Consider the following 67,859-nt stretch of genomic DNA (forward strand, 5'->3'; position numbering starts at 1 on the left):
CTTTTCCCGCAGTCCTCCCAAGACTGCACGTGCTCTTGAGAGAAGCAAGTTGGCTCCAACAAGGAGGAAGATGTGCTTTTGAAGGGAATGGGATATGGAGCGTTTGCCCTAATGCAAATTCTTACCTGTCATACTCCTTAGAGCCTTTGAATTTGCTCTGTCTCCCAGTAAGAATGTGAATTGAGACGCGTGTGTGGTGGTGTGTCTGCATTCATCTCAGTTCCAGCCAACGAGAGGAAGTTCCGTTTGAGAAACAGCAGTGACTTGTTGCAGTGATGCTGACCTGACACCGCCTGGCCTTGAAATGACTGTCACTTACCCACTGTGACCACGTCTTGTCCTGATTTTAGGTTGACTTCATACTTAACCTCAAACCGGAACTTCACCTTGAACCTGACCTTGAGCCTGACCCTGATCCAGTCTCTCACCCTGTGAATGAGTGTGTTCCGCATGCATTGCCCTAATTTTGCCCATGACCTCAACTTGGTGTGGCATCTAGAGAAACAGAAACAAAACAGTAAAAACCCAAGTTCACAAACGCGGCAAACACACCGGGAACCAGAATCTGCATGTGCGGTGAGCACCGTGGGTGAAGGGTCAGAAGGTTACGAAGGCCTTTACAAAGTTAGTCCTGGGGAGGTCACGTACAGCCCGGTGACTGGTTCATAAATCTGCATAAAGTCACTGGGAGAGTAGACCTTAACATTCTCATCACAAAGACTTCAGTGGACGTGATGATGGGTGGTGATCATTTCACACTACAGACAATATCGAGTCATGATGGCCCAAAGCTCACAGCATGTTACCTGAGGGAAAAACTCCATCTAAACCTTGTGCGTTATACAAAAGTTAACTCCAAATGAATCAGAACCTGTAAAACTATAACTATAAAACTATGAAATTTCTCAAAAAAAACAGAAAAATTCTCAAGCCCTAAGCCTTGGTGAAGAACTCTTAAACATGGCTCCAACACCGTATTCTATAAAAGGAAAAGAAATCAATAAATTGGACTCCATCAAAATTCAAAGCTTTTTCTCTGGAAAAGCGATGTTTAAGACGACGAAAGGACCAACCACAGAGTGGCTCCCAGTAGCCCTGGCGTCCAGTGTTTACTGGGGCTCTGTTAGTGACCGATGACGGCCCCAGAGCACCCCGGCCTCCGTGTCAGGATGGGGCCTGGCCTGACGAGCTGACGGCCGAGAGCAGGGGCTGGGGGGCTAGGGGAGGCCCCCTCACGCCTGGTCGTCCGCCCAGGAGAGCTGCCGGCATGCACCCTTACAAAACTGACACGGGACCCGGCCCACACTGCCGGACTTGCCCCGCCAGCCTCCAGCGCCCTCACCCCGTGTGGCCGCCCCCACCCTAACCAGAGACACGCCTGCCACGGGCGACGTGGGGCGCCTCCCGCAGACCGCGGGCGAAGGCAGGCCTCTCTCGGGCAAGGCCACATTCTCTCCCACAGACCAGGGGGTTCACTCGTTTGAAGGGGGTGATTCGCGTTTGCGAAGAGCGTCCGGGAACTCGTCTGGAAACTAGGGGGGTGGGGGAAGCTGCAGGAAGCACTCGGCGTTCCGTCTCTAGACTGGACGCGCTTGTGACCACAGACCCCAGACTGGAGTTGCACATGCCCCACCTCCAGCCAGCCGTGCTCGCTGCAGACCTGCCCCCCAGTCCTGCCCGGCCAGAGCCAAGCTCATTATGTCCATGCTGTGCTCTCATCTGCCCTGAATCCGGGGCTTTTTGTACATGGACAGACGCTGTGGTTTGTCCAAGTCTGAAGGTCAAGGGCAGATTCTGACAGCAGCCAAGGGCCTCTAGTCAGCCCTGAGCAGGCTTCTCCAGGTGCTGGGCTTGTCCCTACACTCACCGCCAGCAGATGGATAAGGTATGCAGTTATTCCCGCCCTGGATTGTCTCTGTTTAATATCCTGGGCACAGTTTAATACATTGCACTCTTGAAGCTGCCTGTCCATCTTTATTTCAAAAATCTGGACATGGGGCCAGCATGTACTTAAGTTCAGTGTCTGATGGCGCAATTTAAACGTGAATAAAATAGCACACACCCCCAAAGAGTACACAGTTCAGCAGGTTTAGGGTCCGCACAGTGCTGTGTAACCACAGACACGAATTCTAGACCATTCCCATCACGCCCTCACTCCCCACTTCATCATGTTTAAGTAGAAAATCGCATGCAGAAATATGGTCAAAAAGATTTTTTTTCCTGCTTAACGTATGTGGAACCCAAACATCAAAGTGATGAACATAAACCAAGCTGGTGCAGATGATTTTCAAGGCTTGATTAGGATCAGTTCAGTTCAGTTCAGTCGCTCAGGCGTGTCCAACTCTCTGCAACCCCATGGACTGCAGCACGCCAGGCCTCCCTGTCCATCACCAACTCCCAGAGTTCACCCAAACTCCTGTCCATCGAGTCGGTGATGCCATCCAGCCATCTCATCCTCTGTTGACCCCTTCTCCTCCTGCCCTCAATCTTTCCCAGCATCAGGGTCTTTTCCTATGAGTCAGCTCTTCGCATCAGGTGGCCACAGTATTGGAGTTTCAACGTCAGCATCAGTCCTTCCAATGAATATTCAGGACACTTGATTAGGATACTTTGAGTATATCTGCTATCTCCCACATGGTATAAACACTGATAGTTCTCAGCGTCTCGATTTGATTGCTATCAACTTCAACTGATCTATCCAACCCTGGAGCATCGTGCAGCGAGAGTCTCCAGCAGGAAGCGTCACAAACCGCTGCTGACAGGCCGTCCGTCGCCGCACTTGGTCCGTACACTGCACAGAGCTCTCTCTGCGCTTCAGCTGTGTTTTCACCTTCACTTCACTTTCACCGCGCTGAGAATGTTGCTTATTTCCCCTCCCATCTTCAGTACTAAAATGGCTGCACAAAAATTCACCAATTTTGAATTTTCAAAAACGCATCCTGATAGAACAGCTGTCACCATACAACGGAACAAAATCGTTTCAAATGAAGTGGAAGAGAATTGAGTGCTGCCAGAGCTATCTTACAGAAAGAAACAGACCAATATTTTGGCCAACCCAGCGCAACGCTGCGGTCATCAACACAGCGACGGTACTGGCAGAAAACGGCAGGGTGCCCACCCCTGTGGTCACCCGCGCTAGACCAAGGGAGGCAGGGCCACACAGTGGGGGAAAGCGGCCTCTGCAAGAAACGCCACTGGCAAAACCGGACAGCTGTGTGTAAAAAAAGAAATCGGAAGCTTCTCTAACGACACATACAAACATATACGCAAAACGGATTCAAGACCTGAATGTAAGTTGGTCAGCCACCGTGGAAGCAGTATGGGAGCTGCTGAGGAAACTAAAAACACAGCTACTGTTAATGCACGACCCAGCAAGCCCGCTCCTGGGCACATGTGTCCAAACAGAAGTGTGATTCAGAAAGACGCACCCCTGCGTTCAGTGCAGCGGCCGAGGGAAGGACACGACCTGAACGACCACCGGCAGATGGATAAAGAAGGTGTGACGGGGCTTCCCTGGCGCTCGGGTGGTTAGGCGTCCACCCGCCGACGCGGGGACACGGTTTCTATCCCTGGCCCAGGAACGAAGATCCCACACGCTGCGGAGTAACCGGCTTACGTGCCACAATCCCTGAAGCCCGGGTGCCTACAGCGTCTGCTCCGCCACAAGAGAAGCCCCCGCAATAAGCCTCGACTCACCCCAAGTAGAGAGAAGCCTGCACGGCAGCAAAGACCCAGCACAACGAAAACTCAGGACGAACTTAAACAATTTTTAAAAAACTGAGGATCTCAACGACGCACTAGCTCTCCTGACCACCACCCCTAGCTGCTACCCCTACTTGTATTTCTTGGGTCCACTGCCCCTACATGCATCCCACCAGAATTTTCAAATGTGCAAAGTCCAATTCTCCAGCGGCTCCTACTTGCGGCCCCAGCGCATGTGCCTGCCTTCTCCCCGCGTGCGCCTGCTCACGCGGGCCGAGAAGCGTGTGGCTGGAAGCCGGTGCTGCCTGGAGCTGATGTGGCTGCCCTGCCTGGCTTCCCTCTGACCACTGGGTTTCCCCGCATCCGGAAGAGACGCGAGCGTCAGCCCGGCCCACTGCCCTCCTTCCTCAGTCCCTGTTGCCGGGAATGCGTCACTTTGCTGGAGCTCCACGGGAAGGAGCCAGCGCTGGAATGCCGTCCCCCACTCAGGGTCCTGTCTAGTCCATGGGTTAACGGTGAATCCAGGGAGGAGGAGGGCTGAGGGGTGTAATACAGCCCCAGCTTTAGGGGAGCAAAGGCCCACCGACCGAGGTGGGGTCTGCACGGGAAGCCAGCACGGCTGTCAGCCCAGAAACGCGCCCTCCCTCTCTCCCCAGTCACGCCTCCACCCCGGAAGGGCTGTCTGGGGGTCATCTTGTCCCGGGGCTGTGGAGGAGCGCGGAGCTGGCTTCACCCCCCAATCCAGGTCCCTTTTGGGATGAGAGGACCCTCCAGCTCTGACATCCGCTCAGGTTACCCTGGGCATCACCTGAGTCCTATGAGGGGATCCCTTCTCTGCCTGTTTTCCCGGAAAAAGGAAACTGCTAGAGCATACTGAAAGGCCTATACGCTGTGGCCAAGTGGAATTTATTCCTAGAATGCAATACATGACATTTATAGGGTGAAGATGAAAACCCAATGTGATCATCTCAAATGATGCAGAAAAAGCATTCCAAAAAATTCAACTATGAGGTTTCTGCAGAGGACTTCCCTGGAGGCCCAGTGATTAGGACTCGCGCGTTTCTACCACAGGGCCACCTGGTTGGGGAACCAAGATTCCATCCCCGGTTGGGCAGCTAAGATCCTGCCTGCCCACTGGGGCAGTGAAAAATGTAATGAATTACATAAATAAAATTTTAAAAATAAGCCAAACTCACAGAACAGACTGGATGTTGCCACAGGTGGAGGATTGGGAGGGGTGGGTGACATGGGTGAAGGGTCGAAAGGCACAGGCTTCCAGGTCCTGGGACTGCAACGCTCATGATGGTGACTGGAGTCCATCACGCCCAATTGACTGCATCTTGCAAAGCTGCTGACGCCGCTGAACCAAGCTGGTTTACCTGACGCGGAGCGAGCCACACTCCACTGAGACGCCTGAGACGCCGAGGTTTGGGGGTTTATTCACAAGCCAGCCAAGCAAGGAGGCAGGAGAACGAACCTCCCGGCCGGCAAGGGGCTGGGGCATGAAGGGATCAGGAGTAAGAAGCAGGGCGAGGTGGCGGGGAAAGGTGGGCGCATCCCGTCCTGTCGCGGGTCTGCGCAGGTGGAACCAGGCCCCGGCGTCTGCGGCTTCAAGAGGTCACCTTGTGGACACCTGTGCCGGCCCAGCTGGAGGGGCCGTGGTCCCACGGCTCAGCTCACACCAGGTGCAGCGGAAGCCGAGTTCCTGGAGGACAGCTTGGGCAGACGTGTTGTTTAGGCTCCGAGCTGTGTGGAGGATACGCGACTCTTTATGCAGCAACGATTAAAATGAGCCTGAGGCGTCAAGGCAGGTTACAGGTGAAACGGATTTAACTACAGACTCCATCCAGTTTCACAATGAGGGTAGGTCTTAAAAAGTCCTCATCAGGAAAAAAACAAAATCCTGGAAGCGTGTACGGTGACGGACTGTGCTGTTTCACAGTACGTACAAACATTCAAGTACATGGTACACTGGAGGGCTTCCCAGGCAGCTCAGCGCTCAAGGACCCGCCTGCCACTGCAGGAGATGCAGGTTCGATCCCTGGGTCGGGAAGATGCCCTGGAGGAGGGCATGGCAACCCACTCCAGTATTCTGGCCTGGGGAATCCCATGCCAGAGGAGCCTGGCAGGGTGCAGTCCCTGGGGTCACAAAGAGTCAGACGCGACTTAGCGACTAAACAACAAACGTTTAAAGCACAAGAGATTACATACTAAGCAAGATCATTTTCCTCCTTGTCTTCAGAGCATTGAGCCTGCCTGCCGCCTGGCATCGCAGCGGGGGCTGCTCTCAGTTGCCCCCTTGTGGGCCCACCAGGCCTTGCAAACCACCTCATTGACTGGTATTTTCTACCTGGTCAAGTAGGCCTGTAAGTTTGTGGGCCCTGGGATAGATACAATTGGTGCTTTTGTCTATGGTTTTCTTGTGGGGTGTTTTGGTTTCCTGGGACGAAATGAATAGAGAAGCATCCAGACAGAGGAATGGGGAGCGGGGACAAGGAGGCACAGAGGTGTCGGAGCGGGGACCCGCATGAGCACGCAGCTCTGGCGGCTCACCGTCAGGTGAGTCTGTGACGCCCTGGTCCCCGGGGGCCACGGACTCCCGCCCGACCAAGGCCAGCAGGTGCCGACTACACATCCTTGAAGGCAGCACCAGGGACAGCCGTGAGGACGGATGAGAGGTCACTGCTGGAGCGGCAGCAGGTCAGGTGTGCACCAGCTGTCACCTGGCCAAAGGCCCGGAGAAGCCAGCCTCCAGGTGGGCCGGTCTCCACTGAGGCTGTGGACATTATGTATGTCTGTGTGTAGAGGGGAGGGCTGTCTTGCGAGAACACCAGCTGCTGTGGGCATCTACATGTGCACGTGTGTGTGTGTGTGTGTGTGTGTGTGCATGTGCGCGTGTGTGTAGGCGGCAGGTATGTCTCCTGGCCGGGAGGAGAGGAGCCCAGGCTGCTCTGAGACCCCAGAGCCCGGAGACCGCGGTGGGGGCTGGCGGGACGGCGCCCTCGGCGGCTGCCCCAGGGCGGGGTGTCTGCACGGACCCTCACCGCAGAGCCGCCTCTAGAGCGGTCCTGCACAAGCGACCGCCACCGAGGGTCCAGATCGCCGGCTCTGGGTCAGTGCCTTTCCCAAAGCTGCTCCCTCAGCGGCCTCCCGAGCCCGCGTCGCCCGGGAGGCCCCCAGGCCCTTCCCCGGGCTGGCACCGCTCAGGGTGCGCGCGCTCGCGCGCCGCGCAGCGGGAGGCGCGCGCGGTCTCCATGGAGACGGCCGCGGGGGCGCGCGCCCAACGTCCGCCGGCGGCCCGGTTGGGGGGCGCGCGCGGTCTCCATGGAGACGGCCGCGGGGGCGCGCGCCCAACGCCCGCCGGCGGCCCGCGGCCCAGACCTCCGGCACTGCTGGATGAGGGCGGGCGGGCACGAAGGGCCGGGGGCACTTGGGGAAAACGCGGAGGCTGGGCGCCCGCTCCCGTGCCCCGGGGGCAGAGACGAGCGTCCCCACCCTGGGGACCCTTCCCCTCTGTACCCAGAGGCCTCCGCCGACCGACCCCGGCCGCGGCCGCTATCCTTTCGGGGGGTGAAGACTGTCCTTGCCGAGAACCTCCCCGCTGCCCACACAGAAGGCTGCCCCCAAGTCCTCGGAGCCCCCTTCCCAGGGCTCCAGGCCACAAGCGTCCCGTTGGAAATGCTCCTTCCTCCGCTTGAGCCTAATGCTGGCCCCTCGCAGGCCTAGGGTGTGTGTGTGGCAGGGGGAGATGCCGCCTCGCTCTCCACTCTCCAGCAACCAGTCAGCACTGGGGGCCGAGAGGAGAGGCCACATCTCCCAACTCCTCCTAGGCAGGGCTCTTTCTCCTCATTCATGCACACAAATTTTTACTGAGCATCTACTGTGTGCCGCCTACAGGGGGTCCGGTGACCCACAAGCCAGAGAAGCAGAAGCTGGGTGGGGAAGAGAGACTTAGGCTATAAATGCAGAAGCTACAGTAGTGACAAGTGCTTTGAAGAAAAAACCTGGAAAAGTGAAAGACGGTGGGCGGTGTATGGTCCTACTTCAGATAGGGTGCTCAGGGAGGGCTTCCTGGATGAGGCGGTATTCACCTGCTTGGCAAGAAGGGGAGGTGAAGGAGGGCTCTGCAGCACAAAAGCCCCAAGTGGAGCGGCGGGTGGGGGACACGGTGCAGGGCGGGACAGCAGGGAGCACGCTTGGATTTTATTCTAAGTGCGATGGGAAACAGCCTGAGGGTTTACGGAGGGATGGGCAGAATCTGATGGGGTGCGGGGGGGGAGCTCTGAGAAAACGGTGGCTTCTGTGAAGATCTGGCCACAGGGAGACCCACTCGGAGGCTTTCTCAGTCTTCTGGGGCTGGTAGTGCCTGGCAGACAGGTCCAGGGTGAGCTCAGAGGCCAGGAGACAGCTTGGGCTCTCCCCCAGGTCCCCTCCCAATGTTCCCAGGCTCTGGGGCCTGGCCCCGGACAGCCTTCTCACCCAGACAAGGCGGGCACATGGCCAACGTCCGTCCTCATCCAGGGGCCTGGCCTGGCCTCCCCATCCCTTCCCCATCCCCAGCTAACTGGCCAGATGAGAGGTGAGGAAGGGCAAGAGCACTGGACTGGGAATCAGACTTGGAACACAACCCAGAAGCCCTGGGTGGGCTTGGCCCTTTCTCTGCACCTTGCACCTCAGCTTTTTCAGGTCCCAAGGGGGTCCCTTCCCCTGAACCCGTCGAGGACGCTCCCAAAGCATTCAGGGGGCCACCTCCTTCAAGAAGCAGTGGCTGATGAGAGGGGAGGAGCGGAGGGGAGCTCAGTTTTGGAGAGCTGTGTATGTCAGGCTCTTGAGTTAGGAGGAGGTGTTGTCTGGTGCGCTCTGCTGGCCTCATTTTCACAAGTGGGTCCCCATGCACCCATCTTCTGAAATAGCAGAGCACCTTCTAGAGTCTCATATTCAAGGCTGCACAGGACAGGGGGGCCTGGAGGGCAGATGTTAAAGCAGAAGATGATTTAGCTAGAGAAAACTTAACAGGAGAAGGAATTGGGATGACCAGGCTTGAAGGAGCTGGGGTGGGACGCGGGCTGTGGCAGGGAGGCCGGGTGACCTGGGGATATAAAGTCGAAGAGGTCAGCAGGGCCGGGATGCTGTGGCTGGTGGGGTGGCCCTGAGTGGGAGAGCAAGAAGCTCCCAGCACTCTCTTCAAAGGCCTCTGGGGGAGCGGGTGAGGAAGCGGGGGGGTGGTGGGCAGGAGGAGGGGCACCCCCAGAAAGCGGCAGTTAGGGAGCTTTCAGGGGTGGCTGGGGTTGGTTCTAGACCAGGAAAGAAAGTCAGGATCCCCAGGACTGGGCAAGCCCAATCGCCCTGAGATGAGCTTCTGTGAAGTGAGCCTGGCAGGCCCTCGTGCTAACCCTAAGCCCGCCCGGCTTTGACTCCCATTTCATTCATTCAACAAATATTTATTGAGGGCCTACTATGTGTCAGGCCGTGTGCAGCGTGGCTTGAGAGCATCCCTGCTCGCATGGGGGTGACAGGCACATGACAGGACAATCTCGGAGAGTGATTAATGGTATAAAACCAAGTGCTACTGCTGGGGTGGGGGGTGGTGCCGCTCCTTGAAATGAGGTAAATAGCAATGCTGTGCTATCTTCCCCGGCCGGGGGGACCTTGCCAGTAGGGCGACCCTAGAAGATGATTTCTCTGCTTGTCAGGCTCTGCCCTGGCCCCGGCACCCCTCCCAGAACAGTGTCTGGACGCGACCTTGCCCCAGCCCCTCGGCCTCGATCCCCGGGGCCCCATGGAGAAGAGATGTCAAGCTCTACCACGGCTGAGGCTGGACAACCCGTTCCGGCCTTGGCCTCCCTGGCGCGTGGGCCAGCTCGCCCCCCAGGACACCCTGCCGGAGGAGCGAGGCAAATGGGCAAGGGGCCAGCCTCTCCTGGGCCTCCCTGTCCATGGAACATGGCTAGAAGGCCAGTCAGCACCACTGTCCCCCGAGCCTGCCCCCCTCTGCCAGGCAGCGATCCCCCTGCAGGGGAGGCCCCTCGGGGAGGCGGGGGCCAGCCGCTCCTGGGCCGCCCTGCCCACAGATCACGGCTCGAAGGCCACTCAGCCGCACTGTCTTCCCAGAGCCTGCCCACCCCTCCCTGCCCCTGGCTAGGCAGAGATCCCCGCAGGGGAGGCCCCTTGGGGAGGCAGGGCTGTGGCTGTCTCAGAAGGAAGAAAAGGAGGTGGGGGGGCAGAGCCTGGCTGTGAAGGGGAAGGACGCCAGGCCATCCAAGCCCCCGAAAGGCTGAATTCGATGGGGGAGCCAGGAAGCGCCGAGGAGGCAGCCAGGTCACCAGGGGTGACCAGATGGCTGCGCCTGAAATGTGGGGCAGGGAGACACACAGGCCAGGCCGGGTGGACTCACAAGGCCCAGGATGGGTGCTCACGGGGACGTGGGTTGGAGGGGCGCACGCTTGGAAGCCTGCTGGGTCACAGGGCAACACTTAAGTGGATTTGTAAGAGTGAATCTGGCGGCTCATTCTGGGCTGATGAACAAAGGACAGTCAGGGAAACATCAGTAACTGCCCGGCCTGCCCCGAAGGCATGACAGGACGGGGCGGGGGGGCGCCGAGGCTGCTGAGCACTGGCCCCCGTACACGGACCCGTGTCCAGAGCCCGAGACACGCCGCCGTAGTTTTCACTTCACACAGCCTTGTTCCTCCAGTCGGGTTTTCTACCACGAATAACTTCACTAAGAAAAAGGGACCCGGCTCTTAAAGGAAAAAAACTCTTAAAGTAAAAGGCCTGGAGAAGGTGGCGTGACCGAGAGGGTCCGCAGCTCTGGCAGAACCGGCCGCGGGAAGCTGGGGGGACGCCTCCCAGACACGGCGCCACCTGCCAGGCCCCGCGTCAGCCATCGGCTCCTGGGGGGGAAGGGGCTGTCACTTCGTGCTCCCGGTCCTCAATCCCCCCCCTGCCGGGGGAGCCTCCCTCACTGTGACCCCGACACGCAGCGCCCGGCAGCAGGGGGTCCTGCCACGCTGAGTGGCGCCCGTCCCTTCTTTACACAGTCTTCTAAGCACAGCTGCACTTCGGGGGTGTCTGCAGCGGGGGGACCCCCCCCAGGGGAAGCAGGGGTGGGTGGGCAGCCGGGGCCTCCGGGCTCACTCCACTGCCCCTGAGGACAGGGCGTGGTGGCCTCTCGATCCCGTGTCCTGCCTCCTCCAAGCCATCCGCTCTCCACGGGCGGCTCACCCGCCGCTGTGGGGGAGGCGGGAGACCAGAGACCTCCAGAGCACCCCGTTCAGGGCTTCACAATACACATTTGCATCTTAAAGGCGACCTTTCTCACACCTGGTGAATTCCATTTCCCCTTAGATACTAAAAAGCACCTAAGGTCTCTTACTTCCATTTTAAACCCCAAAGCGGGCCCAGGCTGGAGCCAGCCTCGCTGTCTAAAACAGTGTGGGGAGACAGACCCTCCTGCCACCCCCGGAGCCCGCGGGGCCTTTCCCACAGGGGCTGCGACCCCTCAGGCCTGCCTCTTGCCTGGGGCCCCATCCTAGGCTGTCAGAAACTGTGTGTGGGGGCCCGCTCTGTTGGTCCTTTTGTGTGTGGACCCCTACAGAGCCGGCCCAAGGCCCAGGCAGGTGGGTCACACGGGGAGTGCATGGGGGAGCAGGGGTCCAGGCCAAACCACGTTTCTGCTGCAGGGTGTGCCCCAGGGAAGCTGGGCCCGTAGGGAACGGGGCCAGTCCAGCTGGCGCTCAGAGGGCCTCCCTTGCCCCCCGACAAATAGGCAGCATAGGGTCAGATAAGGATAAGTGCTATGAGGAAAATAAAGCGGGGCGGCGGGCCTGGAGGCAGCTCTGAATGGATTCTGGAGGAAAAGGGCCAGCCACGTGGCAAGTGCCAAGGCCCCGAGTGGGCGTCCCAGGCGTGGTGGAGCCTCGGGCGCAAGGAACAAAAAGGCCAGAGCCAGAGGGTGGGGCGGCTGAGCGGGGAGCAGCCCCTGCTCTCTGCAAGTGTGGGGGAGAGCAGGATTGCAGGAGAAAATAGGAGACACAGAAGAGAGACTTCAGACACCCCGAGGGGAAGGTGGGTGGCTGCTGTCTGCTGCTTGGGAGAGACGTGGGTGTCACCAGTGTATGCACAGAATCTGAACCCTTAAAGTCCTAGGCCCTGGGCCAATTGCAGAGGCCCCTTTCCCCACATTTCGTCCTTCTTTCATTGGCCACGGGAGGCCTTCGCCACCTGTCCTGTCCTTACAGGGGTGGCAGGCAGCTCCCTGGGAGTGTGGGGTGTGTGGGCCACGCGTTCCTGAAGGCGTGGGCCCAGTCCTGTTTCCTCATCTGTATGTTGAGGTCAGTGGGAAGAAACCACTCCATCCCACCAGCTTCCGGAGCCCAGAGTCGGTGTCCCCGAGCCCCGGGGCCCACTGGGCTGGAGAGGCCTCTGGAGTGTGTCCACCGCATCCTCCCGGTGGTCTGGGCTATGCTGCCCGGCCTGCACGTGTCCACTCTCTGCTCTGAGTCCTATGTTCCTTCTGGTATGGCCAGCCCTCCCCCCCGGCCACAGAGCCTTTCCCCCACTCCCGCTGACCCCCTCCTCACCGACCAGGTGCTGGACATCAGCCCACTGTTACTCACCCCGCTTCTGCCCCGACCCTGGTCCAATCTGCAGATTTTTTAAAAAGTGAAACCTGAAATCTGGACTGCATTTTTGTGTGAAATGGCCTGATTTTTTAATTTCACCTTTTTAAATACACTGGGCTGAACAGGCAAAGTCCAGGCAGAGTTCCTGAGAAGTCGGAAGCTGGCCAGTTGAGTCAAGTTCAACCAGTTTCCTGAGGGGCTGCCCTGAGCAGACAGGTCCTCTGTTCTAGAAAATCTCTCAACTAGCATGGCCCGGACTGTGCCTGGTCCTTTCCTCTCTGATGGTCCCTCCTCTGTCTCCAGTGGACAGCCGCACTCTCCTGCCAGCCCACACCCTCCTCTTCCGTCTGGTGTGATGTCAGGCCCCTGGTGTGATGTCAGGCCCCGGGGAGAGGGCCCTCACCCAGTCTTGCCTGCTGCTGCAACCAGCTCTAGATTCACATTCTCAGCCCATGCCCCGCCCCCACTGGATGAGCTGGTTTCAGTCTGGGGTCCCTCGGGGGGCCTCACTCTCTGTTCTCCCTTTGACCTGAGTCCCTCTCACCAGTCACCTGGTTGCCCTGGGCCAGCTGTCTCCCGGGTGCCCCTGCTCCCACTCCACCTCCATGCACCCTGGTCCACCCTGGGAGGGGGACAAGGGCTCTCCCACCTTGCAGCTTCCCGCCCTGCACACAACCTTGCATCTCTGGAACTCGAGGTCTTCGCTCAAGCCCTGTGTGTCTGCACGCCCCTGACCACTGCTCCCCATTCCCCCCTGGACTCAGGGCTCCTGGCCGCTGTGCTGGAAGGGGCTCCAGGAGCCCACGCTGAGACCCATCTTCCTTCTCTCTCCTGCTGGGTGTACTCACTGCCCCCTGTTGTGGCTCCCAGCCCCTGACCTCCCCTGTCCCCCTGCAAATCCCACCAGCCTCACATTTCCCTGGCTTAAAGTCCTTCTCCCCTGGGGCTTATTATAACCGCAGCTTGTTGGAGAGCACGCGGGGCAGCGCAAGCGCTGTGGCAGGGGTGCGCACAGACCTCTGAGGGGCCCCGCGGTTCTGCTCTACACCCCCACTCCGTCCCGCCCGCCCCTCCTCCATGCTTGGGCCTCAGGAGACTGCAGGGCGCAGGATCGGGCCTAAATCACTCATCCTAAAAGGGATCCACCCTCCTCCTGAAGCGTCTCCCCGTGTCTCAGCTTTCCCCAAGTGGGGGCTCCTTTGGCTTGGAGAAAGATGGTCCGACGCCTCCTGCTCACCCCCAGTACTGGACCCAGCGGCAGGGCCACCAACTTGCACAAGCTTCCGCCTGGTACCCAGAGAGTGTCCCCGCTCTCAACTGCGCTCCCCACACGAAGTGGGGTGGGGGGAGTGCAGAGAACAAGGAGCCGCTCCCCTCCCCCATCCTCCTTGGGAAATCCTCCGGGGGCCAGCGCCTCCCCTCGTCCCCGCCGGAGCCGCCTTGTGGCTTTGGGGTAAGGGTAGAAGCTACTCACGCACCATAAAATGGGGGCACTTGTAGTATCCGCGGCGGCGGTGGGGACGCCTAGGGAATGTCCCCAAAGAAGCGCCTGCCGTCCTCCCCGCCGCCTCCCGCGTGGTGCCCTGGGCCCTTGAGGCCTAAGGAGGCCTCGGGTGCGCAAAGGAAGGCGCCTGCATCCGCCCTCCCCTTGCACTCAGGCGGAGACCCCCCTCGAAGCGTCCCGGCTCCTTCCACACTGCCCCAGCCGACCGCGCGAGGGCGTGCCCTGTGTTAGTTCGGACAAATTAAAGCCCGTCCAGCGGGCAGGCCCGGGGGCCTCTGGACGCGATCTGGGCTTGGGGGCCCGTGGAGCACTCTTGGCTGTCGGCTGCGGAGCTCCGGGCTGCGGAGCCTCCCTGGGGGCCCGCGCTATTCGGCCTCAAACGGGGTGCCCCCCTCCTCTCGCGCTCCCTCAGCCTAGGGTGCGCCCCTCCGTTCCCCTCTAGCGAGCCCTCCCTGGGCGCGGGCCGCCTCTCCATCGCGCCACGGGCTCGGGCCATGTCCGGGGTGCACAGAGACGGGCACAGCGGCGCCGGGGAGGCCGGGTCTGGGAAGCCAGCGGCCGGAGAAGGGGCTTCAAGAAGCACAAGTTGGCGCCGGCCCCGGACCAGGCTGTTGTTGTTCTCAACGTGGTCCGCCGTGGAGCCATAAAAGGGGAGCACGGCACCCTCCCCGCCAGAGCGCAGCGCGCACGCCCAGCGAATTCCGGCGCAGGCAGCGGTGGCGGCAGCTCGCTAGGCCGACTTCCCCGCTCCCGGACGATTAACTGCTCCGACCATTTCGCGCCGGACTTCTGCGCTCCGATCGCTTCCGCACCGGCCCCGCTTCCGGTCCCGATTCGGGACCCCCGCTCCGGCCGGCCCGGCCCCCACCCCAGCCCTGCCGCCCGGCCCCAGGCCCGGCCGCGGCCGCTCCCGCCTGGAGCCGCCGCGCGCCCCCAGCCCCCCGGCGCCCCCGCGGCCCCTCGCCTTTCTCTTCCCGGCGCGGCCCCCGGGTTTCCGCGCCCCGCCCGCCACCAACCCGCTCGCCACTATGTCTGTGGAGCTTGAAGAGGCCCTGCCGCTGACGACTGCCGAGGGGGCGGCCAAGAAGGCGGCGAAGGCTGGAGGCTCGACCTCATTGTCCCCATCCAAGAAGAGGAAGAATAGCAAAAAGAAGAATCAGCCGGGCAAGTACAGCCAGCTGGTAGTGGAAACCATCCGCCGGCTGGGTGAGCGCAACGGCTCATCACTGGCCAAGATCTACGCGGAGGCCAAGAAGGTGGCGTGGTTCGACCAGCAAAACGGGCGCACCTACCTCAAGTACTCCATCAAGGCGTTGGTGCAGAACGACACCCTGCTGCAGGTGAAGGGCACTGGCGCCAACGGCTCCTTCAAGCTCAACCGCAAGAAGCTGGAGGGCGGCGGCGAGCGGCGCGGAGCCCCGGCGCCCGCCTCTGCCCCGGCGCCCGCTGCGCACAAGGCCAAGAAGGCGGCCCCAGCTGCGGCCGCCCCGCGACGCGCGGACAAGAAGCCGGCCAAGGGCCCACAGCCCGAGAAGCGCTCGCACAAGAAGGGCGCCGCTTCCAAGAAGGACAAAAGCAGCAAGGCCAAGAAGGCGGCGGCTGCGGGGGGCAAGAAGGTGAAGAAAGCGGCAAAGCCTAGCGTCCCCAAAGTGCCCAAGGGTCGCAAGTGATCGCAGGGCCCCGGCGCCTACTTTTCCACCCCAGAGTGCACGTAGGTTTTGCGCGGAGCCTGAACAGCCGTGCGCGCCCCGACATCAGTGGGCCCGGGCCGCGCCGGCCTGCCCATCCCCCAACGTGGGAGCGTTTTTTTTTTTTTCTTTTTTTTTTTGTTTTTGGTTATTTGCTTTAGATTTTTGAAACGGCCCTGGCGACGCCCTTATTGGCTCGCGCCCTTGGCCCGGGCTGTCGCCTTGGTTACCAGCTCCGGGGCGCCAATGGCCGGGCTGCGCCTGCCCGCCCCGGCCCCGCGCGCGAGGACGCCAGGGCGGTGCAGCCCTTCCCGCCCCCGCCCTCCCCGCCTCCGGGCGCGCGCCGGGTAATGGCGCGGGAGCGCGCGTGGCTTTTCTCCCTCTGGTCTCCATTTTTGGGGCAAAATAAATTGTTTAAACCTTTCAACCGCTCTTGTTGTCTTCGCGTGGAGTAGGGAAGCGGGGGCTTGAGCTTGGGCTGGATGGGTAGCGGAGGGTCTCTGGCGCGCTAAGTCCGCTAGAGACGCAGGCGCGGAGCTGGGCGGTGGGTCTCAAGGCATGGGTTTACGTGGGTAGAATGGCAGTTTCGTCCGGGGGCTGGGGGAGCAGGGGCTTTGCGGGGGTCTGCCCTCGGTCACTGCAGGGTGGGCCTTCACAGCTTAGTTAACTCTGGAGTTAAGTGAGGCTCCCTGTTGGTGTGGTGGACAGCGGACCCAGGCTCACCCACCGTGATGCAAGAAGTGGTCTGAGCAAGGCTGACCCTCCTGGAGCTTGTAATGTGGCGCATACGTGGGATCCAGAGTTAAGGGTAAACTGAGGCCTATTTTGGTATGTTCCTATGAAGGGACGACCCTGCAAAACGGGAGAACTCTGGAGCGGTGGAGAAGCCAGCGAACACTGCGGAATAGTGTGTATGTACAGACCAGGCTGAGCAAGTCTGGGCTGGAACTAGATGAGAGCCGCAGAGAATCTCCATTAGAGTCCTGGGCCAGCAAGTTACTTGACCGCTGCCTGGCAGCCACTGCCCTCTGGAACACAGGGAGGGGTGGCAGCATAGACCCTCCACACGGTGGGCAAGCGGCCACCCAGGCCTATTCGACCTCCTGTCCCTGCTGGGGGTCCGCACTGCCTCCTGCTACAGGGCCAGCTGCCAGTGTTGGCGCCCAGCTCAGTCTGGGGCCAAGCCAGCTCAGCTGCTGGCCCTGCCCACGCTTTGCTGGGGGTGGGAGGGAACCACGTCATCTCTGTAAAGTGACCAGGCCGCCATTGGGGCGGAGGAATGCTGGACTTGGCAGTGGCTGTCTGGATTCTTGGGAAAAACACCCACCCTGCCAGCCCAGGTTTTGGCTTCATCTCCTTTGCAGCTCTGATTGGGGGGCAGTGTGCCCAGTACCCTGCTGCAGGGCCACCGTGCCAGACCGGGCCAGTCCCAAGCTGTCTGCAGAGCCAGCCAATAGGCCACCAGCAGCTAGCAGCCCTGAGAGGCCTTGGCCTCCCCAGGGTCCAGGGGATGGTGCTCCTGATTCACTAAAAGTGAGCCCTCAGATTCCATCCTCTCTCCCTGAGCAAGATGCCACCTGGGCTCACCCTAGCTGTCCAAGTACGCCTCGGGCTGGAGACTGATTCTCTGGCCCTCTCGTAGGTGGCCGTAAGGTTGGGTTCGGGTGGGGTGGGCTGCAGGGACGGGGCAGTGATCTTTGCCTCTTCTGGCCAAGCTCTTCACATCAAGCAGCTTCCTCTTGCAGAGCTCCCCCTGACCCAAGCTCCTCCCCTTGCTAACTCCACCCTTTGACGACCACCCTGCAGCTCCACACCCTCAAGTGGCCTTGCAGGTCAGCCCTTCTGCATGGTCTTTCCAGACTTCCCTCCTAGGTCGGCCCTGTGCTGCTCACCACCCAGTTGCAGTGGCCTCCAGCTCTGAGGCCGCCCCCCTCTCCTGTCACCCTCTCCCCTCTGCTCTGAAGGCTTGGCCCCGGGCTTGTTGCCTTTTCCAGGCTAAGGCCTGTTTCTCCAGGAGCACTGGCGCGCCTCTTCTGATGATAAAAAGCACTTTCATTTTCTCCCAGGGACAAAGGCATGCCCCCTGTCCTCCAGCCACAATGCTCTGGGGTCTGACCCTTCCAGGCCCAAGGATGGTCACGTGACCAGAGACCTGGCTGATGATTCTTTTAACCTGTTGCCTGGCCACAACGATTGGTGAAATGAGTTCCTGACCTCAATGAGTCAATCGAAGTAGTGAGAAAAAGGTGCTCTTCCGCCCAGGACCACTAACGGAAGGGACACTGGGCCAGAGCTGCCGGTGGCCACCCTTGTCAATACACGGAGAGCGCCCAGCTGGAAAAGGAGCCAACACAGAAACAAAAACCTGAGGATGCTCACACCAGGCCCAGGTCCGGCTGGGCCTGAAGCTGCTTAGAGCCGGCTGTTCCAGGAGCCGATGCTTGCTTTCTACATAAGCTAGTTTGACTTGCGTTTCTGTCACCTGCAATCCAGTCTCACTCCTTCAGCTCATTTTATCCTCCCATGCCCACTTCCTGGACCTTGTCATCCATTCAAATTGCTCTTCCTCAAAACCACTCACCCAGGACTTCCCTGGTTGTCCGGTGGTTAGGAATCCACCTGCCAATGCAGGAGACGCAGGTTCTATCGCTGGTCCAGGAAGATCCCGGGTGCTGTGGAGGAACGAAGCTCGTGGGCCACGGCCGCGGAGCCCGTGCTCTGCAACAAGAAGCCGCCGCAGTGAGAACCTGGGCCCCGCGCCACAGAGTTGCTCCTGCGAGGCCTCCAGTAAACCCGTGAAAATCGAACACACGCTCTCCCAGGGGCCTTCACTCCACCCACAGGCCCCTCCTCAACTCTGCCCGAGTTGCCTTCAGCTGAGCGGCACCTCTGTGGGTGGGTCCCACACCCTGAAGTTGAAGAAGCACCCCTTGTGTGCCTGGCACCCCAAGGAAGGCTGCAGAGACCTCAGTCTCAAGACAGCCCATGAGGGAGGTGTTCCAACACCCCCCTTACTGGTGTGGGAGGTCTGTTTTCTGCTCTGACGCCACACTCAGCCCCTGCACAGAGCAGGGGGCAGGGGCAGGGGTGGAGAAGGGGGATCTACTTACTGCGTCTCTTGGACTTGGCCTCAAGGGCCCCCAATTCCAGATAAACATTGAAGGCACGTGACACCGCGAGGCCCTGGAGGAGGGCTTCCTGGAGGAGGTGACCGCACTGCACCAAGGAGGCAAGCGACCAGCGGCCTGGCCACGGCCCAGGCCTGCATCTGCCGGGCAGGAGAGGGGCTGGGAGGGGCTGGGAGTGGGGGCCTGCAGTGGCAGGGCAGGGCTCGACCTGGCTCCACCACCGTCCGATGTCTGTGGCAAGACTGCTCTCTCCAAGCCTCAGTGTCCTCACCTATAAACAGAGCCAAAAGAGGTATCTTTTGCTCACTCATCTGCTGAGCAGGGCTGTCTGACCCTCTGGCCAGGATCTCAGGTTTTCCACCACCTCTGGATGTGCAGTTCTCTCTCTCTTGCGAGGCCCACCTCTTGCCTCTCCCTGGGCTGGGACCTGCCTCTTTGGGAACCTCCTCAGATCTCAGGTCTGCTTCTGTGTTCTGGATCCTGCCTCTTCCTGGGCCCCAGATGGCTCCGCAGATGCTGCAAAGGCCCCTTTCGAGGCCAAACTGCCCGAGCAACCCATAGAATGGGGTCTTGACCCAGTCAACTCTGGCTCAAGCTGTCCTCCACCAGGACAGGGCCTGGTGCTGAGGACGGGACTGAAACCCAAGTACATGTTGCCTCTGACCCTGGCGACGGGGGTGTCCTTGTCCTGCAGAAGCTGAGACTCTTCGTCCAGAGGTGAACATGTCCACATCTGGCCTGGGAATCAGGAACCCTGAGAATCCTGAGAAAGTAGACTGCCAGCTCCTGTGCCGCTTCCCACCGAGGAGGCAAGTGGGCAGCCCGGCAACCATGGCGGCGGCTTCCTCCCGAATCCGGCAAGAATCTGCCTGTGGCCACCCCGCAGGGAAACATACAAGTGAGGGCGGCCCCATGCGGCCCAGCCAGAGCCATGCAGAGATCGCAATTCTCCACCATCAGGTGGGTGGTTCCAGCCGGGACCAGGCTCTCAAACAGAGGTACACAGGCCCCAGAGCCCTTCTAATGGGTCTCCAGGCAACAGTGGGGCAGAATGTAGCCAGAGCTCTCTTAGACACTGCAGAAGCACCTGCAAGTTTCTGAGCTGCCCTCTGGAGGCAGGGAGGGGAGTGGGTTATCCAGGGAGCCTGGCAGGAGGGTCCCCCAGCTGCCGGTGGTCCCACACGGGACTCGGTCATCAGAGGCACCTCCTCAGAAGATTTTATGTGGAGACTATACATTTTGTGTGTGTGCATGTGAAACCTCCTACTTTTAAAATGTGGAATTGAAACTGGAACTTTGTGCATTGATGGTAGGAATGTAAAATGATGCAGCTATTGGAAAACAGTATGGAGGTTCCTCAAAAAATCATAGAATTGAGCCATCAATTTTACTTCTGGGGACACACCCAAAAGAATTGAAAATAGTGACTCAGAGATCCACGCAGCTGTGCTCATAGCAGCACTAACCACAACAGCCAATGGGTGGAAGCAACCCAGGGGTCCATCAGTGGCTGCTGGATGAACCAAGTGTGGCCTCAACACACCATGCAATATTATTCAGTCTTAAAAGGAAGTTCTGACACTGGCGATAACATGGATTAACCTGAAAAACAGTGCCCTCAGTCAAACAAGCCAGCCACAGAGGGAAAGGATGGCATGATCCCACTTACATGAGGGCCTGCAGGAGTCAAGTTCACAAAGACAGGAAGTAGAATGGTGGGCGTCAGAGGCTGGGACAGGGACGGGGCCAGAATCTCAGGTTTGCAAGGTGGAAAGACTTCTGGGGATGGCTGCACAACAGCGTGAGCGTTGTTCATGGCAGAGGACTGTGCGCTGAAGAGCGGGTGCGATGGTAACCTTACGTCGTGTGGATTTTACCAAAACAAATTCTGTAACAAACAAAATCCATAGCAAACAATAAATTCCTAGGCCAAACAAAATCACTTGTGATGTGGTGTGGCCTGTGGTCCCCACCTGTGTGATCACTCAGTTTGATCTTCTTTGAGGGTTGGGTGGTTCTGGCTGTTTCACGAAACAAATGGCTTTGGATGGTGGTGTCCTGATGGAGCAGGAGCCAGAGGAAAGCGCCGCGGTGGTGACGAGCTCAGCCTGCCGCTGCTGAGCGCCTGCACCCCAGGTGACCACCTCCCCCCAGAGCCCTGCACTGTGCACCTCCGGGTATTGCTTCCCTGTTCTCACCCAACTCCTCTTGCCTCTCCCAAGTGTTCTCTTTCTCCTGGCTGCCTCCATCGGGGGTGAAAAGTGGGGCAGTGGGGCCCTGTCCCAGCCCCCACTCCCCGAACCTCCACTGGGCGTGGTGCCCATGAAGTCTGCAGCATGTCTCTTCCCTGGAGCCTCGGGATCCTTCTCCACAGGAGCAACACCTTGACAGCGGTAGGTGTCGGCTCCCCAACAACCAGCACCTGTTGCTGTGGGCTCCTGGGAGTTCAACCGTGAGCACCCACTGTCCTGATTCAGAGACGGACAAACCACGTTTCAGGGCAGCTTTGTATGTACTGGGGACCACCCATGCAGCCCAAGCCAGACCTCCTTCCGCAAGGACTGAGGCTCTACCCTCCTTCTGGCTGAGGTCAGCCATCACCCTCTGATTCCCATCACCAGCCTACCCTCTGGGCTTTCCTGGTAGAAAGCAGGGTCCTGCCCCCACCCTGCAAGGTGAGACCCAAGCCAGGAGCCCCCTCCGACCTAACCCCTGTGGGCCGAGTCCCTCCCTTGCCTGGGTCTGTTCTCCTTGGATGCACAGGGCTTTTCAGGTACACAGCCTTACAGGAAGCGATGGAGCCAGGTGGGCTGCAGACAGGAGTTGGGGAGACATCTGTCCACTGCAACAGAATCTGGAGTCTAGGGGACCCTCTGCTCCCTCTGAGGCTTGGAGCCAAGCCGTGTGCCCACACAGCACGGGAGGGCTCAGAGAGCCCCGTGCAGGGACTGTCCCTCCTGCCGGGAGAATGGCTGGGGCCTGGTCTCCGTGGCCACCGGAGACGGGCAGGAGCAGGCTGCCCTTCTGAGACTTGATTCTTACAAGCAGGAGTAAGGATTGGCAGAGGGGAGAAAACGGCAGTCCAGTGAAAATCCGGGGCGCGACCTGGCAATGCCTAGAAACGCTGAGGCTTCAGACAGGGGGAGAACTGCAGAAGGAAATGCCCATGACGCCGTTAACGTAAACCTGAAAATCACAAAACCATGTTCTGACATGAGAATGCGCCTTTAGACATCACATTTATGTCGAGGTATAAAAACCAGAATGAAAAGCACACAGACTCTGGGAATGAGTGTGGAAAACCAAGGGAATTTCCCTTTTGCTGCTCTACTAAACGAAGTAAATACGACAAAAAAGTCTTACAGTCGACATTCCTGTATATTCTCTGTATTTGTAAAATCTCTTACTCCAAGCAGAAGAGCACAGAGGAGACGGAAGCTGCAGGAAAGCGCCGCCCCTCCACGGGTCCGGCTCCAGCCCACCCTCCGCGGCCCCGGAAGAGGAACCGGGGAGCCGGGGCCGCGTGGGCCCCGCCCCCCGGCCCCGCCATTGGCAGGAGCAGCGCCGGGCCCCGCTCTGATTGGTGGCGTTGCGATCCCTGATTTGCATAGACCCGGGTCGGACTGCCGGTCCGGAGCTCGGATGCGGAGGCGCCAGTCTGCAGCAGCAGCCGCCGGGATGGCCGCGGGGCGGGGCGGGGGCGGTTCTGGTCGGGCGGACGTCCTAGAGGCTTACCCAGGAGCCGGCGACCCCTCCGCCTCGGCGGCCCCCCCAACCAAACGCGGCGCCCGGGTGAGCCTGCAGGGCTGCGCGCATCCTGTCTTCGCGGACGCAGGCATCTGGGCGGGGCGGACGGACGGCCACAGCCACGCAGACGGACATCTGCCTGCAGAGCAAACGCGGGGGCGCCGACCAGGCTGGGCGGGTGGCCGCCTCCCACCCGTGTCCCCGTCCGTGCCCTCCTGACCCCGGGCGCTGCGCACCTGAGCCGGGGCACGGCCCGCGCCCGGCCTGCGCGCCGGCCCCCGCAGCCCCTCCTGCCCGGCAGGCACTCCGGTTGCTTTAAGTTAGTGGATTCAGACAATTTCCAGGTGTTAAGAGTGAAGAGAGACTCAATAAAGACCCCCCTGCCAAGTCTTTTTATTGTTTCCAAAAAAGCAGTTTTGCCTGCAAAGACCCCAGTGCCCCCACGCTTGTGACAAAATCATTCCCCGGGACCGCGGCCAGGAGGAAACAGATCAGAGTTCCTCCCACCGGCAGCATTTTCTAGACAGGTTATCAAATACAGTTTATTCAGAGAAAAAGACAATGTTTTAAGAACCTAACTCCCAAACACTGAAAGAGCCCACAGGCTGAGCAGAATACAGCGTCTGCTGAGAACCGCCAGCAGGGACGGGCTCTGAGGGAGGGCCCACCTGGCCACCCAGCCACCGGGCGAGGGCTGTGGGCCAGGGCTCCCTCCCCTCTCTCGGAGCTGATGGGGGCTGCCCGCCCATCCCATCCGGCAGTCCTGGTCACAGCCAGCACGTACTGTGCCGGGAGGCCGAAACCCTGAACTAACACTGAGCTATGATGGGAGGCACTCCACCACCAACCTCCCACCCCAAGTGCAACCTGTGATCACAGTAGGATTCAGCGCAGCACCTCTCGCCCTTGGAACTCCCAACACACACGCGCGCACACACATGCACACACACACACCTCAGCCTTGGAACTCCCCCACCACACACACACACACGACCTGTGATCACGCGGTAGTTAGCACCGAGCACCTCAGCCGTGACACACACACACCCACACACCTCAGCCTTGGAACTCCCCCACCACACACACACACACACACACACCCCCCTCAGCCTTGGAACTCCCCTACCACACACACACACGACCTGGGATCATGCGGTAGTTAGCACCGAGCACCTCGGCCGTGGTCTCCAGAAGGCCTGTGCTACTACATGTGAGGCCGCTTGGCCGCAGGCTCTTCCTCCTGACCCCGCTTCAGCCACCGCTCCAGGAGGCAGGCGCTGCCTCGCTTGGGGGTTTGTGGGCTCTTCTGCAGGAACTGGCTGGACCACTGGGGCACATCTGACTCCTCCTTTCGGGGTGTTTTGGGCTCTTCCTTTTTGGGTGACTTCGTGGCCAGCCACTGCAGCATCTTCTGGCTGCTGGCGCTCGCCTTGAGCTCCTAGGAGAAAGCAGTGGCAGCTCAGACCCCCAGCTCGAGCTCCTGGGAAACCAGGGAAGAGGCACTGTGCGGGGGACCGACCTGGGCACGGAGATGTGACCAGGGGCACGAGGAGGGGAGCAGGGTGGGTTCCCAAGGGCCGGAAGGGAGAGGGGGCAGCTCGTGCTGGGCGAGACCGGCCACAGAAGACAGCGGGCAGGCTCTCCAAACCGGGGCAGAGAATGAAGCAAGCTCAGAGGAAGAGCAGCACTCAGCCCGAGCAGGCCGTGCGGGGAGCGAGCTGGAGACGCAGCCCTCAGAGGCCGGGCGAGAGGGGCCGGCTGCGCCCTGCACCCGAGCCCAGCACAGGACGCCAGCTCTCCGGAGCGTGAATTCTGCAGAGAAGACCGTGACAGACATGGGGCCATGTCTGGTGCAAAATGAATATCTACAGTTGCCTTTTTTTAGAGACAGGTAATGAAAAGTGCTACCAGGGATACAAGGCTTTGAGAGAACCGACAGAAAAAGGATGACGCTGACTGTGAGTGTGAAAACGTAAGAGGCTTTAAGGGAAACGGCGCAGGGGCCGTGGTCCCAGCTGTCGCCATCCTCTGGCCACCGAGGAGCAGCTGCCGCCCCCACGCCTCATCCCTGGTATCAGCAGGGCCAACTTCCGCTCTGGGCTTCCTTGTCACTGAGGCCTCTTGTCTGTCCACCTTACTTTCAAAACACACCCCTGTGACCTCCGCCAACTCTAAGAAGCTCGTGTTCCTAGAAGGAATGTTCTCCAGTCTCCTGAAGGAGAGTGAGGACTGAAATGCCCCATCTTGTAGTTGGAAAAGCAGAGAAAAGGGACAGAAACACGCCTCCCTTTCGGTTGGCAGCAGAGACGGTTCTGGTCAGGGGCCCTCTGTCCTTTCCACAGTCACCCTGCAGATGAGTGCTCAAAGGTGGCTTCTTATCAGACCCACCCGAGCAGCTTCCCAGAGGTACAGAAGGCCCAGCCCAGCCTCAACACTGACAGGCGTGCACCAGGCCGACCCGCAGCCAGCGCTGAGAATCACGGCCCTGGGCCGCCTTGCTGCACACAAGGAAGAATTGTGGGTGGTTTGGATTCAGTCTCTGGTTGTAAAGGTCCCAGCATGCACTAACAGGCCCTTCGGAGCAGACAGAGCGCCTGGCAGGGCCGGCGGGCGTCCAGGCCCCTACCTTTCCGGTCAGCAGGTGGAGCGGGAGCAGACACTCGGGAGCGTTGTTCCAGGATCTGTTCACCATGGACGACACTGGGTGGAAGGCGATGTTCTCCGTGGGGTGGATCAACTTCAGAGCTTCCTGAGCTGAGACCTCACCAAAGTCCAGCCACTTAGAGACTGCCTCCTCCCCATCCAGTATGGCAGGCATCCTGGGGGGTGAGACAGGGGTCGGGGGCACACAGGATGGGGGGGGGGTGTCTAGTAAGCTGATGCATAGGCCGCGCCCCTCCACATCTGCGCCCCGCACGCTGTCCCGTGCCCCCGAGGACAACAGGGCACGGAGCTCAGCGCGGAGAGCCCGCTCAGAGTGTGGTGGCAAAGACTGTGCCCAGCAGTACAACCGGGTGCCCTCCCGCGCACACGCTAGCGGACTGGTGACCTTTACGGCGCCGGCCTAGACGTCAAGGGGAGACAAAGCCCAGGACACCTGTCTGTCATTAAGACCCCAGCCTTCCCACCCAGGCAGGATTATGTAAGGGAGAGCTATTTATATAACTGTCAACGAGAGGGAACCACGGCTCAGAAAAGGGAAGAGGCCGCCCCAGACAACTCCTGGTACCCAGGAGACGTTAGGAAAAGAGCCCTTGTTTAGCTTCCAATTTTATGTTCTAGGCCAGTGCAAAGCATGTACATACTTCATTGGGGGGTGGTACAGTTGAATTTAGGAGATACATGCATGAACGTTACTTTTAATAATTATTGGTACTTCAACAAATTAAACACATATTAAACATCAAACACATATGTTTATTATTTTATTCTTTGGCTGCACCACACAGCTTGCAGGATCTTAGTTTCCCAGGGATCAAATTCAGGCCCTCAGCAGTGGAGGCATGGAGTCCTAACCACTGGACTGCCAGGGAAGCTTCCCAAGATATATTTTTAAATCGCATTTTAAAATCTCTGAAATCTAGATTTACAATGAATGGCATCTTTGCACTGTATCACAACTTCATTGGCAGTAATTGGCAGCAGTTTACTTTTCTTAACTGTATAAAACAGTGGAACAAAATCTTAGATTTGATGAAACAGAACTTTAAGGTGAATTAGCAAAACTAGAAGTATTATATCCCAGAAAAGCATCATTTCAGACAGAATGCTTAGGACAAAGGGGTTAAAATAGATAATGCAATACGTGTCGTACTGGATTCTTTTCAGCAGAACATCATTGCCGAGGGCATTGAGACCTGGCAAAAATTGTGAAATCTTTACACAAGTACGTCAGTTCTGCTAGTGCTTGTTTTTAAAATGAAAATTTACTCCAGTGTGATTGACTAATAGAGAGCAATTTAAACATAATGCCAATTTTGTGTTTGCTTATACACTGTTGTATCTGTGAGGAAACAATGTGCACACAGCAAACCTCACCCCGCTGAACTGAACCCCGTAAGAGCACACGCAAACACGCAGCTCGGACGCCGACGGCTACCTCGGCGCGTCGCACACTGGCCTCCAGAGTGGTGATCTGCTCTCACTTTGCACTTGTAAACTCTTCTGTTCAAAAAACTGCTCACTCAACACCTCAAACGTGTCTAAGCTTCCTGGTTCAGACATTCTAAGCAGTGCACGAAAACGGAAAACGTTTAAGTCTTGGGGAGAAGCTGAAATAATAATAAACCATCTTGAAAGCCAGACTTCCCAGGTGGCGCAGGGGTAAAGAATCCACCTGCCAATGCAGGAAACGTGGGTTCAGTCCCTGGGGTGGGAAGATCCCCTGGAGGAGGAAATGGCAACCCACTCTGGTATTCTTGCCTGGGAAATCCCACAGACAGAGGAGCCTGGTGGGCTACAGTCCATGGAGTTGCAAAGAGCCAGACACAACTGAGCGACTAAATGACAATCTTGAAAGCAGAACAGAACACGTGGAATCTCCTGGACAATAGACATAAAGGCTCCACAACAGTAAGGGGGCTGCAAGAAAGGAACATCCACGGCCGGAGCAACTGCAAGCAGCCGGGCTTGAAGGGACAGATGCAACAGGAAGATCTCTCAGGATGCTGACCAAAAGCCAAACAGTAAAAAAAAGTGGGGGGGGGGGGGCTTTCTCACAAAGAGAACGCGCTGGCTGTACACAAAGACTGCAGACCGGCACGGAGGGGGCTCCATCAGGCTACGACCGCTGTCTGCCTGGCTCCAGGCACACCGCTGAGGCATTTCCAGGGGAGACGCTGAAGTTGGCTGGGGGGGGCGGTCTGTCGCATCAGAACGTCCGGTTCTGATTAAATATGTATCTACTATGAAGGCCAGCCTCGGAGGAACAACGTTTCAAAGACAGAAGAACACGTCCCAGGATTTAAGACCGGAAAAGACAATCATTTCGCATCACCTTCCTTCCACCATGTCACAGTAAGTCACAAGCTGCGACCCCGCCAGCACAGGCTGATTTCAGGTCTTTTTAAGGTATGGTACTACATTTACTATAATTCCTTTGTACTTCTTAGCTAGGGAATGCATGAAACTGTAGTGTGGGTTTTATCAGATTCTTATTTTTTTAGCTGGGTCACTGACAAGATGTTTAAGTGCTGTCGCCTTATTCCCACTTTTCTGTAAGTTCTCTGGGTTTCACTGTACAGTTTTGCATAGCGTGGTAACTTTTAGGAACGCGTGTCATGTTACAGCCGCGCAGACTGTACCCGTATCTCGTGAAGCAACTGGCTTAGTTTCCGACTCTCTAAATCTGTGCATACAGAAACCCTGAGTTCCAAAAGCTGCTTGTTTGAGCCCAGACACGACAAAGCCTGCGCTGAGCCCTCTGAAGGCAGGCGGGGTGTGACTTGCCTGTTGTGGATGTCGGTCATGACCTTGCAGGAGTCCACCGTGATGATGCTGTAGGAATAGAGGCAGTCTCCGCCCTCCGGGGGCTCCCAGCAGTCAAAGATGCCGGCCATCGTCAGCGGCCGCCAGTTGTCCCAGACCTTCTCCCAGTCCTCGGGGCTGGCCACAGCACCCACCTGCTCGGACTGGAAGCAAACCCACGGCAGGTCAGGCACCCCGCGGCAGCCCTGCCCTGCAGGCGGCAGCATGGCCATCGTCTCCTGCATCCAGACCCCGCCTGCAGCACGGAGGCCCCGGACGCGCCGTCAGAGGAGCACAGAGGCTGCTCCGCAGACCCTCCCCGAGGCAGATTTATGGCTCCCGAACGCTGTCTCGATACAGGCTAACACCTCCCCTGGGCATTCAGGCCTGCCGGGATCTGGAGCCTCATTCCAGCTTTCATGTACAAGGGAACTTGCCCGCCCAGCTGTCTGTAAACAAAGCCTCCAGTCTCGAGGAAGTAACTTTCCTCTTCTGCCCGAAAGGTCTTTTCTGCCCGCCCTCGACGGGCAAACTCCTACTGCCTTCAAGATTCAGTCCCCAGCTTCTAAAGGCTAGAGAGAGTGTCACCTCCACCCCACCTCTCGACAAGAACAGGTAGAGACTCTCCATAACCATAACTCTCCTTAAACTCATCAGAGCACTCAGGTCATAGGGCAGCCACTTAGCCTGAACTGTAAAGCCAAGACAGGGTCACCCAAGGGAGAAAAGGCCCTACTGCAGGCTTCCCAGTGGTGGCAGAGGGCAAACGAGGCCTCCTTTATGCAGCAGCTAAGAATTCAGATAAGATGATCGCTGAATTGCCCTCTGCAGAGCGCGGGCTCGCCCGAGAGGGCTGCAGGCATCCGGACCAGCCTCCACGGGTGCTCCCGAGAGAGACAGGGCCGGGGATGGCGAGAAGCCTCACCCCGCCGTTCTCCTCCGAGGAGCATGAAGGGGCCAGGGGAGAAGGGATAGATCCCGTCACTCCTAAGAGTCAAGGGAGGCCCCACCGAGGCTGCAGAAGGACGACAGGAACAGCTCTCTGCTCCCCTGGGGAGGAGCAGGCCCACCGAGAAAGCCCGCCAGCCGGGGCTCCGTTCCGCTTAAGACGGGGCTGGACCCGGACAGCAGAGAGCATGCTGCAGCCTCTGCGACCAGCAGGCCCCGGTGACGGGCGGCAGCGGGTGCCTGCGGAGAGCGTCCCGAGGGCTTCAAAGCGCAGGGAGCAGGGCTCCTCAGGAAAACCCTCTGGAAACCAAGCCCTCACCCTGAACACGGGGCGACACCAGACAAACAGTGAAAGCGCCCGGTGCACAAGAAGACCCAAGTCCAGCCCAGCTCCTGACAAGACCAACTCAGCCTAAGGGAAGATACACATGTCCACGTCCAGACACAAATATTATTGGTCTCAGTCTCATTGCCTTCTATGTCTGGCAACCAGTGAAAAAATTTCTAAGATATACAAAACAGCCAGATAACCAAGGAGCTGCTAAGATATGCAGAAATCAACAGGACCAGATTCAAGAGTAAATAAGAGAGAAGAGTGAACTTAAAGACAAATCAGTAAAAGTGGCCCAGACTGAAACGCAGAGAAAAAGAATGAAGTATATAAGACATCTGGAAGCTATGGGACGACACCACACTGTCTTAAAACACGTATAACGAGAATCCCAGAAAGAAGAGATAATGGCACAGAAGAAGAATCTGAATAGATAATTTATGGCTGAGAAAAAAAAAAAACAGGAACACTACCGAACCCAACATCCAAGAAGACCGGAGAGCCAAACAGACAGACACGCCACTGCTACTACCTTCTCGGTCTTGATCTGCGGGAAGTAGATGAAGTAGGGCTGCCGGTGGTTCGTGGCCTGACGTCGCTGCCACTCGTAGAATCCGTCCGCTAAGACGACACAGCGTTTCCCCTTAACCAGAGGCACCTGGGGGAAAGCACGGGCGACCTCAGAACGGTAATTCCTCTGCACGTTGCGTTTTATAGGTGTGAAGTCGCACGTACACAAGTGTTGGAAAGATTAAATAATGTGCCTAAGAGGAAATAGGTGCTGTGGAGGCTGCCTCCAAAGCTGGCCGCCCCCCCAACGAGCCCCACCCAGCAGGATTCACATGCGATGAGGTCCCCTCCGTCGGTGACCTCGGCCGGCTCGGGATAAACCAAGGAACACAGCAGAAGCGATGCTTGGGACTTCCGAGGTGGGGCCGTAAAGCCCCGTGGCTGTGCCGGCTCCCTGGAGGGTGCGCAGGGTGCCGCGTGAGACGCCTGACGGCCCCCCGCCCGCCACGAGACACGTGGGCGGGCCTTCCTCTGTCCCCGCATCCGGCTGAGGGCGGGACACGTGGGTTAGAAGCCACCTGGGCGTCCAGCCGTCCTGCGACGCGAGCGCTACACGAGAACCTCCGGCTGGGCGCCCCGTGTCCAGCCGGGCCCGGCAGCCCATGGTTGAGTGGGAGAAAAAGACGCCGTGGTCCTGGTGAGACCCGCTCTGTCTCACCGGGGTACGGTGAACAGCACTCTACAGCGGCGAGCGGGGACAGCCTGGGGCTATCCGCAGGTGTCCAAGGCGCCGGCAGTCAGACCGGGAACCTGCCAGCGCCCGTGCCCGCGCCTACCTTGAAGGACCGCTTCTCCATTATGGTGTCACTGCGGCAGTTGCTGGTGTTGATCTGCAGCTTGGAAAGATCCGCTTCTTTGAACCAGTAGGGAACCAAGCCCCACCGCATGGGCGCAATGATCCGCTCGGACGAGTCTGCGTCCTGCCAGGGGAAAGGGTATGGTGCAGTGAGGAGATGGGAAGGAACCTGCAAAACCCTATGGAGGACACGCACCGCACTACTTGGAGGAGGAAATGGCAACCCCTCCCGTGTTCCTGCCTGGAGAATCCCGTGGACAGAGGAGCCCGGCGGGCCACAGTCCAACGGGTCGCAAGAGTCAGACACGACTGAGTGGCTAAACCCCACCACCACCAGTGTCAAAACGCAGAGAGTAGATGATTGTGAAAAGGGAGAGCTCCTGCATGCCAACAGATCTAACGACTTCTCACGATGTGAGTGGTTGGCGTTCTCAGGCAACCGTGTTTATCAGATGGACGACATTCTGCCTGGGGGGTTGGGGGTGCAAAGAGGTTTAGCTCCTGTAAACTGTGACTCAGTGCCGGCCACAGAGAGACAGGCTCCGAGGCCCTGCACCTCATGTGGCCCAGCTCTCACCAGGCACGCAGGACAGGCAGTCACCCTACGGAAGGTCCGTGCTACGACCGGGGGACACACGGAAGGACCTGCACCATCCTCGTGAGGCCATGCAGACACTGAGCAACATGACGTGATACGATCGGTAAGTGGCTCGTAAGGCGGGCCGGGAAAGTTCGGCAGACAGTGATCTGTGAGGCGGGGCCTGCGGAAGCGATCAGCTCCTTGGTAGGGGCAGAAGGGGGAGCATTGGGTGAGGGGCTTCTCAGATTGGACCCCACAAGAGGAACAGGACTGGGACACAGAAGAGATGGGAGGAGGGACCAAAGGTGAAATCAGAGGCGGTGCCAAGGCTGGGCAGGAAGTGGCTTCGGGCAGCAAGCTACAGCAAGCCTGAGGATGCTATTTTTAGGAGGGCCTGCTCACAGGGCTGGCGCTCAGGCAGCATCTGAGAACTTGGCTCCTGAGAGCGTGCCCCTTCCCCTAACTGATTGGGACAGCACCCTAGGCCCGCTTCAGGCAGGACGACGTTCTTGCTGAGCGCCGGCTTTCCCTCTGGGCGTCTGGGATGCTGCTGCTTGCTGGGCAGAGTGCCTCCGTGACCAGCCCCCAGCAAACCTTGGGCCTGTGTCTGATGGGTTTCTCTGGGCGGAAACACTGCACACAAGTTACTCCCTTTTTCACTGCTGGAGAAAGAACTTGCTTGGTGTGTCCCTCCCAGGGAGGGAGGAGAGACCGTAAGGAAGCCTGGGCACGAATTTCTCCAGATCTCCACTTGCGTCTGTTCCCCTTGCTGATTCCACTGTGCATCCCTTCACTGTAATGCACCGCAGCCACGCTACATGCTGTCTTCTAACCAACCTCCAAACGCGAGGGGAGTTTTGGGGCCCCCACCCTGAACATACGGTTGCTAAACTTTCCTGGGGTACCTGGCCCCTTGAGAATTTGATGAGACCGACAGATTAAAATGCACACACTTTTCTCTCGGTACAGACGCTGGGCTGGTAGATTGAGCAGAGTACATTCTGGGCTCTGCTGCAGTGGTACGGTGGGTCTGGTGGGAGCAGTGATAATAAAGGACATCCAAGAGGCAGGAGACCAGAGAACTGGACACAGAAGACGGGGTGACTGGGTTTTCAGGCCGGAAGATTGAAGTAATGATGGCACTACCGAGCAAAAGAGAAACATCCCCAGAGGGGTGTGATCTGGGGAAAGACCACAGGCCGAATTTCAGGTTAACAGTGGGAAGTCTGTGGCAGCTCAGAAGAAGGGGGTCCCCAAGCGCTTGAGACTTCTCCTGCCGAGAGCTGGGGGGGTAGGGGAGGTCCATGCTCCACGTCCTTGACTCTGGATGGGTCTGTGACTTGACTGTATCCAACAGAATGTGGCACCAGAGACGCTGTAAGCTCTCTAAGGCCAGGTCACAAGGGGTTTTCAGCCTCCTCTGTGTTGGCCGAGACCCTGCCTTCGCTGCCCCGAGCCGCCGTGTAAGAAATCCAGCGACGCTAAGACCACCACGCGTGAGAAAGCCCAGACTGTGGGGACCGGCCACGAGTCTGTGCCCAGGTAAGAGCCAACAGCCGGCAGGTGAGAGCGGGGAGAGGCCTCTACACCACATGCTCGCAGACTGTTCTCTGAAACGCTAAATAGTAAGTATTGCAGACTCTGCAGACCCTAGTCTCTGGTATGTTAATAAACACTATTACAGGAACAGAGCAGCCAAAGGCAACAGATAAATGGATGCTGCTCTGTCCCAGAAAATTTCACATACAGAAATGATCAGAGGACCCTGGCTTTCTGCCTCTGGAGACCCCAGACTCCAGGGAAGAGACAAACTGTACCTGCAAGGCCTTGCCCTAATTCCTCACTGGTGAACAAAACAGAAAGGTTTTCTGAGTCACCAGAATGAAATCCGAAGAGAGACGCTTCCTATGTCCCACAAGCATGTGGAGTTTAAACTAAGGAGACAGGCGGCATGGTAGGGAGAAGGGGTCAGCACTTTCTCTGTAATGGAGCAGACAGCGGGTGTTTGTGGCTTTCCGGGCCCATGCGGTCTCTGCTGCCACTCAGCTCTGGCACCCTGGGCATGTCAGAGCAGCTGGGGAGCAAGCGAGCAGGGATGAACTCTAATGAACTGTATTTGTAAACACAGGCAGTCTACCGGACTGGATCTGAAGACCACGGTTTGCCAATCTCCGGAATAAAGGCAAGAATTAGGCCTTCATACGAAGACCCTAGTTAGATGAGTGGCATGGAGGAGGTACACATGTGGTAGTTTAATATTTTTCGAGGTTATGACTAAAAAGAAACCGCAAAGTCTACATAAAGGTGACTGGTGAAGCCATGAGGATGAAATTTCTTAGAAAGTAAATCAACCACAGGATGAAACCTGCTGGAGGTGGGGGGGGGGGCGGGGGAGAAAAAAGAAAAAATAAGAAATGAGGGAAAAGTGCAGTTCAAGAAAAAGTATCTAGAGAGGTAAAAGCCGAATGAAAAGAGTTGAGAGCAAAGGATTCTGAGAGCATGGGAAACCGTCAGTGATAGGATCTTGGAAGGGCTTCCCTTTTTTGTTCCAAGCTAATGCATCACTGACTCAGTGGACATGAGTGTGAGCAAGCTCTGGGAGCTGGTGATGGACAGCGAGGCCTGGCGCGCTGCCAGTCCATGGGGTCGCCGTCGGACACGACTGAGCGACTGAATTGAACTGAATGCCTCAACTATGCTCTTCACAAGAGCCTGTTTCAACTCTTTGCAAACCTTGCCCGTGTTAATGAGCTAACCCTCCCCCACACCACAGAGTCCATGCTTGTTCCACATGCAGTCAGGTTCCGCAAAGTCACTGCACACAGGGGGTTAGGGAAACCCAAGAGCTGCTCTGGGGGAAATACAGAGTTAGGAGGCCAGGCGCCTATAGCCATCTTTTCATTAACTGGTCCATATACAACCATGCCTTCTCTGTGTTTCTGTTCAGCATATTTACTGTTTTATGTTAGACTTTATTTAACATATATTGTCAGTTCATTAATTTTGAATTCATGACCACAGCCACAGTAACTCCTGCCCGAGTGAAGCGTCTCTGACACATGCATGTTCTCTGTAAGGCACGTTACCTCCTCCTTGCTTTTAGGAATTCTAGCCTGCGCTTTACCACTACACCTGGGGACAATTTTAAACAGTGAGATCGCCAGCAAAAAGCACAGAAATACCAAAAAAAAAAAATTAGCAATAAATAGATCTCAAAAAAGACACTTGTTTATAGTATAAAAGCCGAAACAAGAAGGTGGAGCTTTGACCTCAGCTGGGATGTGTATTTGGGACTCATATTTCACTACTCTGTACGTCCATAAGCGACTCGAAAGCAACATGAGTATTATTTTGGGGGGTTTCAAAGCAGGCCAGTGATGCTGCTAAACATTCCACAGTGCAAACAGGTCAGCTTCCTACAACAAATATCTCACTCGAGGTGTCAGCGGTGCTGAGACTGGGAGACCGTCCTCTTACAAGTTCCATGTAGCACGTTTAACTTGAGTGCGTTCACTCGACAACTGTAAACCAAACCCAGGTAAGGGGCTGCCCCATAGGGGGGCATGATAAATAGAAAGTACTTCTAAGCCAAAATACTGAGAATACTGCTCAGTATTACTCATCTTCTCCTCTGCCCTCTCGGACTTGTGATCAGAGCAGCTGGTAGCACTGGGGTTGCATAAGCAGAAGCGGAAGTAGGGTGCAAATCGGTGGTTTCAAATGCAAATATTACAATCTGCACACAGGCACTGGTCTCGATGATGTGGATGAACGAGCCGAAACGGTTCTGTTTTGGCTTTACAATTTCACAATTTCTCATTTTCAGATAAACGAAAACTCAACTATTTATCAAAATCAGGAAATCCTAGTGATCTTTATAAAATTTGTGAGAGAAGTGGAGTCAAAACATTACATCAGCAAATGCACAGCGCTGACAGAGGAGGGCTCTGTGTGTTCAGGAGCCCCACCTTCCCATTCCTAGTTCCAGGAAGCATCACCGTAGTGGAAGGGTGGACTGGACCTTGGTACCAGCTGTCCCTCACCGACTGGGTAACCTGGGACCACCCACAGTCTTCCTGCACTTCTGTCTTCACACCTGTTTTCTTCCAGCTAACATTCATTCTATAATGAGGTGGTACAAAGAGAAACAGGGCCAAGCACTAAGAAACTGCAGTCAATCCTTGTCTCCAGATCATGCTTTCCTCTGAAACATTTTATTTTTTCCTTTCCCAGTCAAGGTTTCCCATAGTATTTATTTTATTTTGATTTTCTGCTCATTAAAAGGTTTTTTTTTAGTTTGAGTAGGGAAGTATGCACCGACTAAAAATGGCTCAAGTAAACCTTCATGTAAATGGCCTCACTCAACCAAAAGAATCAGTTATCTCGTGCGCCGATTTCAAAATATGATCTTCCTAACGTAAAGATGAATCTTTTGACTACCATATAAACACAACGCTTCTAAAGAGCACGCAACATGGACTTCCCTGGGGGTCCAGTGGTGAAGACTCTGTGCTTCCACTACCGGGGGCGCAGGTTTCAATCCCTGGTGAGCAAACAAGATCCCTACATGCTGCATGGTGGGGCCAAAACTTAAAAAAGAAAAAGTGTGCAACAGGGGTTCAAGCAACTTCATAAAGTGACTCATGCATTACGGACCAAACAGAATAAAAATCCAAGATGGACACAATCAGGATTTTAAAAAACATATCACAAATATTTAAAATAAGACATGGAGAAACTATTATTCTCCGGAATGAAGCATTTTTACTACACTGCATGTATACATACACTCCCCCTCTCTCTCTTTCAGGAGATAAAGCAAGGAAGCAAAACATTATAAATTATTGACCACTCCAACACTACAGAGGTAGATTCTATAAACACAAAGAAAGCAATTAAACTTTAGAATACCACACCAAACACCTCTGTTCCTAGCTTCAATTAAAGATAAAACAAGCAGAAAGGGTAGAAACTTCAGCGTTCAAGAAACATCAGAGGTGCTGCAGACTAGTTTTAACCCTGCCCTAAGCCTAGAGATCCTGATAAGCTGGACTCCTAAGGGGCATAGCGATTCCCCCGCTCCTCTTTTCTTTAAGATACCCAAATGACCCAGAAGATCAGGTCGGCGCTCACCTTCTCCAGGTGCAGCCGGGACAGGAGCACCGGGCTGTTGGACCGCGGGCTCTTGTTGTACGAGGGGCAGTACCGGTCGGGGTCCCTCCACTCCGGGAGCCGCTGGCGGCCCTGCCGGTCCCGGTAGGCGCAGGCCCGGGCCAGGACCTCCATAGGCAGGTGGCAGGACGTCCGGCCGCACATCCTCGGCGCCCAGACCGCTGGCCCTGCGCGCGGGGACGGGGGGAGTCGGACTCGGGCCTCGCCCCACGCGGCCCGCCTCTCCCCAGCCCCAACCCCCGCCCGCGCGCCCGGCCCGGCCCGGCCCGGTGACGGAAGGGACCCTCCCCGTCTGGGCCGCCTCCCGCCCCGCCGCCCGCAGCCCCGCTCCGCCCGCTTCAGGACCGCTGACCCAGAGGGCCGAGCCCCACCGCTGCCCGCGCCCGCCGCGTCTCACCCGCAGCTCACCCGTCACTCTCTGCGCGCCAGCGGGCACCGCGCCGGACCCCGCCCCTGGGGCCAGGCCCCGCCCCCAGCGGCCGTGTGGCCCCACCCACACAAGGCCCCGCCCCCAGCGGCCGCCTGGCCCCGCCCCGTGACAGGCCTCGCCCCCAGCGCGCGGCTGTTCGGCCCGGGCCTGCGCTGCACCCACTCCCGCAGGGTGCCCAGGGACTACCCGGGAACGTAGCTCTCCCGGGGAGAACGTTCTCCCCGGGAACGTAGGGCCCGACAAGGAGACGGACAGCCTAGGGGTCCACGTCCTCCGTGTTGGCCGTGCCCCTGCGGGGTGAGCTGCCCCCATGGCTAACCTCGGGCAGGGGCCGGGAAGGGCCCGAGGGTCCAGGCTGTCCTGAGAGGCCAGCGATGCCACCCAGGGGCCTGCGGGCCCTGCTCCGCACAGCGGGAACCAGGGCTCCAGGTCATTGTGGGGGTGAAATCAGAAAACATGGTCTTTACTTGGCAGTCATACTAACTGCCCATGGTTTGGGGCAAGACTTGAAAAACCATCAGGAAAATTCCACGAACCACAGGTCACTCAAACTTCAGTGGGCACCAGAACACTTCCCAAGGCCCCCACCTTCCCCCCCAGCCCCAGTACGAATCTTTAACGGTTGACGCCAATGTTTTTAACAGTAGGCAAGACAGATGTATTGGCAAAACCGCCAGGCCTGGGTTTAAAAGTCCAGCTGCAGAAACCAGGGGCTTCTGCTCCGTGGGGCTGCTCCTCCAGCAGCAGGAGGGCACCCCCACCTCAGACCCAGCACTAGGCCTGGTGACCCACCCAGACCCCCAGACCTCACTGAGCTCCTACAGGAGGAGGGTGGTTTTGCCCGCCCGCTGCTGTCATCCCCTCAGCAAAGGGTGAGGGGCCGGGGCGGAGGCCTGTGAGAGGGTCCTGCCTCCTGTAGGTACAGTGGCAGTGAAGCCGGACCCCTAAGCTCGAGTCTGCAAAAGTAGCAGTTGTTCAATAAATACATGCTGATTTATTTGTAGGGATAAGATGATGGTTCCGAAGGGGATAAACTCAGGTGGTGCAAGCACTTTATTCATTTGCAATGCCCCTTCCCTGGCAGGCAAGGCAGCAAGTTCTAGGACGAGCTAAAATCATGCCAGGTTTAGAGAGTCACTGTCAGCAGGGGGGTTTGGGGCAGGGGGTCAATTTAAGAAAACAAAAAATACAACAAAAAACCCTCAGTGATTCCTAATTGCTTTTCAATACAAGGCTTGGAAAGGAGCTTCCACTGGGTTCAGGAGAAAGGCGCAACTCTTGCGTAGTGTTCGGGGAAAGGGGAGGACGTGGTCCGATGCAAGCTGGCCTCTTAGCCCACAGACGCCAAGACGATGTCCACGGGCAGCTCCTCCGAACTTCTGGCTGTCACCTGCATAGTGACTGTGTCCAAAAGCAGCAGCCGGGAACGCACCAGGATGTCATGGCCGCCCCGGAACACACCTGCAAGGGAGAGAAGGCAGGTGCGTAAGACCGAAGCAGGCTGCGCGGCTGGGCTGAGGGGGGCGTGCCACAGCCGGCAGAGGCAGCTCTGGGGGGAGACGGGAGCCGCGGGAGGCGCTGGGCATGTCGCTGCACCTCTCTGCGCTGCAGCATCATCAGTGACCTCGGCAGAGGTCAGCCTGCACGTCACGCTGCTGCCGACCCAGATGAATTACTGGACATGTATGGTTCTGTCTGACATCACCGAGGCTCTCACACGTCCTGACCGCATCAAAGCACAAAGAGCGAGGGACAGCCCCACCGTGGCAAGACTGCAGTGCAGGTGTCTGCAAGCCCAGGGGACGGCGCTGCCTGGCTGTGGCCTGGGTGCGGCCAGCTGTGAGCAGGGCACTGAAGCAGAGCCACTTCCTAACTCTGTTTATAAACACTCAGAAAAAAGAATTTCCCTCCGTTCATTGTTTCAGGTGTGATAAGCGTATTGGATCATGAGCTTTTAGAGAACCAACGGATCAGAAACATTTACATGTGAAATGTCTATGTATGGAGTTTGCTCTAAAATAATCTGGGGGTGGAGAACACATCTGGGTAGAGATGCTCGTTGCTACAGTTGGAGGAGTACATGGGGGTTCCGTGTGTTTAAGTTTGAAAATTTCCAGAAGTGCTTAAAAATCCCATTCCTATTAGAAAAGAATAACCAACCCAGTGGGAAAATATATATGATATAAATAAAACTACATACAATGTTTCATATCAAAGGATATGAAAACGATTCCCAGGAAATGGAATGCAAATGGCACTCTGCATTTGAGGAGATGCTGAATGTCATTGAGTACACAAGAAATGTAAAGTGAAACCGCATGAGACACCATTAAGACGCCTGGCAAAGACCATACAGATTGAGAACACGCTGTTTGGTCGGAAGTGTGGGACAGAAGGCATACGATTCCTATGGCAGGCAACTGGAAATATTTACTGAGATGAAAAATGCACTTTGACCTGGTAGAGCCTTGAGAATCTTACCCTACAAATACCCGAGTGCACACATCCAAAGTAAACTGCCTAAGTGTACACGTATGTACGGGATTATTCCTTGCAGCACGCTCTGTAATAGCAGAACACTAGAACAATCCGGTACATCAGTACATGTACCGGTTCTGTGAAACAGTGGTCAGCCACAAGAAACTAAGAAAGCTCAGTCTGGGATGACAAGAAAGTTCTGGAGGTGGATGGTAGTGATGGCTGCAAAACAGCGGGAATGTACTTAATGCCTCTGAACTGAACACCTAAAAATTGCTACACTGGTAAATTTCATGTTAAAAAAAAAAAGAAAAGAGGAAGCTCTTCAAGATGTACTGTCAAGTGCAAACCCAAGTGCAGAGTAACGTACCCACCACCTGTACACAAATGTTTGCATCTGCAAAGGGCAATGTGTACGCTAGCTCTCACGTCCTGTGGTCACAGGGAGGTGCGTGCTGTCCCGCGCAGTAGCTCACTGGCTGCCCGTGGGAGGGGACACAGAGACTGGCAGCAGGCGCTGGGGGAAGACGTCTCTGGCAGGTCTTCTTACGCCTTGTGATGTTCGGCGCTGCGAGCTCTGGGTGCCCGGGCCCCCCAGCGGCACCCAGGCCCTTCCCAAGACAAAGGCCACTTACCGGCCAGGAGCAGCGTGTGCGTATTCTTGTTGTCCGGCACTTTGTCAGACCGCTCACAAGGGTGCATTCCTAAGAACCTGACGATGTTGCCCACAGCCTCTGCGGGGAGAAGTCCCGGAGTTATTAACCCACTTATCCCACCCCCGCTTTGAGCCATCACCACTCCCCCAGCCCCAAATCCCACTGTGCACAGCTTTTAATGAAGCAGCATCTGAACTTTCCCCGGTGGCTCAGCTGGTAAAGAATCCACCTGCAATGTGGGGGACCTAGGTCTGATCCCTGGGTTGGGAAGACCCACTGGAGAAGGGAAAGGCTACCCACTCCAGTATTCTGATCCGGAGAATTCCATGGACTCTCATTCATGGGGTCGTAAAGAGTCGGACACAACTGAGTGACTCTTTTTTATTATTTTATGTATCTGAACTGTGTGTCCTGGATCTTTGGGGGATGGAGGCGGGGACAGTGGCCAAGGGTCTTGAAAGGCAGGCAAACCAGAACCGGCACCCCCAGCGCTTACCTTCGAGGGTCTTGATGGTAGACAAGGTGAATGTTTCCTCCTTCTCAAACTCATCCCCCACCTCGTCCCAGGCTGCCTCGAAGTTTACCTTCATGACCTTCTGGATGTGATCTGCTATCGTGACTTCCAGATCCTCCAGCTGGGGAAGGCAGGGGGGCCTGAGTTACAGCTCCAGGGACAGGCGGCCGAGAGCCTCTGCTGCACTCTGCCCACCTGCCCCCTCCGGCGGCGCAGGCTCCGAGTGCCGCGCTCCGGGGCCGGGCCCCACCGGACCAGCGGCCTGTCCTCAGCTGCTCACGGCCGGGTGGTGGCCCCTCAGCGGGACGCGCCCTCAGACACTGAACTCCTGGAGGCTCCAGTCCTTTATGTAAAGCAGTGCTGTATCTGTGTTTAAGCTACACACGTTTTCCTTACACTTTGCGCTACCTCTCGATTATTTATAATACCTGATACGATGTAAATATTGCAGAAACAGTTGTAAATACAGTGCAAACACTATGTAAACAGTTGCCTTGTGTAACAAGCTCAAGTTGTGCTTCTGGGAATTTTCTGGAACCCACTCTGATTATTTGCATCCGTCGGTTGGATGCATGGAGGCAGAACCCACAGATGTGGAGGGCCCGCCGTCCTCTCTCGGGGTGTCGGCTGTGAGAGAGCACCCTCCGAAGCCGCCAGTTCCTGAGTGGACGGGGCGGGGGGCGAGGGCTGCTCAGAGTCCGCCTCCTGTGACTTGGCCGGGCCGCTCTGAGCGCCCACCCACTCGTTCGCCAGCAGCTCTCCGCTGAGCCCCTGCTCCCGTGCACGGGAAGGGTGTTCACAGGTCAGACGCAGCCCCTGTGGCAGAAGCCGGGCCTCATACGCAGCCTCCTGTCCATGGCTTAGCTCACTGCTGGCTCCGCCGTGGGCCCGGGAGGACACACATGCCCATCGGCTGTGTTCCAGCGGCTGCCCCTCTGGCCACGAGGGCTCTGGCAGTCTCCATCCCAGGCTGCCTATCCGGGTCTGCACTCAGATGGCATGGAGCCACAGCGCCCTGGGCAAAGCGAGAATGACCCTGCCCTCGGTTCTAGGCTAGCCCGCGAGCTGGAGCCGGAAGGGCCACCGCACTGCATCAGAGGCTTGCCAGCAGATACAAACTGACCCCGCTTCTCTAGAAAGCAACTGACAGCATGAACCAACAAGCCTTAAAATTGTCCTGAGTCTTTGACGCAATTATCCTACTTATAGAAAAAAATTGTTTAAAAAAATTCTTTTTAAAATTATTCTACTTCTAGTCCCAAGAAGATAGATCTGAAACACAGATACAAATTTATACTGAAAGGGGTGTTTAATGTAGCGCTTAAAAATAGTAGAACTTGGAATCACAAATGCCCAATGTTAACGGAATACAAGATGAAGTGAATTAGGATATATCAACAGAAGAGAGTACTTTAAAGTCATTAAAAATTGTGTTTATGAAGTATTCGTACTGACGGGAAATTATACCCCGGTTCTAAGTGAACCCAACAAGATCTGTAACGCACATAATAACCTCAGTCATACGATTCCTCTCCCCCCAGCCATTCCCAAGGACTACGGTTAACGTTTTCCTGTCTGTGTGTACTTTGTTTTTGTATTTCCCAGGTTTTCTTGTTACACTTGAACATGTATTTCTTTTTTAAGTTAAAAGCAAAAATTCTTGCACGATGGCTAAACGGAAACCAGCGAGCACACGCGTGCAGACTGGCTGTGAGCCCCGCGGGCCCCGGCTGCCGCTTGCCACGTCCTCATCCTCATGGCCCTCCTCGCTTACCACGTCCTCATCCTCATGGCCCTCCTCGCTTACCACGTCCTCATCCTCATGGCCCTCCTCGCTTACCACGTCCTCATCCTCATGGCCCTCCTCGCTTACCACGTCCTCATCCTCATGGCCCTCCTCGCTTACCACGTACTCATCCTCGTAGCCCTCCTCATCCGCCTCCCCGGTGGTGGGGTCGCAGTCCTTGACGGTGAACTTCATCATGCAGCTGAACGTGCAGGCCACTGCGGGAGGGAAGGCGCGCCATCAGGGCGGGCGCTCTGCGGGCGGGCAGCCACAGCCTGCCCTCCAGGCCTCGGCTGCGCCAGCGGCCCGTGCCAGCCTGCCCACGAGTCGGGACCGAAGGCATGGGCGTGGGGAGGCAGGAGTGCCTGCTTGCAGCCTGAGGAGCTGCCCTCACGAGGAAAGAGGAGCAAGGGGGGCAGAGATGCTTCAGGGTGGCCACGTCCACGTGCCGTCCGGGCCCGCCATCCCAGGCCTGGAAAAGCCCGCTTCTTTGGGAGGAGTGGACTTGGACGGTCCTGTGTGTGCCTCTCTGGCTCCTTCACGGTCAAGACAGAATCCTGCCTGAGGACCCGGGCTCGGCCTCTCACCAGCCTCATGAATTCAGGCATGCTGTTTACCCTGATCTCGGGTACCCTCTCGGACAGACAACAGTGCTGCCCCGAAGGGTGTGTGAGGAGGAAATGAGCTGCTGTGTGCAAAGTTCCAGGGCAGGCTGGCCTTCCTCTCTGGACCGACCTCCAGGAGCTGAAGCTCTGACCGGAGACGGACGGCTGGTGCACAGGCCGCCCCCCCCACCTGACCCAGAGGCTCCCAGGAGGCCAGGGGGCTCACCGGCCGTGGGGTCTTCCTTGGGCAGGGCCACCAGCGTGTAGCAGGTCCCAGGCTGGTTGTAGGGCAGGCTGCGGGCGGGCACGTAACCCAGCACCTCGTAGGCCTCCGTGGGCTCCATCTGCACCGTGACGTTCTCCAGGGTCTGGTCATTGAGTGTGTTCGTGCAGTCAAACTGGACCAGGGAGCAGAGGGGCTGAGATGCTGAGCCGGGGGGTGGGGGGGCCCGAGCTGCAGAGGTGGCATCGGGAACCCCGCCTCTCACCCCACGGCCACCCCGACTCCCGACCCAGGCCCCCTGCCCAGGCTCCCCGTCTCCATGTGGGCACATGGGAGCCACACAGGCCCCGAGTCAAGGACTCAACACAGAGCAGAGGGAGGCAGGGCTGACATTGAGCTGGGCTCCAGCCACTAGGCTGGGGGCGCCCGGCCCTCCGGGAGGCCCCCGGCTCGCCTGGAAGACCATGTGCTCAGTGGGGGCGCCCGGGCCCCCGGGAGGCCCCCGGCTCACCTGGAAGACCATGTGCTCAGTGAAGGTGTGCTTCGTACAGCGAATGACGTACTCCGTCTCTGACTCAGTGAGGGCCACGGGCTCAGGCGAGGACTTGAAGAGGGGCCCCAGCCCCTGGAACTCGGGCACGGCCGCCAGCTGCTCTGAAACCCACAGGCCGTGCGTTCACCCGGCGGCCCAGCGAGGTCTCTGATCAGGCCTCAGGCTGCGGGCCCTCAGGGCTCCCCGACCGAAGGGCTCACACCTGGTTCCTGACACCCCCCGAGCACACCCTCCCGCCTTCACGCCGCTCGGCTGGTGCCACTCCGTGAAGCCGCCTCCCCGCCGTCCCACACGGCACGCCAGACCAACCATGGACATCAGGCCCACGGCCCGGCCTCATCCATCCAGAGACCCCCTCAAGCTCAGAAGCTCAGCAAGGGTGCTCAGAAGAGGGAGACGGGGAAAGACAAGGAGAAGACGATCGCGCTGCTGGCCACTGAACCAGGCAGGACAGGCTGCTCTCAGACACGTGGCTGTCGGGACAAGTGGCCCCAGAGGAGAGGGAGCAGATTCTGAGTGTTACAAAAAGCCCAGCTCAGAGAGACCGGCAGGCGTCTGGTGCAGGCCAGCTTCGCGTGCCCGGGAGAACGGGGCACTGAGCAGCTGGCAGTGCTCCCCGAGCTGTGCTCAGGAGTCACCGCGCCAGAAACACCCAGGGGTGCGGGCATGGCAACAGTGCAGATCCTCAGGCCTCCCCAGACCTGCCCGTCAGAGACTCCGCAGCAAGAGCCCCAATCCTGCATCTCAAACAAGCTTCCCCTCGTGACTGACGCACACCGATGTCTGAGGACCACTAGTCAAGATTCGTCGCTGGTCTTCCCGGTTACACTGACCTCCACGTGGAAAAGAACTCTGCCCGAGGCAGTAGGATATGCTGCCCTACACTTAGCAGGATTTCGGGGATGGGGGAGAAGGCAGGCAGTATTATTATTCTGCTCTTCCCCCCATAAAGAGGCTGAACTCAGACTTCAGGACAAGTGGTGAAGCAGCGTTGAGTGAAACCACTAAGTTCGTGCTGATCTCTGCCGGCAGCAAGAGGGAAGGAACACACAGGGAAAACCTGCGGTGAGAGCGACGCCAGCCAGCTCAGGGTCCCGGTTCAGCCACATCTGAGAGACGGCGTGTTGGTGGAAGACAGGTTCAGGAGTGGAATGGAAAAGGTGGACTTGAAATGAATCCAACAGTTATCAGGAACCTGCTATGAGGAAGGCAGGCACTGGTGCAGTGACGGACAGAAAACAGAGAAGACAGAAGCCATGCAGAGCAGGCAGGACGACAGGAGACGAGTCGGGGAGTCGGCGTGGCAGTCACCCAGGATGAGAGGCAAGTGCTGGGCCTCGAAGGCAGGGATCTAGTGGACAATGTGGTCTGCCAACTAGACACACAGCCTCTCCCCTTAGAAATGCAGGAGCAGGGGGACAGACGGGCTCCTCACCAGACCCTGCCAGACAAGGTGGATGGAGCAGAAATGGAGCCGAGACACGGGCCCGCGTCGTGTCCTCAACTCCGCTGAGAGGCATCAGACACCCTGAACCGACTGGGCCCAGGGCCTGCAGCGCTCAGAACAAGGCCTGGGCGGCTCTGGGCCAGCTGGAGCTGGTCTTTAATTCTGGCACCCTCCCCTTGGTGCTGTGCAAACTGGGCAAATCACCGAGTCTCTCTGAACATCCAAATCCTCAGATACCAAATGGATGCGACAACCTCCACCTGAGGGTCAAGCATGCGTCTAAACACTCTCAGAGCCAGCACGCAGGGGAGACCTGATCTCGGCTCCTGGGGGAAGCGCCGCCACCCCAGCCATGGCCCGCGAGCCCCGCGAGCCCCCTCACTCACCCTGGAAGATCTCCTGCCGGGTGGCGGCCACCTTCTCGGGCTGCTTGGCGGCGGTGACTGGGGTGTTCTCTGCAGAACAAGCACGCACGGCGACCCACAGCTCAGAGATGGCCGGGCACGTCAACCTCAGCGCTGTTACTCAGCAAGTGTAATTTCCACCCCCCAGTGTGAAGTTCGGAGCACGGGAGACAGCATGCGACTGTCTGTGTGCAGCTGGCTTCCTCCCCCAGGGCCAGAGGCAGGCGGGCTAACTCCCTCCGCCCAGCATGGCGCCTTCCACCCTGGGCAGCTGTGGTGGCCTTGTGGGCAAGGCAGACCCTCCAGAGGAGGCCTAGACCGAAGGGCCGCTGAAGGACACAGGTGTGCCTCACCTGTCCTCTGCTCTGCCATGGGCGCGGTGGCCAGGGGCACAGACTTGAGGTCAAAGGGCTTCTCCGATGGCTCCAGAGTGTACTGCTGCAGCGCCCTCTCCAGACCCGGGATGGACACCGTCAGACCTAGAGGCCAGAGCGAGATGCGGGTCCAGGGGTCAAGGCTGTAGGACCCTGGGAAAACCACCGCGGCCGCCGAACCCCCACTTCTCAGGACACCCTCCTCTGCAGGACTGCTGCGAAGAGCAGACCGGCGCAGGAAGGGGCTTGGATAGAGTGGGAGGACTCGGCACGTGGAGGTCAGCTCTCTGGGCTGCTCCTACCCTCGCGCCCCGTCTTCTGAGATGACAGAGAAGCCCTGCAGTTGCCAGGGGAGTCCAGCGGAGGGCGCCCCGCCCGGGAAGGCCGCAGCTCGGGGAGGGGGCTAGGGCGGTGGCCGGGCGGGGAGGACTCACCGTTCAGGATATAGCCTGCGTTGAGGGCCTTCTGCTTCTGCTCCAGGACGTTGAGATAGAAGGTGGCCCGGTCTCTGACCTCGTTGTCGTCGTCCATCACACACCTGTGGCCAGAACACAGGGCGCTCCTGACGGGGCCGCGGGGCGCAGGCGGCGCTGCGGGGCTCCTGCGCCCCGATCACCAGATGCGGTGCCCGGGTGTCAGAGGCACAGGGGCGGCGGTATTCACTCTCCTGGGACCCTCGCCCAGAGCCCACCCAGGGAGGGAGCCGCGCGCCTGTATCCTGCAGCACACGTCACAAAGGACTCGAACATGACTCCGCAATCCCGCTCCTGGGCGCACACCCAAGAGAGCTGAACGCACAGAGACTCGTGCAAGAACGTTCACAGCAGCGCGAGTCACGCCAGCCGCGGACCGGGAGCGGGCCAAACGCCCACCGACTGAACGGGTTATCAAACGAGGGCCCTTCACGCCACGCAGGAGTATCTGCCCATAGAAAGGCATGAAGCGCTGGCACGTGTGACAGCACGGGCGAAGCCTGGAAACCCGTGAAGGAGCCACACACGTGAGAGGCGACACGCTGAACGCCAGCGGTCGCATGGCAGGTCCGGACCCGGAGCCGAAGGCGGGGGCGGGGCTCGCGGGGACTACTAGCTAACAGGGCTTCTCTGGAGTGGTAAAACTGTTTTCGAGAATTCCCTGGTGGTCCAGTGGCTAGGACTCTGTGCTTTCACTGCAGAGGGTCCAGGTTCGATCCCTGGTCAGGGAACTAAGATCCCAGAAGCCGCACAGCGTGGTGAAGAGAAAAGTTTCAACTTAGATGGGGGTGATGGGTAAACAACTCTGAATGTAACAAACCCGCTGTATCATGCATTGAAGATGGGGACACTGTGTGGGTTGCGAGTTCTCTCTCGATAAAGCTGTTTTTAAAACAGAGAACACCACGGTGACAGCCAGGCGGAGGGTTTTTGTGCGCACAGCGTCACGCTTTGCTGTGCTTCCGCTGTTTCAACAGCTGCGCATCTTTTCTCCCCCTTCCCAGCTACAGAGACGAGGAGCAGCCGCCGGCCGCGGGGACGCCACACGCACCTCTTCAGCAGCACCAGGATACTGGGCAGCATCTCTTCGTTCTGCGCCCCGAACTTGGCCAGAGCACTCACGGCGCCTGCGTGCACGAGGCAAACACGACTCATGAGCATCAGGGCTCAGAGCGGGCCGGCCGCAGCCCAGCGGCCCCGAGCCGCAGGCCCAACCCGACACCCCATGACAAGCAGCGTCCAGGCCTCGCTTCTCCGGGGGGAGGCGGCCCTGACCTCGGGCCCAGCAGCCCTTCTCAGCTCGAACTGCAAAGGGGCCACGAGAGCTGCCCTCAATTTCTGTATCCTAAGGGCCTCAGGTGCAGCGAAGCCTTACCTGACCGTAAGTGAGAGAAAATGAACTACAACTGAGGAAGTAACTGCTGCTTGGGGAGCGTCTGTCCAGAGCAGGCGCGGGCGGGAAACGGCAGTAAGTCAAAGTAAAGTGCAGACTAGGGTGGCTGTATATGGAAGCGCACACTCATTTAAGAGAGTATGCTATGTGAATTATATCTCAAGAAAGCTATTGTTAAAAAGAAAAACCTAAACACCATGAAGAAAGAAAGGAGAAAGGTGAAAAAAGGAGAAAGGAAAACGACTACATACAGTGAAACAGAAAAACTGCTGAGGTGAGCGTTCACTGAGCGACGCCCACGCCCCTGGGCCGCCGGGAGCCCGGTGCCCCGCCCCTGGGCCGTCCTCCGGCCGCCGGGAGCCCGGGTGCCCACGCCCCTAGGCCTCCGGGAGCCCGGTGCCCCGCCCCTGGGCCGTCCTCCGGCCGCCGGGAGCCCGGTGCCCCGCCCCGGCGCAGCCCCCGCCCCAGCGCACCTGCGCGGACCTCTGCGTGCTCCAGCACCACGCGGTTGTAGATGAAGCGGATGTACTTGGAGGGGTTGCTGGTCCTGGGCCCCTCCTGGCCCAGCAGGTGCAGGATGCGGGTGGCCAGCACGGTGAACTCGCAGTCCTCGATGAACTCGCACAGGTGGGACAGCCCCGTCTCCTTGCTCTCCGCGTTCTCCTCGATGATGCTGATGATGCAGTCCACGATGGCCCGCTTGTACTCGAAGCCGCCCTGCGGGCCAGCGCGACGAGGAGCTGAGCCCCAGCTGGCTCTGCGTAGCCCAGCTGCAGCCTGGCCCCGCGGCCCAGCCGGAGCCCGCAAGCGAGGGCCTGGCTCCCCCGCCACGACCTCCCTTTTGTGTAAAAACCAAAGGCTCAGGCTGAATGCTCGCCGGGGCTGTTCCCAGTCTAACCGCAGATGCTTTAATAGAAACATCTGGGACTTGATTTTCTTCCCACCTTTGAGACAAAGGCAGAATGGGTGGTGTAGAGGCCAGAGGGGTGTCAAGTAGGGGATTATCGTTAAATGGGAACAGAGTTCAGTTTTGCAGGATGAGAAAGTTCTGGAGATTAACTGCACTCCTATGTGAAGGTATGTAACAATATTGAACAATATAGACTTACGAACAGTTAAAGTGATGAACTCTGGTGTGAAAGTCGCTTAGTCTTTGCGACCCCATGGACTATATAATCTGTGGAATTCTCCAAGCCAGAATACTGGAGTGGGTAGCCTTTCCCTTCTCCAGGGGATCTTCCCAACCCAGGGGTCGAATCCAGGTCTCCTTCATCAGAGGCCGATTCTTTACCGGGGAAGCCCTCGATGAATTCTGTGTCATGTCTATTTTATGACAGCGGTCTCCAACCTTTTCGGCATCAGGGACCGATTTTTCTGGGAGAAAATTTTTCTATGAAAAACTGCAATGGCTAGAATATTTCTATACCAGATGATACCAGACAGACTGTGAGCCATCTTCTGCTTAAGCATTGCCTTGGGGCATCTGCTGGGTCTTTATGGCCAGGGTGGCACGTCGTCGTCGGTTACGACTGTAACCACAGTGACTGGGGCGTGTTTGCACTGCCTGCGCACGAGGAGCCGAAAGGGAAGCCAGCCAGCTAACAGGTGGATCCAGGCCCGCCCGCCCGGGAGCCAGCAGCCAGGCCACCCGCTCTTACCTCTTCCCGCAGCATGGAGAACAGGAAGTTCATGAGCACGGCGTGCTTGCGGGGGTACTTCTGACACAGCGCGCTGATGGCCTGCACGACCACCACCTGTGCCAGAGACAGGCGTGAGCCGCGGCCCGGCCCCGCAGGCGGCTCCTTCAGTCCCTGGGGCCAGCAGAGCCCTTCCTCGGGTGAGGCCGGGACAAGGCGTGACAGGCCAGGGGACGAGGGCACCTTCGCCCCCCTTGGGGAGCCTGCAACCCCGACCCCCTGGGCAGGGCAGCAAGCACAGTGGTCCAAGGCCCCGATCCACACTGCGAGTCCCCCCAGGCTGCTCTTCTACTCAGACCCCAAGGCAAGCGCACAAGCGCTCCTGCTGGCCCTTCCCAGGTCCTTCCTGGGCGGCTCCCCCGGGAACTGCTACCCTGAGGGTTTCCTCACTGCACCAGTGTGTGGAATGATCCCGTCCACACCAGTGTCGGCTTCCATCTTCCCACCCCAAAAAGCGAGCTCTGAGGGCAAGACGGCGCGTATACTGCTCCCCTCTCTCCGGACTCTGCCCAGCACAGGACACAGCGCCCACAGAAACACTAAAGGGCTTAACCGGCCAGCCTGGAAGCTCCTGGCCTTGCTGACAAAGGCCAGATGCAGTGCCTCGCACATCTCCACCAGCGAGGTCCCCCGTCCGCCCCCCGGCCCACCCTGCTCCGGGCGCAGACTATAGACCTTGAACTCGTCCGAGATCTCGGACATGAAGGAGGATATCTGCTTCATGAGGCGGTCAATGCTGCCCTCACTGCCCGTCTTGAGCAGGGTGGTGATGGCCAGCGTGGCGATGCTGCGGTTCGAGTCCGTCACCAGGTTCTCCAGGTCCAGGTTACAGGCTGTCACCGCGGATGGGTGCTTCATGGCCACCTGTCCGGGAGCAAAGAGATGAGGACAGGGATGGGCCGTAGAAGGCCTCCCGCTGTTCTGCTGGCCCTTCAGGTGGGCTCACGCCAGCAGCTGGGGGACAGAGACCAGCCAGGGCTGCACCTCCTGCTGTGGGGGACCAGACGGGTCTCCTGGGCCCAGGCCCCCTCCCCCAGCCCTGTCGGAAGGCCGGTCCCACTCCCTCCACCTCGAACTCACCTTGTTGAGGGTGCGGACCGCAGCATAACGGAGGGCGGCCTTGGGGGAGCTGCAGAAAAGCTGGAGCACTGTGAGGAGACAGACGCCAGTGACGGGCTGCCCCCTTTGGGGCAGCCAGGAAACCCAGGGGCCCCCGGGAGGGGCAGGGACGGGGCACGGGGCACAGTTGTGGGGCAAGGGCTTGGAGACTGTTCAGACCCAAATCCCGCGCTCAGCTATTCCCCAACCAGCACGGCCACCCCAACCAAGGAGCTGTGCACCTGCCCACCGCCGGGCAGGGCCTCGCCCCGGGAGACCCAGCTGCAGGGGGGTGGCGGGGGGGCGGGGCCTGGGCAGCTGAGCCCGCGGGGGGCGGGGCCTGGGCACCTGAGACGGCGGGGGCCAGCTCCTTGGCGCTGCACCCGGGCAGGTTGACGATGGCCGAGGCGGCCTCGTACACCACCATCTCGTGCTTGTTGCGCAGGCAGCTCTCGATGAAGTCGAACAGCGGGCTGTCGCGGCTGCAACGAAACAGGCGGCAAGAGGACGCTGAGGGGCCGCCCCAGGGCCGGGCGAGGGCTGGGGGGGGGCGCGCGGCAGGGCGCGGTGCCGCTACCTGCCGTCCTCGTCCTCCAGCTGCCGGCTGGCCACGCGGATCATCATGCAGTAGGCGAAGGGGGACTTGAGGCCGTGCCGCGTGAACTTGCTGATCATCTTGCTGACGGCCAGGCGGTCGTTCTTCCGCACGTGGTACAGAAGCCCCAGCGCGTGGTACTGGGAGGGTGGGGCGGGCACAGAGCAGGGCGAGTGAGGCCTGAGGCCACGCGGCCGCTCCTCACCTCTGGGGTGGGCACCATGGGCGCTTCCGGAGCCCAGGTGTGGGCCAGCCGGCCAAGCCACGGGGACTCTGCAGGCCTCCTTCCCCCAGCCCCGCCAGGCGCCACCCAGATGGAGGAACTGGAGACCAGGTGTCTCCAACCAGAAAGAGGAAGCCAGAGCCGGCCTGGTTTGAGGACACGTGTCGTCAGGGGCCGTGCAGACTGGCGCCCTCACAGCAGACCCTCGGCCCGGCCCCGCCCCAGGATGCATGGCTGCTGCTGCAAAGCCAGCAGGGGGAGGGGAGGCAAACAGACCATCCCCGTCCCCTCTGCCCTCCAGAGTCCTCACTAGGGCGGCACTCAGGGCTTTCTACGTGGGAAGAAGCCCCTGTGATCCTGGAGGTTTTGAGGGGCCAGAGCGGGCCCTGGAAACGAGACCAAGCACTAAGACACGGGGCGGGAGAGGGAACAGATGTCCACACGGGGGGCCTGCAGGTCTGGGCAGGAGGGCAGAGGCTCCCACTGAACCCTCACCAGGAACCAGGCAGATGGCATCACACACCCAAAGCAATACTCGCTGGTTATCAAAACTATCAAATATTTTAGCATGAGCCCATCAAGTCTGTAAGCCAACTCCCCCTGCAAGAGGTGCCCTAGATTCTTTTCCCCAAATCCCCAAGCCTCCCCACCATGAGAAAAGGGTTAAAGACTGCTTCAGCCAGGGGCTGCCAGGACCTCCGTGGTGGAAGTCCATCCTGCTGGCCAGCGCCTGAGCATTTTCAGCATCCCTGCCCCGTTCACGGCTCACCTGGACCATGATGTTGTCACTGGACGCTGCCTCCTGGGCCTCATTCACCCAGCGCTTGACCACGTCGAAGCTGCACTTGAGCAGGTGCTGTGGGGCACAGGGCATGCTGAGCGGGGCGGGCAGGACGCCCTGCCGCCGGGGTCCTCCGAGAGGGTGCAGACCCGGCACGGCTCCCACCCTCGCTCCCCCTGCCCTGGCGGACTTCCTGCCAAGCTCAAATCCCCAAAACCTGTCACCCCAGGGCATGGGTCAAGGCCGCCAACCCGGCCCTCAACCCACCCAGCGTCCCCTGGGCGCTTTTCACCGAGCAGGGGTGGGACTCTCAGAACCGGGGCCACACAGCTTTGGTTTTCCTTTGGAAAGCCATCTTTGATGCTTCCTCAGTCTCCCGACCAGCCCCAGCCCCGGCCCCAGCCCGGGTCCCGGCCAAGGCCACACACCAGCGAAGACACGAGGGCGGAGCTGGAGACGCTGGGCACCTTGTCCACGATGGCCTGCTTCATGTAGCGCTCGATGGCCTGTAGCATGGTGCTCTGTGGGGCGCAGGCAGGGAACAGTGAGGACCGGAGGGGCGCAGGCGTGAGCCCCGGGGCCCCGCGCCCCTCCCCAGAGTGGGGCACTCACGTCGGTGATCTGGCAGAGGGCGCGCACGGCCGGGCCCCGGTAGCTGTCCTCCTTGCCGGTCATGTCCTTGGTCAGGCTGCGGGGACAAGGTGCGGGCCTCACGCAGGGCCGGGCCTGCTCCCACGCCCCACTCACCCCACCCGGATCAGCAGGCCCGTCTCCAGACGGGTGTCCGCTCTGGGCTCTTAACCCTTCATCAAGGGGTCTCCGTGAAACTCCACACTGCCTGGGTCACTGCCCTGCTCTGACGGCAATCTTCCCGGGCAGGGCTTCCTGCTGCCGTCCCTGTTGAGTGCTTGTGGAGAAGTCCCTGGACTCCCCCCAGATCCTGGCAGCTGTGCTCCACCCACCCCACCTCTGTCCTGCTCTGCCCACCTCGCCCCGCAGGACTCCACTCCCCCTGTTCCAGGAGGCCTTTCCTGACCCAGATTCAAGCCGGCAGTCCTCCTGGCCTGCTCTCACAGCCGCCACACCCCCCTAATGCCTGTCTGTGGGGTTACCTCCCTGGAAGCTCTGGGGCTGCAGACGCCGTGTCTGCCACATTCTCTAAGTGAACCTATACATGCGTGTGTAGCAGCCCCCCAAACCACGTCAAGAAGTACGAGAGTGGAGCCCAGGGATGACGCCAGAGCCAAACGCTTCCTGAGCACGTCCTCCGTGAGCCAGTCTGCCTGTGGGCGAGTTTGCCTGTGGCCTTCGTGCACCCCACCACCCCCCATCCCGGTCGCTTCTTCCCAGGCTCTCCTGGCAAGAGCTGGAGTCGCTGTGGAAGCTCCAGGCCGCCTCCGCGGACCAAGAGGAAGCAGGGAAGAGACGGCTTGTGCCTAAAAGCCCAGACCAGAGAATTACAAGAGGAACCGCCCACCCTGGAGGCTGCCAGGGCTGGGCAGAGTAACTGAAGGGGAGGGGGAGTGGAGAGGAGAGGCGGCGAGGGCGCTGGCAACACGTGACCGAGGAGGGCTGAGGGGCGGGAGCTCGGGAGAAGATGGGAGACAGAAGACAGGCTGGGCATGGGTGCGGCCATCAGGGGCCCAGGACTCGCCTGCTGGTCACAATGATGACATCCTCTGCGATGCAGGACATCTCCTTGATGGTCAAGTAGCACATCCGACGGAGGGTGGGCTGGGCAGGAGAGGCGAAAAGCCCTGTGACCCCTGGCTCAGCCTGACACAGGAGCAGCCATGCACGGGGGCCCTCCCACCACCCGGAGGAGGGCTGGGGTGGCGGCACTTACGTCATTGGACTGAAAGAGTTTGGTCATGGCAAAGAAGGCCTCGGTCGCTTCCGTGGTCCCCAGGTGCTCCCCCTGTTTCAGTTCAGAAGGAAGCCTCAGCTTGGGACAGAAAGGCCGGAAGGCTCTTCCTGCTATGTCAGCCCAGGTCGGAGCCTCAGACCCGCAGAGGCTGCATCAAGGACGACACCTCAGAGTGGGACCCTGAGGGCACCCAGAGATGGGCCGCTGGCTGCCACCACCCAGGGGCTGTGCCCCTGCCCCCAGCACACCCCAGTACTGTTTTCCACACCCCCAAGCCTCACCCTGTTACCTGGTTTATGAGGTAAAGGATCTTGGTGAGGATGTGGGCACATTTCCGAGGGTTGATGGGCGTTTCGTTAAACACACGGGCCTGAGAAGAAGCGACCAAGGATATTTACCTTCTGGCTGAGTTTATTTCCCTTCCATGACTGTCCTCAAGCACATCAGAGATCTGAGAACGCTCAAGGTAAAGAAATACACTTGTCCTACTTTATTTTCACATGGAAGGAGTTTTGTTTTCCTTTTTTTAAAATTCATCTATTAGCAACTCCTGAAATCCTCCCTAGATATTACCTGGAGATGTGCTGACTTAGAGACTAATGAATACTTAGTAAAAAGGCTCTTTTTTTGGGGGTGGGGGGAGCCACACTGCGTGGCCTGCATGCAGGATCTTAGTTCCGCAAACAAGGCTGGAGCCAGTGTCCCCTGCAGTGCAAGCGTAGAGCCCTACCCACTGGACCACCAGAGAAACCCTCAAAGCTTATTAATTAAATGGAAGGAGAAACAAAGATGAAGAAAAGGATCAGCATAATGAATTCCCCGTCTTTCCACAAACAGATTCCTCCCCTGATGTCCTATAAACCAGCACTTTGAATGTGCCAGCGTTTTGATCACACTGACTGTGAACATTCTCCATGGAAGACCTAGGGGAGCAAATGACACTTGCCTCCTGCAGCACCGCACTCTTCTCGAGGTGCTGGAACGGGTTGGAGCTTCCACCTTCCATGAGAGAAGAGAAGGGGCTGAGCACAGGTTGTGACCCTGAATTTCAAAACTCTCCCAGATGTAGACAATGGAGAAAGACATCCCGATGGCCCGGAGATTCAAACTCCAACTCCTCTCAAAGGCACTCAGAGCTCTACAGGCTGCCAATAGGCCCTGCCACCCGCCTCCAGGGAGCTCCCCTGACCCCAAACCACTAACTCGCAGTCACCCAGCAGCCCTGGTACAGTCCTCGTGTGCCTCTTAGAGTGTCATGTCTTTCATTCATGTATGCAACTGGTACCTAACTGAGCTCCTACTGCGTGAGGGACCACCATCTCCAGTGACTATGGTTTCTGCACATAGCAGAAGTCACACTCGTAATTAATGACACACCTATGTGACTGATGTCTATTGCCTCCACTCCGCTGCGACCAGTCTTATATTCCTAGCTTGCTCACGAGCGCGTCTCACTAGCTCTGCTGCAGAGTCTGGGAACAGTGCAACCTGGCATGCACCAGGCGCTCGATATGTTTGCCGGATAAATGAATCGGAGTCAGGGTTCTCAACCACCGATCCGGGCACCACCGACTAGGACTCCCCAGCACGGGCGCAGCCCCGGCGAATCCCCAGAGGACCACCGGGTCTGGCCCCCTCCGCTGACAGGCGGGGAAGCAGAGGCCCGGAGGCGCAGACCCGCTCAAGGTCACCCAGCGAATCGCGGCCCGAGCTGCCGGGTGAGGGGCAGCAGAGCCCGCTCGGGCTCTCCGGGGCCGGCTGCGGAAGGGCGCCGCACCTTCGCGCAAGTCCCCGGGGCCTCCCGAGGCCTCGCATCCAGACGGAGGTCCGGTAGGAGGCCTCAAAGGGAGGGCGCGGAGGGCTAGCGCGGGGATCTGGCCTCCCCCAAGGCCTCGGCCCTCTCACCCGATTCCTCGTCCTTCTTGTCGAATTTCTTCAGCATGGCGATGTCCCTGCGGGAGCCAAGCTGCAGCCAAGGATGGACGCAGCGGCCGGCGGCGGCGGTTCCGCACTGCCCACTTCCGGCCGGCCACGTCGCCCGGCACTGTGCGCAGGCGCACTGCGCGCTCGGCGCAGGCGCACAGCCGGGCCGCGCCGCCGCGTCAGGCGTTAACCCCGTCCCGGCTCCGGGCGGCCGGACCTCCGCTTCCAAGCCCCACGCCCTCCTGTCAGTGCCGTCCTCCCCGCCTCGCTGACTCCGGGCGGGAGTCTAAGCGAGCGTTTCGGAGGCGAGGCAGAATGTGGCACGCTGGCCCGCGCAAGCGCGCGCTTCCCAGTGCCCCCTGTTCTGATCAGCCCCTTCGGGAGGCCCGCCGGCCTCGCCTCCCGTCAGCCGCTCCCCCGCCGGCCTTCCCTGCCCGCAGGAGGCGCCCCTGACACCTGTCACACACTCTCACTACCGCGGTGACTGTCTCTCATTTCCCGCGCCGGACACTATCGGCATACAGTAGGCGCTCTATACGCGGCTGCGTGACCGGACTCTTGCCGCTCGCCTCAGCCCGGCCGCCTCACGGCCGCTCCCGGCGCGCGAACAATGTCGGGGGCGCGGTTCACTGGCGGGGACCTGTCTGAAGTGACTGAAGGCCGGCGTGGCTGCGGCAGCCGGCTCTTTAAACCCGCGGGCACTGGCCAAGCGCCCACTGCATGCGCCGCCGGGCGCTGGGGGCGGGCAGGGACGCGAAGGGGAGACAGGCGTCGCCCAGGGCCATCCCCGCGGAGCCGGGAGGACACCGCGAGGCTGAGGCGAGGACGCGCGCTGGCCAGAGGGCGGGAGCCCAGGTGAGTCCGGGCGCCGGCAGGGCCCCAGGGGCGGCGGGGGCGTGGCCCGCGGGCGCGGGGACCGGGGAAAGCGCGAGGCCGCGCCCCCGGGGGCTGGCTCTGCGGAGGCTGAGGCCGCAGTCGGGGGCCGCAGGGAACCCGGGCCGTGGGTCTTGCGCCGTCGGGAAATAAGTCAGGAGTCAGATGCGCAAAGTCTTTAACCAGTAACTCCACCCCTTGCCAGGAGGAAATCATCCAGAAGAAGAAATTAAGTTGCTCGGTGCAGTAGTTTGCCGCAAGAAAATTGGAAACATGGAAACATCCTAAACGTCCAGCAATAAGGGGATGGTTAACGGAATTATGGTCCATCCATCGGATGAAAGATTCCACATCCCTATATAAAGGGATATTTCTGATGGCTTGGGAGTCAGTAATCCAAACTTCTTAAAATGAGACATTAACAGGGAGAAACAGACTGTAAAAGTCTCCTTAATTCAGTTGAAATAAGTACGCCTCTTGGTTAAAAACCAGGAAAGAGCCCCAGAGATTTGCATTGTTGGGTTAAGACCGTGAAATACAGATAAGTTATGTTGAGTAAAATGCAAACAAATATAAAATACCCTTTTATGTTATGATATTAATTCTATAGAATTATATACCAAGGGTAAATTTTATAACACCTCATTTTTACAATGAGAATCGTGGGTTGTGACTCCAACTCTGAGTATGAGGTCGTATATAATTGTGGGAGTTTTACTGCTTTAAACAGTAATGTACATTCTTTTGATACTTGCTAAATCCTTTATAGAAACACAGGGTGTGGGGAAGTACAGGGGACATTAGGGAAATCTGAGTAAGATTTGTAGATTGAACCAATATCAATGTTATCCTGGTTGTGGTATTCTCTCTCTTTTTTTAATTTATTATTTATTAATTAATAATAATTTTGCTAGTTTTAAAAAATTTAGATATAATCCACATGCCTTAAAATTCATTCTTTTGGGACTTCCGTGGTGGTCCAGTGACCAAGACTCCCAGCTCCCAATGCAGGGGGCCCAGATTTGATCCCTGATCAGGGAACTAGATCCCACGTGCTGAAGCTAGGAATTCGCACATTGCAACTAAAAGACTGCATGCTGCAGTGAAGATGGAAGATCCTGCATGCTTCAGCTAAGAGTCACGAAGCAAAATAAATAAACATAAACATTTAAAAAAAAAACAATTCACTCTTCTGTAAGTGTACAATTTGATGGGTTGTAATATATTTTTAAAAATTGTGCCTCCATTACCACTAATTCCAGAACATTCTCATCATCCCTAAAAGAAATTGATCTCCAATAGCAGTCATTCTCCATTTCTCATTCCCTTCCCCCCAACCATTACTCTCCTTTCTGTTTCTGCGGATTTGCATGTCTGGATATTTCATGTAAATAGAATCATACAACATGTGGCCTTTTGTGTGTCTGGCTTCTTAGCATAATATTTTCAAGGTTCATGTCATAGCATGAATCAATATTTCATTCTTTTTTATTGCTGAATAATAGTCCATTTAGGGATATACACACATATACATTTTGTTTATTTAACTTTTACCAGTTAGTGAACACTTGGGTTGTTTGCACTTTTTGGCTCCTCAATAATGCTGCTGTGAAGGTTTCTGTACAAGTCTTTGTGTGACATATGTTTCCATTTCTCTTGAGTACAAATGCTGTGGAACAACTGTAACATTTTCCCTAACTGCCTGATTTCCAAAGTATCTGCTCCCCTGTATTTTCCCGCCAGCAAAGTATTAAAGGTTTCAATTTCTCCACATCCTTACTAACACTTACTGTCTTTTTTATTAATAGTCACCTTAGTGAATGTGAACTGGTATCTCATTGTGGTTTTTATTTGCATTTCCCTGATGGTTAATGATGTTAAGCATCATTTCAGGTACTTTTGGCTGTTTATACATCTTCTTTGAAAAAATGTCTATTCAAATACCTTGTCCATTTTTAAGTTGAGTTTTTAAATCTCATTTTTAAGTCTATCTTTTTATCATAGACTTATGAGTTCTTTATAACCCTAGTTAGACTCTTATCAGGTATATGACTGACAAATACTTTCTTTCATTCTGTGGGTTGTCTTTTCACTGTCTTTATAGTGTACTTGAAAGCACAAAAATTTTTACTGTGATGAGATCCAATTTATTCATTTGTTGCTGTTGCTTACGTTTTTACTGTCTTTCTTATATATAAGAAATCATTGCTTGATCCAAGGTCATGAAGATTTACCCATATGCTGTCTTTTAAGAATTTTATAGTTTTACCTCTTGTAATTAGGTCTTTGACCCATTTTGAGTTAGTTTGTGTATAAGGTGTAAGGCTCATACACCTTATGAGGCGTCCGACCTCATTCTTTTGCATGCGACCATCCAGATGTCCCAGCACCATTTGTTGAAGATCATTATTTCTCCCATTGACTTGTGTTGGCACTTTTGTCACAAAACAATTGACCACAAATGTATGGATTTACTTCTGGACTCTCATTTCTATTCCATTGATCTTTGTTTTGCAAGGTCTAACCATTGGGGGAAATTGGGCAAAGGGTATGAAAGATCTTTCTGTATTATTTCTTACAACTGCCCGTGAGCATACAATTATCTTAACAAAAATTTACTTTAAAAAGTCAGATATTATTTTAATAATACCTTCTCACAAGCACCACCACCCTGACACCGCACCCCACCCCAAATAAAATAACTTTTTGTGTTAAGAATTTCCCTAGCCTTCCTCTGTGGTCCCTGTTCTTTACCGCTAGGTGGCGCCAACTTTCTCTTTTCTCAGAAGCTGCCGCAGGAAGCAGCTGTGCCAGGACTTCTTGCGAAGAGCAGCGCCCCTTGCCAGGCCCTGGCTGCCACCATCATGATTCAGGGCAGAGTCCTGGCTGCCCTGACTGTGCCAAGATAACAGGGAGACTCAAGGCTGCCTTTGCTTTAGGGACTGCTTGTAGCCTCGCTCCACGTCTCCTCTGCTCAGGCTTTGAGAGCATTCCTTCACTCACTCGTTTGTCGTTGCTCAGTCGGTCACTCATGTCCAGCTCTTTGCAACACCGTGGACTGCAGTATGCCAGGCTTCCCTGTCCTTGACTGTGTCCCAGAGTTTGCTCAAACTCATGTCCACCCACGATTACCTAATGCTTATAAACACAGTTGGTGCTCTATGCAGGTAAGTCATTATTAGTAATAAAAATTAGACATTTGGGGAATTTCCTGAGAGTCCAGTGGTTAAGACTTGGCAAAATCACTGCTGAGGGCCCAGGTTCAATTCCTGGTCGGGAAACTAAGGTCCCACAAGCTTCGTGGTGTGGGGGAAAAAAGCAAAGCTCCAAAATAACTTTAAAATATTGGACTTTTAAAAGATGTGATAAGGAAAAAACCACCCCACACACCTTTGCAGACTATAAGGGACTACTCTTTAATAAGCTGTGATCATTACTGGGGCTGGGAGATCCCAAAGAAAGTTCAAAGTAAGTATCATTGTGCCGTTATGGTCATAAAAACAAATCTCATAAAAATATTGGGAAAAAAAAAAAAAACGAATCTCAGAGAGGCTTGTGTACAGGACTGAAGTTCACGGTAAAGAATCCCCCTGAAGTGCAGGAGACCCTGGTTTGATCCCTGGTTTGGAAGATCCCCTGGAGGAGGCATGGCAAACCACTCCAGTATTCTTGCCTGGAGAATCCCATGGACAGAGGAGCCTGGCGAGCTATTGTTCATGGGGTCTCAAAGAGTTGGGCAACTGAGCAACTAACATATAGGACATCTGGAGGTTATGTGGCTGTAGTTCCTCATTTCCACTGCTATATAATACCCCGTTGTGAATAAACCAGAGCATACCTATCTGTTTTCTTATTGCTGGGCATTTACATCGTTTCCACCTTTTTTTTCCCCTAATCACCAAAAAAAAAACAAAACAAAAAAACACCACTACTGTGAACATTCTTGTGCCTGTCTTCTGATGCCTATGTTTACAGGAATGCCTCTTGCATAGACACATCCAGGAGAGGAATAGCCTTGTAGGGGCATTCAACCTTATAAAATAGTGCCAATTGCTGCCCAGAGTCCTTGTACCAACTGACCCTTCCCACCGTGGAGCCACACCTTCTCCAGCTCAGTGTTATTAAATCCACTTTCTGCCAACCCAGCGGGTATAGATGGAATCTCACTGAGATCTAATCTGCTTTCCCCTGAAGTTCTAAACCTTCTACTTGCTTATTGAACAGCCATGATCTTCTCTGAAACACCCATTCGTTTCTTTTGGTGACCAGAATGTAGGAGTTCTCTGTATAGTGTGGGCGCTGTTCTCTGTCAATTGTGTTTATTGCAGTTCTCTTCTCCCAGTCTGTGACTGGTGTTTTCATTTTCTTTATGGTGCATTTGATCAAGGTAAGCTTAAGAATTTAATATTTTTAAATGATCAGTGTTTTCTTTTGTTTAAAGTGTATAGTGTGTCTTTTATTTTTTATTTTGAATTGGCGTGTAATTGATTACCAATGTTAATTTCAGGTATCAGCACAGTGATTCAGTTATACACAGACATGTATCTATTCTGTTGTGATTTCTTTTCCAATTTAGGTTGTCACAGAACATTGAGTGGAGTCCCCTGTGCTTGGCAGTCGGTCCTTGTTGATTATTGTATATAGTATGAGTGTGTACATCAGCCCCAAACTCCCAACTTACCCCTCCCCCACCTCTCCCCTTTGGTGACCACTAGTCTGTATTTGAAGTCTGTGAATCTGTTCCTGTTTTGTAAATAAATTCATTTGTGTAATTTTTATTTATATTCTATGTAAATGATACCCTATGATATTTGTCTTTATTTGACTTAGTTCACTTAGTATGATAATCTCTAGGTCAGTCATGTTGCTGCACATGGCATGATTTTGTTCTTCTAGTGACTGAGTAATACTCCATTGTATGTATGAACCACACCTTTTCTATCCACTCACCTGTTGATGGACAGTTAGGTTGCTTCTGTGTCTTGGCTGTTATAAACAGTCCTGCTGTGAACATTGGTGCATGTATCTTTTTGAAGAAGAGTTTTCATCTTTTCCTGATATATACCCAGGAGTGGGATTGCTGGATCATATGGTAGTTGTATTTTTTGTTTTTCCTTTTCCTCAGGAACCTGCATACTGTTCTCTATAATGGCCGTATCGATCTCCATTCCCACCAGCAGCGTTAGGAGGGTTCCTTTTGCTCCACACCCTCTCCAGCCTTCATTATTTGTAAACTTTGTGGTGATGGACATTCTGACTGGTGTAAAGGGATGCCTCGCTGTAGTTTTAACTTGCGTTTCTCTAAGGATTAGTGACTTTGAGCATCTTTTCAGTTACCTGTTGGCCATCCAGGCGGCGTCTTTGGAGAATGTCTGTTTAGACCTTCTGCCCATATTTTGATTGAGTTGTCTGGGTTTGTTGTTGTTGTTGTTACGCTGTATTGAACAACACAGTTTTATGTTTTCTTCCAAAGATTTTAAATTTTGCGTTTCACATTTACCTTCTGACTTCATCGTAAGCTTTTTATGGTGTGAGGTAAGGAGTTGATTTCATTTTTTTCCCACTTGGATAGTCAGTTGCCCAGCACAGTTCATTGAATAGTCCTTTCCTTCCACACTGACTTGCGATGCCATTTCTACCCCATATCAGACTCCCATCTATAGTCTGTGCAGTGCATGGTCTGTTTCTGAGCTCCCACACTGTATCATTGTCAGTGTGTCTATCCCTCTGTCGGTTTTGCACTGTCTTAATCATCAGAGTCTTAGGGTAAGTGTTCACATTAGTATCTTGGAGGGTGAGTCCTTCCATCTTATTTTTGGAGCATGGCTTGCCTTTTTTTTTTTTTTTTTGCCTTTATTCCTCCATAGAAATCCTCCAAATAAAGCTTATTTCATAGACAAACCTATGGGATTTTAATTAGAGTTGAATTAAATCTGTAGATCAGCTTAAACAATTTTTAGCCTAACCATCGCTATATGCACATGTATATAACTTTCTACTTTTTTAAAGTTACCCTTGGCACTTGTGTGTCCTCCCGGTGGCTCTGATGGGTGTCAGGTAGTTATGGTCTGCACAAGCTGTCTAATTTAATTCTCACAGTCCCCATTTCCCGAGTTCACTAAGCCTTGCGGGATTTGATGATTTGCCAAAACTCGCCTGGGGGAGGCAGCGGAAGAGCCGGAGTGTGAGCCCTAGTCTATCTGACCCCACAGCTCTGGCTTTACCGCTCAGTCTCTTCATGTGAAGACAGCACATGATGAGTGTCTCTGGTATACATTTTGCCCCTGTTCCCAGAAAGTTCATGTCAGTTTTACTTCCCCAGCTTGTTCCAGCATCAACATTTACAGTCAGAACCCACAGTGAACAGCAAGCCAGAGAAAGTGACATTTCCTCGGCCGCTTCTTACCGCCAGACCCAGCACTAGGCCATTCCCTCCTGTTAACTCATTCGATCCTCACAGCACCGCCAGGAAACCGGAGCGCAGAGAGGCACGTTCACCCGCTCAAGGCCACACAGCAGACTGGGGACACAGAGGGGCCGAGGGGCAGCATCTTCTTAAGAGCTTCCAGAGGATGCCCCTCGCCTGGGAATAAAATGCACAGTCCTCCCTGTAGCCTGTGAGGCCCCAGCACCCTGCATCCTGCCTCCCTCCTGCCTCCCTGGGATTCTCCGTTTCTCCAGCTCTCTGTGACCCTGCCCTGCGGGAAGGCCTCTGCCCAGCCAGCGCCCACAGCGTCGAAGTGGCTGTGCTTTCCTGTTGCAGTCAGCCAAGAGGGCGCCTCTTCAGAGAGGCGTTCCTAACCCTTATAGCTGAAGTCCTGTCTCCTCTCTTTTCCATGGTCTTGTCCTGTTTCCTTCATGGCAACTTATCACTGTCTGGATTGATCATTTGTAGTAAAAGTTCTCTAAAAAGGTTGAAATGATAGGATTTGTTAGTGTGTGTGTGTGTGTGTGTGTATGGACAGAGAGGGAGGTTGAGATTTATTGTACGGAATTGGCTCATGCAGTTATGGGAGTGGGCGGGTCTCAAGACCTGCAAGGTGCTCAGCAGTCTGGAGCCCCAGGGGAGCCGACGACTTAGTTCCAGCCCAAGTCCAAAGGTCTGAGGAGCAGGGGAGCTGATGGTGTGGTTTCTGTCTGAACACTGGCAGCCTCAAGACTCAGGAAGAGCTGACATTTCAGTTTAAGGACAAAGGCAGAAAAAAAGCCGATATCTTAGTTTGAAAGGCCATCAGGCCGGTGTAGCTCCCTCTTATTCAGTGAAATTTTTTTTTTTTTAAAACACAGCCTTCAACTGATTGGGCGAGGTCCACCCACATTGAGGAGAGCAACCTGCTTTACCCAATCTAGTATTTGAAACGTAATCTCATCCAAAGCACCATCACAGACACACCAAGGATAACGAGTGAGCAGATATCCAGGTGCCCCATGGCCAATCAAGTTGACATACAAAGTTAACCATCACACTTGTTGACTGTATCTCTCTACCTTCAGCTGCTAAGGCAAGTCTGGCATGTTCCTGGCACACAGTAGGGGCTCAGTAAATAGCAGTGAAATGAATGAATGACAGAGCCCAGATTCCAGCCCCTCTCTGAGCAACTCCGTGTTGATTCTTTCTCTGCAATGAGACACTCCTTCAGACTGATCACTTGGTTGACTGAAAAGAAAAAAAAATAACATCTGAAGTCAAATGAATGTCCATGTGCAAATGCTTGGTATTCGTTTTATGTGATGAAAGCGCCCAGGACTGGGAGTGTCGGGCAGTTCAGCTTCTCTTGGACCTTGGTGCCCAGGAAAACAGAATTAACACCCACCCTGCTCTTCTCTGGATGCGTGGCTGTAAGCCTGAGAGTCCTACATCATGGCTTCAGGCTTCCCGAGAGACAGTTTTCCTGTCACTGCAAGGTAGGAGGAGAAGCAACCCTCTGCAGGCTCACCCTCGTGGAGGGGCGGCAGGGCTGGGTGGTTCTGTGACTCACCAGGAGCTGGTGACAGTGCCTTTGCATGAACTGCTCAGACAGTCATGCGTGGTATCCTGGAGCGTATACAAGTCACATTCATGCACAGGGATTCAGTGCAGGCACCTCTTTGGAGGGTGCCCCTACTGCGGCTTGTGAAGGGCCTGGGACTTGGAAACCCCAGGAAGTTCAGCCACTGGGGCTGCTGTGTCTTCCTAGCTGTCGTTAGGGAGCTGCTAGACATTGTGCTCTGCTCAGAAAAGACGTGACCAAAGGCTGGTGGCCGAGGAGGAAGGGCCTGGGCTGGATCGCCTGGGACACAGACAGCTGCCCCAGGCCTGCCGCAGAGCCACAGTGACTTCCGCATGACCGATGCTTTCCCACGCTAAACACGTGAAGGGAGTGCGCCCTCCCTGGACCACTCTTCCCAACATGTCTCTCTGCTCCAGGGAAGAACATAGACAACCTACAGAAAGCGCACGGTGACGCCAACTGGAAAGATTATAGACAACCTACAGAAAGCGCACGGTGACTCCAGCTGGGGAGATTATAGACAACCTACAGAAAGCGCACGGTGACTCCAACTGGGGAGATTATAGACAACCTACAGAAAGCGCACGGTGACTCCAGCTGGGGAGATTATAGACAACCTACAGAAAGCGCACGGTGACTCCAACTGGGGAGAATATAGACAACCTACAGAAAGCGCATGGTGACTCCTTACAGGCTTGCCCTTGCTCCGGTCTCCACCTCTTTGCCGCCAGCCTTGCCACTGCTCCCCTTTCACAGGGTCTTGTTCTGCCCGTGGTCCCCAGCTTTGGCTCTCTGATGACCCTAGGACCCTTGTGTTTCAGTCTTTCAACACCACTAGAAACCAATAACCAGTCTGTTCTTGGAAATCACAAAATGAGATGGTGTATTACTTAACACTACACAAAAGTCACCCCAAAACTTAGCTGCCTAAAATAACACAATTTAATGAGATACCAGCTCATGCCCTTAGGATGACCAATATCGAAAGAATAAAACAACTAGCATTGGTGAGGATGTGGAGAAATTGGAACCCTTGTGCTCCTTTTGTGAAAATATGAGAAGGAAGACATACAGAGGTTCCCCCAAAATTCAACATAGAATTACCATATGATCCAGCAATTCCATCTCTAGGTTACACCGAGAAGAATGGAAAAGCAGGGTCTCAGAGATGTTTGGAGATGGGTCAAATTCTTGTCCATTGAGTTGGTGATGCCATCCAGCCATCTCATGCTTTGTTGCCCCCTTCTCTTCCTACCCTCAATCTTTCCCAGCATCAGGCAATATTACTCAGCCTTAAAAAGGAGGAAATTCTGATACACCCTGCCACTTGGATAAGCCTGGAGGACCTCGCACTCACTGAAATGAAGCAGTCTGAAAGGACGTCTGATTCCACATCCATAGGCACCTAAAGCCATCACAGTCACCGAGACACAAAATGGGACAGTGTGTTTCAGGGTCTGGGGAGAGGCGGGAGGGAGTTACTGTTCAGTGTTTGTAGGATTCCAGTTGCAAAAAGACGACGTCCCAGGCAGCTGTCATGTAGCACTGAGCCAGTAGTTACCAGTGCTGAACAGGACGCGTCAGATAGCTAGGATGGTCCATCCTGTGCTACGTACTTTTTACCGCAATAATCTTTTTTTAAATCCCTTTCCTATCTCACAGTTTCTGTGGCTAGGAATCCGGACCTAGCTCAGCCGGCTCCTCTGCCTCAGGGTCTCTGACGAGGCTGCACAGGGGCAGGGGTCTCATCTGAAGGCTGAGGAAAGGTCTTTATTGCCAGGATTCAGTCCGTCGTCTGCTGTTGGCTCGAGGGTGTCCGTCACTCTGGCTTTGGCCAGAGGCTGCCCTTAGCCCCTTGCCACACGGGCCTCTCCATGTGTCGGCGTGCTTCTTCAGCGTGTGCACACGAGGAGGGCAATGTAGCAAGATGGCTCGTGAGGCGGAAGTCAGAATGTGTGTAACCCGACGACAGATGGGACGTTACCTCGCCTCGTCATGTCCTACTAGGGAGGATCGAGTAAGCAGGTCCAGCCCACATTCAGAGTGTTTGCACAGCAGCTGGCCCGGCCGACCTCTGCTCCTGTGTTCATCACTCGTGCGTTCATGCTAAGTCGCTTCAGTTCTGTTGGACTCTGCGACCCTGTGGACTTGTAGCCCACCAGGCTCCTCTGTCCATGGGATTCTCCAGGCAAGAATACTGGAGTGGGTTGCCTTGCCATGCCCTTCTCCAGGGAGTCTTCCCGACCCAGGGATCCTGCCTGCTTCTCCTATGTCACCTGCACTGGCCGGCGGGTTCTTTACCACTGGCGCCACCCCGGAAGCCCTACCTCTGTCCATGGTACCACCCAGTTGCATCACCTAGAGACCGAGATCCAGCCTTGATTCCTTCCTTCTCCTTCTCCACACCCAGGCTCTCTGCAGGCTTCTGTTCTCTCCAGCAAATACACCAGAGCTCCTGTTTATGGGCCGGACTGCATGCCTGGCTTCTGGCTCAGCAATAACCCAGACAGGCTCCCTGCCCTCCTCATGCCCCAGGCTTGTCAAGGCAGTAGTTTTAAACTTGTTTCCTTAGCTGTAAAGTCAGAATTGTGTAAATGATCACCAGGTGAGCCAATATGAAGTCACACGCTTTGAGCAGCGTCTTTGCACACAGTAAGTGCCCAACAAGTCTTAGCTGTGATTGTTGGAGAAAGTGGGAAAACCTGTAAATGAGAACAAAGGTGGACGCCATGGAAGGGGACAACGAGGCGGGTGGCCTCCTCTCCCTAGGCTGGCGGGAAGGCTTCTCTGAGGAGCACGTCTTACATGAAACTGGAGGGAGCGGAGGCGACCAGCAGGCGAGCGCCCAGGCGAGCACGAGCAGTGCAGGGGCAAAGGTGGCGCTGGGGTGGGCTCGGGCGGGCCAGGCGGGCAGAGGAAACAGGGCCTTCGCGGATGGATTTCGGAAGCAGACTTGGGTAAAGAATTCACCTGCCAGTGCAGGAGACACAAGAGACTCAGGTTCAACCCCTGTGGAGGGAAGATCCCCTGGAGGAGGAAATGGCAGCCCACTCCACTATCGCTGCCTGGAGAAGCCCATGGACAGAGGAGCCTGGCGGGCTGCAAACCATGGGGTCAAGCAGAGTTGGACCTGGCTGAGCGACTGGGTGCACACACTTGGCCATGGTGGGTGAAGCAAGGGGAAGGAAGGAACCGGAGGATGCTATGTTTCTGGCTCCA

General features: G+C 56.6%; 4 protein-coding genes and 1 non-coding gene across 15 annotated transcripts; 2 read left to right on the forward strand and 3 right to left on the reverse strand.

Moving 5' to 3' along the window:
- Positions 1–2,470: 2,470 nt before the first annotated feature.
- LOC122424465 lies at positions 2,471–21,268 on the reverse strand. 2 transcript variants are annotated; one of them, XM_043442277.1, is made up of 4 exons: positions 20,316–21,268; positions 18,629–18,917; positions 18,100–18,236; positions 2,471–5,448 (listed from the first exon to the last, which is right to left on the reverse strand). In XM_043442277.1, the coding sequence occupies exons 1-4, from the start codon at positions 20,460–20,462 to the stop codon at positions 5,437–5,439; spliced, it is 585 nt and encodes a 194-aa protein (XP_043298212.1). In that variant the 5' UTR covers positions 20,463–21,268; the 3' UTR covers positions 2,471–5,436. The 2 variants fall into 2 exon arrangements, with proteins under 2 accessions (XP_043298212.1, XP_043298211.1); XM_043442276.1 differs by lacking the exon at positions 2,471–5,448 and having other exon boundaries at positions 16,075–18,236.
- LOC122424467 (histone H1.10) lies at positions 14,338–15,945 on the forward strand. The gene has a single exon (XM_043442278.1). The coding sequence runs from the start codon at positions 14,859–14,861 to the stop codon at positions 15,498–15,500; it is 642 nt and encodes a 213-aa protein (XP_043298213.1). The 5' UTR covers positions 14,338–14,858; the 3' UTR covers positions 15,501–15,945.
- Positions 21,269–22,762: 1,494 nt separating the features above from the next.
- Positions 22,763–36,735, reverse strand: HMCES (5-hydroxymethylcytosine binding, ES cell specific). 9 transcript variants are annotated; one of them, XM_043442273.1, is made up of 9 exons: positions 36,609–36,660; positions 36,218–36,423; positions 30,485–30,628; positions 29,671–29,796; positions 27,842–28,023; positions 25,020–25,212; positions 23,520–23,831; positions 23,445–23,478; positions 22,763–23,347 (listed from the first exon to the last, which is right to left on the reverse strand). In XM_043442273.1, the coding sequence occupies exons 2-7, from the start codon at positions 36,398–36,400 to the stop codon at positions 23,598–23,600; spliced, it is 1,062 nt and encodes a 353-aa protein (XP_043298208.1). In that variant the 5' UTR covers positions 36,401–36,423; positions 36,609–36,660; the 3' UTR covers positions 22,763–23,347; positions 23,445–23,478; positions 23,520–23,597. The 9 variants fall into 9 exon arrangements, with proteins under 9 accessions (XP_043298208.1, XP_043298203.1, XP_043298202.1 ...); XM_043442268.1 differs by lacking the exon at positions 36,609–36,660 and adding an exon at positions 36,665–36,735 and having other exon boundaries at positions 22,763–23,478; XM_043442267.1 differs by having other exon boundaries at positions 22,763–23,478; positions 36,654–36,720.
- Positions 36,736–37,721: 986 nt separating this feature from the next.
- COPG1 (COPI coat complex subunit gamma 1) lies at positions 37,722–55,947 on the reverse strand. 2 transcript variants are annotated; one of them, XM_043442460.1, is made up of 24 exons: positions 55,759–55,937; positions 54,800–54,852; positions 54,143–54,223; positions 53,833–53,904; positions 53,641–53,720; positions 52,599–52,674; positions 52,415–52,507; positions 51,975–52,061; positions 50,965–51,122; positions 50,736–50,869; positions 50,370–50,437; positions 49,965–50,153; positions 49,251–49,346; positions 48,066–48,309; positions 47,251–47,326; positions 46,161–46,264; positions 45,706–45,831; positions 45,335–45,403; positions 43,460–43,602; positions 42,952–43,123; positions 42,241–42,338; positions 40,317–40,455; positions 39,800–39,898; positions 37,722–38,147 (listed from the first exon to the last, which is right to left on the reverse strand). In XM_043442460.1, the coding sequence occupies exons 1-24, from the start codon at positions 55,793–55,795 to the stop codon at positions 38,017–38,019; spliced, it is 2,625 nt and encodes an 874-aa protein (XP_043298395.1). In that variant the 5' UTR covers positions 55,796–55,937; the 3' UTR covers positions 37,722–38,016. The 2 variants fall into 2 exon arrangements, with proteins under 2 accessions (XP_043298395.1, XP_043298396.1); XM_043442461.1 differs by lacking the exons at positions 37,722–38,147; positions 39,800–39,898; positions 40,317–40,455 and adding an exon at positions 41,959–42,073 and having other exon boundaries at positions 42,206–42,338; positions 55,759–55,947.
- On the forward strand, positions 46,858–46,930 carry TRNAE-UUC. Its single transcript has one exon. It is a non-coding gene; the product is annotated as a tRNA-Glu (tRNA).
- Positions 55,948–67,859: the final 11,912 nt, after the last annotated feature.

This window comes from Cervus canadensis, chromosome 22 (assembly GCF_019320065.1).
Source record: "Cervus canadensis isolate Bull #8, Minnesota chromosome 22, ASM1932006v1, whole genome shotgun sequence".
Lineage (NCBI taxonomy): Eukaryota > Metazoa > Chordata > Mammalia > Artiodactyla > Cervidae > Cervus > Cervus canadensis.

Excerpts from the sequence above, each read along its gene's own strand:
- LOC122424465 (XM_043442276.1), bottom strand. The coding sequence starts at position 20,462 with ATGAACAACGCTCACGCTGTTGTGCAGCCATCCCCAGAAGTCTTTCCA. Across the intron at positions 18,918-20,315 it reads TGACTCCTGCAGGCCCTCAT|GTGAGGACACTGAGGCTTGG; the intron begins GTAAGTGGGATC and ends CTCTGTTTATAG. Across the intron at positions 18,237-18,628 it reads GGCCAAGTCCAAGAGACGCA|AGCACGGGCTCCGCGGCCGT; the intron begins GTAAGTAGATCC and ends TTCTTGTTGCAG.
- COPG1 (XM_043442460.1), bottom strand. The coding sequence starts at position 55,795 with ATGCTGAAGAAATTCGACAAGAAGGACGAGGAATCGG. Across the intron at positions 54,224-54,799 it reads AGAGTGCGGTGCTGCAGGAG|GCCCGTGTGTTTAACGAAAC; the intron begins GCAAGTGTCATT and ends GCTTCTTCTCAG. Across the intron at positions 43,603-45,334 it reads CCGGCAGGAGATCTTCCAGG|AGCAGCTGGCGGCCGTGCCC; the intron begins GTGAGTGAGGGG and ends TGTGGGTTTCAG.
- HMCES (XM_043442268.1), bottom strand. The coding sequence starts at position 36,400 with ATGTGCGGCCGGACGTCCTGCCACCTGCCTATGGAGGTCCTGGCCCGG. Across the intron at positions 30,629-36,217 it reads CCCGGCTGCACCTGGAGAAG|GACGCAGACTCGTCCGAGCG; the intron begins GTGAGCGCCGAC and ends TTCCCCTGGCAG. Across the intron at positions 25,213-27,841 it reads ATGACCGACATCCACAACAG|GATGCCTGCCATACTGGATG; the intron begins GCAAGTCACACC and ends CTCACCCCCCAG.
- LOC122424467 (XM_043442278.1), top strand. The coding sequence starts at position 14,859 with ATGTCTGTGGAGCTTGAAGAGGCCCTGCCGCTGACGACTGCCGAGGGG.